General features: G+C 40.9%; 1 protein-coding gene across 4 annotated transcripts; it reads left to right on the top strand.

Moving 5' to 3' along the window:
* The first annotated feature begins 44656 nt into the window (after window positions 1-44656).
* On the top strand, window positions 44657-58538 carry TMEM183A (transmembrane protein 183A). 4 transcript variants are annotated; one of them, XM_065873457.1, is made up of 8 exons: window positions 44657-44879; window positions 45074-45163; window positions 45984-46151; window positions 50961-51120; window positions 51998-52178; window positions 54593-54673; window positions 56281-56436; window positions 57783-58538. In XM_065873457.1, exons 1-8 carry the CDS (start codon window positions 44771-44773, stop codon window positions 57966-57968), a joined length of 1131 nt encoding a protein of 376 aa, XP_065729529.1. In that variant the 5' UTR covers window positions 44657-44770; the 3' UTR covers window positions 57969-58538. The 4 variants fall into 4 exon arrangements, with proteins under 4 accessions (XP_065729529.1, XP_065729538.1, XP_065729556.1 ...); XM_065873466.1 differs by having other exon boundaries at window positions 44771-44879; window positions 50964-51120; window positions 57783-57968; XM_065873484.1 differs by lacking the exon at window positions 45074-45163 and having other exon boundaries at window positions 44771-44879; window positions 50964-51120; window positions 57783-57968.
* Window positions 58539-59513: the final 975 nt, after the last annotated feature.

The following is a 59513-nucleotide window of genomic DNA, read 5'->3' as shown; positions in this document are numbered from 1 at the left end:
GCCCACATCTGGATGCGAAGAATGGCAATGAATCTGAGACCCTGTATTAAAACCACTACATATGGGATATTTATAAGAGGATCTGTCTGCATACCATGTTTCTCCCATGTATGGTGGATATGAGGTATTGGGACATCTTACATCTCTGTAAGCCTGGGTCAGGCTTACAGAGTTGGAATCTGAACTTAATGACCTTGATTTCTGGAATAATTGGTAACTCTAATTATGATTTCCTTACACTCCTTACCCCAATAAATATACCACAAAAGATAGATTTCAAGTAAACAATTGCTTTATGGCAGATTTTTATTGTCTCCATTGACTGAATTATTCCATTTTGGTTGGAAAGCATTCGTTTTGTTTCTTTCCTAAAGAGATCTGCAACTATTCAGATGTGGCATTTCATTCTACTGAGAGGATGATGTAGGTTTTTATAAACGGAAAAAGCAAGGCAGGCTGAGTTCACTCAGATCATACTAATGCTTACAGGAATAACTGAAACTGGAACACAGGCTTCCAGGTTTTCCTGTCCTGTGCTCTTTCCGGTAGGTGCCATTGTCTGCTGGGTCTGGCAGTAATAATTTCTGACCTTTACCTCTCTCTACACTCTTGTGAAGTGGTTTTGGGCTTTGTTAGCTTTCTTATGAGTTTGTACTAAATTGTGTCCATAAAGTAGTCTGAATTTCTCAGGGAAGGATGATAGCTGTTACTGTGTTATTACTGCAAATGTTGTGTTGGTTACCTTTTTTTCTTTTCTTTTGTCCAGTTGTATCCTGAACTTAAAAGTTATATTATCCGAAATGAAAGATGTGCATCTGGTGGAAAACACTAATCTAAGGGATGAAAATTCCTGATGATTGCTTCAGTCAACCCTTAATACACACAGAGCTTCATTAGTAAATAGACAACTCTCAGACCATTCCCTTGGAAGAGGTCGCATAATCAGGAGAACAAATTAGAATAATTAGCTGGTACAGGAAAGCACAAAGAACTTTCTTCTGTTTTTGTGATGCATCCCGTAATAAGGGTTGAAAATGAGACTGGAGGTAAGAACGTGAAGCTCAGAAGAGCAAAGGAGAGAGGATATTGTTTCTTTGAAAATATTCTTTCAGTGTTGGCCCAGAAGAAATATGACGCTAAGGAAATTTGTTTTTTTAATGATGATTTTTGTGTTAAGGATGTGAGTGTGGAATTAGTAAGAATCAGGAAGCAAGTATCCTTTCCCACAAATGACTTGGGAGCAAATGAAACCATAAATACTCCCTGCTCTTGGAAACCCTTTTGGAGCAGTAATCAGAGAAGGGTAAAGGTAAAGCCTCAGGGCAGAGGTGTTCAGAGCAAAGGGATAGGAGGAGAACAAAAGGAGAGTGGATATGTTTAGAGCTGTCATTTTGAAATTTACCTGCTTCTGATTCAGTGCTGCTTTGCTGCTGTGTTGGTCCAGTGGAAATCCTCAAAGCAGGAGCAGCCCTATTTTAAAATAATAAGGTTAGAGCAAGTGACTTTAATCCAGGTCTCTTTAGCTCAAGAGCACAGAGGAGAGTGTGAGGAAAGAGTGAGGCCACAAGGAATTGTTCACTGGGTACCTTTTCCCCAAACCTCACTAACTGGGAGAAACTGACCGCTGGATTATGTGCCTTGAAGGAAAGCAGAAATGTTGAAAGCAGAGTGTGGAGCTTGTTTAGAAAGCAAGCTCTATCATTTGGTCACCTGCTGATGATAATAGCATTGGCTGAGACCTGACCATTTACAATGAAGGCACTTCTGTAGGTAATAATTTCCAGGAGGGCCCGAACTGAGTATGTCTGTTACAGCATTTAGCATAGTTTAGCGTCTGAGAGGCCGGTACATTATTGGCATATAGTAGACTTAAAAATGAATCTTTGTGGATTGTCTGAATGAGTGGATGGATGTGTGTGATTCACATCCTATTTGCGGGTCCTATGCCCTGCAATGGATTTTCAGTGTCAGGTTGTGAAAGTACTCATGACGGGGATTGGCATTGTTCCCTATCTAATGGATAAAATTACACATCAAAGGACTTTACATTGACATCCCAAAAGCCTCATAGGAATTACTTAACAAAAAAATAAAATTGGATTCTGTATAATTTCTAATTTGTAAGCTGGCCAGAACACTGGTATTTCAGCCAGTCCTCTGGTAGTTCCGATGACGTCCCCATGATCACCCAGGCATAATCAGAATGGCTTTAGGATTTGGGAGCCAAAATGTTCCTCAGTATTTGCTGCTTTGCTAGTCCATTTAAGAAAATGGACTATTGAAAAAATAGCTTCAGACACAATATGGCATTTTATGATTTAGCATGAAATCTGAGAAATATAGAGGTTATCTGAAGCCTGCAATGGTAACGTTCCCTCTGCTATTGAAGTTATTGTCTTTAAACAAAGATTCTACATCACTAATGCTATATATGTATATATATATATAAAATGATATTCAGGTTAATTTCCTATTCTCTCTAAGGAAGTAGTTGGTTGGTTGGTATGAGAGATGATGTGGCTTCCAAAGATGAAAAGTATTATTTTGTTGTAATTTCCAGCTACCTAAGGATGGGAGAGGCCCAGGACACTGCAGTCAGTATATTACGTGGAGCAGGTTATATTGTGGTTTATTTATGAACTTTTACATGTTTATTTTCTATGCAAGTTTGTATGCTCCATTTTGAGTTTTGGTAGATAAGCGGTAACTTTGGAATACTTGGAGATTTTATATATATATATATATATATATATATATATATATATATATATATATATATATATTTAACTTAGTAGTTAAAGCTGTGGAGAGTGTACTTGTCTACCTAGGTTCAAATTCTGGCTTTACCCTATGACTTCCCTGTGGCTTCCTCTGCTCACCTATTAAAAAGGAGGATAATAAGACTGCTGTGGTGCGTTATATACTAAGTGCTATTTAAACATTTGCTATAATGATTATGTATACTCGAAGGCAAGGAACTTGCCCCTTGATCGTCTCTGTATTCCTAGTGCTTAAGAATTCCTAGTGCTTTCCTAGTGCATTGTCTTACGATAGAGATAGCTCAGTATAGTTCTCCTCACTATAAAGTACTGTTACATTGAAAGTCTTTGCTTATGTACTAATAATCTATGACATATCTGCTGAGGACAAGGAAAGGAATAATTTTAAAACTGCAATGGATAACAAAAGATTGTATGATGTAATGCCTTTATTATGTAATTATAAAACTAACAAATGATCATGGTAGGAAATTTGAAAAACTCCTAGACGAAATAGAGATCAACAACATTTGGAGTAACTTTCAGAGTGTAGAGTTGTCCATGAATATTAGTGCTTTCACATTTTCCAGGACTTTAAGTAGACTCTGCTTCTTAAGAATCTATTCATGATATTTTACTTTAATGATGTTTTCATCATGGGGACACACACACACAGAAATCTGTTTAAAAAAAAAAAAAGAAAGGCATGTAAATCACTGATGTTTCAGATAGCCACATGAAATAAAGTGAGAAAGGTCAACAAGCTGAAAGAATGTGGAGTAGCATCTCCTTAATTGCTTACATAACTCTGATAATTACCTCTTTGTGGATAAAGTAATTAATGGGGAATCTAATTCAAGAAAAATGTATGAACTTCAAGCCTTCTCAAAGCCAAGTATTTCTTTCCACAAAAGGTTACTTTCCACGGCCATTCTTCCTTATTACCAGACAGGGAAAGAGTATTGTATGGCAAAGGATCTTCCCGAAGGAGGGTGCTTCCCACACTGATTGTCAAAAATGACTTCGGAATTACTGTTGCTGTATTACCAAAATCTTAAACTAGGATATTTTTGACAAATGCGGTCCTTAGTTAATTTTTAGAGCTACAAACTGTCAGATGGCTCTGAAATAACAATTGTCTGGCTATTCTTCAGGGTGATCACAATATGGTAATGACCTTGAGGTATCACTAAAAAGGAGGAAGGTGTGAGTCTTCCTTTGGTTCCAGAGTGAAATGCGAGTTGGAGTTGGAAAAGAGGCCCACAACCAAGTGATAGAGAAGGAAATGTGAGGTCATTAGTGAAAAACCAGGTTGAAGTTAAGGTGAAGAGGCATGAGGAAATGGTCAACTGTTACAGTATTTCAAAGATCATCAAGAAGCATATCCATGAATGTAGTTTGTATTGCAATCTGCTGCAAAAGAGACAAGTATCCTGGCCTGGCCTTCATGGAGATGATATTTTATTGATTCTGATAATAGATTATTGTTGAAAAGGGCCTCCTATAAATTACAACCATGCAAAGGCAGCAAGATAATTTTTTTTTCTTTATGTATGTGTTTCTCATTCCTACTCACTTCTCTCTTAGGGGAAGAGAAAATCACACACAAAAAAATGTCAAGTCTCAGCTATTCCTTTTCAAAATAATTTTTTCCCCAAATTCCAGTGGAGGCAGTAGGTTAACTGTTAAGATTTGTAAGGCTCAAAAAGCTAGATTTTTACAAAGTGTAGCCAAATTTTATTCCATAAATAATAGCTTTGGAAAGAATATGTGATGGCGCAAAGTTGGAAAAAGCTGGTTTTTCTTCCATAAATGACCTCACTGTGTTGGGAGAAGAGGCAGAGAAGAAATCAAAGTAATTAAACATGGGGTGAGTGTTCCTGATAGGGGACTCTGGTACTTTAAAATAGACTAGAAAATCCTAGGGATAATCTGAGGGTAGAACAGACCAATGCCTCATTTCCAATCTGGTACCCTGGAAGAAAACAGTGTATTTCCTTTGAGGTCTTGAGAAGTTTTTCTTCTGCTTTGTTTTGTTTTTGGTTCATTTTGTAATCAACCTTATTATGGTATAATTTACATACAATAAAATGCAGACATTTTTAGTCAATGGTTCAGTGACTTTTAATTAATGTATACATTTGTTTAACTACCACCCCCATAAAGATAGATAACAGTTCTAAAACCCTAGAAAGTTTCCTCCTAGGCTTTTGCAAAAGTATCCCCATCTCCCACCCCAAGGCAACCACAGATCTGTTTTTTATCTTTAGAGATGACTTTTGCCGAGTTTACAATTTCATGTAAGTTGAATAATACAGTAGGTGCCCTTTTGATCTGGCTTCACTTGCTCAGCATGTGGTTTTTGAGATTCATTCATTTTGGGATGTTTTAAACCAGCACTTTAGCTTGGGTGGCTGATGTTGTCTGAAGGCACCTATAGGTACATCTGAGTCTCTGGCATTGTCACTGTCTGTTCTTGGCTCAGTATTTTCAACTTTACTAAGAAGCACAAGGTTGAAGTAAGGAAGATCATTGTCAGTATAATGGAGGTGAAGTGGGTTCTGTTATATAATATTCTCAGCAAAAATTGACCTGCTTGGAATCATTGTGTTGATAATCGACAAGGATACTCTTCCTCCAAAAACCTTTATACTATAAAACTTCTAAAGGATGCTGTCCTAGGACTCTTTTAGTTTTCATTTTTTGGGAAACATTTCTGGAAAATTCAAATGCTCACAACCTGAAAGAAGCAATTATTCGCCTGAAGGCTAACTCTGCTTAAAGTTGAGTTGTCCGACCTTTACATGCTGATAGAACCCAAATAGCCTTGCAAAACAATGCTTTCTTATTGAATATAAGCACATAGATTGTTTAAGATGGACGTGTGTATGCAGTAAAGTGAAAAAACAAAGAATCTTTGAGTTTCCCTTGCTGGTTTTTTTTATTTTTTCATTTAAGTTTCTATAGCATATGCTAATAATTCAGGGAAACCTCAGGTTAGTTTTAGGTCCACTCTTTACATAAATGTTGAAGTATTCCATACCCACCTTTTTTCTACCTTCCTTCTTTTCTTCCATCTTTCCTTTCTAACTTCTTATAATCCATTATACTTAATCCTGCATTTGCTGAGGTGGCAATTAGTGTAGGAAAATACTGTGAAATTTTGCTGTTCAGAATGCATGTTGACCAAATTCTATATTGAGAAAAGGTCTGAATTTACCCAGAGTAACCCTTTCTCAGCGTCTTTGAATAAACGCCATAGAAACTGGGCTGTATATAGTATCCTGACAGGTATGTAGAATTCATAGCAATTGCACTCAAAGAGCTTACCTGGCATAGATGCCTCTGAATGCATTTAATGATTGCTTTATTGGCAGCAATGCCAACACACACAGTCTATTTTGTTTTATATCATTCTCATTACCTGCTGTTTACCACTGTACACATTGCTAATGGCGTGGTTTCTATGGCTTGTGAATTTCACGGCCAAATAATATGTAATTTATTGCACACTTCAGTGTAGAAGATGGAGACTCCATAACTTTTCGTGTGTTCTTTGCCCCTTTGGAATGTATTACACTGAGATCAGGCAAAGTCATAAATTTATTTCAAATGTGCATTATAGCTAAATATCAGTTAGGACTGATGGGCAAGATTTCTTCTAGCAACATAACAGTTTTTAAAGACTAAGCCATTGAACTTGGAGTTACTGAACATGGGACTCAGTTCACTGTGATCCTTCTTAGAAAAATAAAGGATAACTTGAATTGGATTTGTGTGGCTTATTCAGGTAGTAACTAATCAGCTACATCTTGGTGAACTTAATTTGTCACAGTCATTTGGTATTTTATTAACTCTCTTCCCCTTCTTCCCCTGACTCTCACAAGAATGGATCATGAGTATCTTAAAACATACTAAGTTGTCTTCCATCCCTGTTAATCTAACTACAAAAGCACACTTTCCTTATCCAATGTAACTTACTGTCTTGTAGAGTAGCTGTGGTTTTAATTCTCTACAAAATTAAAACCATCAAAGAGAAACAGTTTCAAGGAGCCACCACATTGTAGAGCTTTAGAAATAAGACTTTAGAATTAAGGGAAAATATATCATTTTATAGGTAAAGCACCTGAGGCCTAAAGTAGGCAGGTAACCATCGAGGTCAGGGAAAGGGGTTGAAGATCGGGTTTCAAGCTGAGAAAGAGTATACAGGGACTCAGTCTGAGCAGGTCAAAAACTGAAATGAGGCCACGAATGTTCTGGGAAGGCTGGCATCTGGCCTCAAGTGTGGGATTCAGACAGGGAGTGGGCCCGCGGGGAACTGCACTTCTGCAGTAGGCAGAGAAGTCCACCTCATCTCCGGAAAGTGCCACTGACATCAGGGAGTTGAGGGGAAAGAGCAATGAGTTCCAGTCCATCTGAGAAAGCAGGCCAGTCTGATTAACTCTGAATTTAGGCTTATTTCAGATACTTCTTGAGAAAGAACTTGGACAAGTTCTTTCTTGTGTGTGCTCTAAATCCAACAGTAGTTATTAGAGATATTGTTTTGCACTAGGTATTCCTCTCTTTTTTGTTCTTGGCCAACCAATTGAAAATTAGTTTTTATTTTCTGGTTGGTTTGCTAGATGTTTATGACTATAATAAAAGTCTTAAATTTTGTCTCATATCTTAAAACACAATCTGAATTAGCAATGGGTATTGTGCTATACATAGGGGCTGTGATATAAATATAGTTTCTAACTTCAAAAACATATAGCCTAGAAGGGAACACAGACACATATGCAGCAATTATGGCAACTGCATTTGTTTACTAAGTGAAATAGTACTGAGATGGATAAAGTGCTAGCAAGCCTTGAACAGCCAAATCAGCTTCAAAAACAGATGCGCAGTTCTTTAAAAAATCTTTTTAACATTTTTCCAGCTACATGTAGAATATAACTTAGCATAAAATTGGTATGGGTTTTATTTTAAGTAATTTAGCATTTTGACATCCTCATAATGAAATTAAATCCAGAAGGAGGTTTCTCTCCATGATCTCTTAAAATGGTCCTTGATCATCCACAATATTTCCCATCATCACAAAGGTGGTACCAAGGGCAGGGAACTCCAGCATTATTAAAGTTTCATAAAGCAAAGTCAATTTTAAGAATATAATGTCCCCAAACTGATAAAGGTCTTGACAGATAATTTCAAGGGAAGCATAAATTATCTTCTGTTTGTCAGAGGGCAAAAATATTTAGGTTGAGTTAATGAATGGTAGAGTTTTTGAGTGGAGAGTGTCCTTAAAATATTATGTAGATCTGTACTGTCAACAGATGCTAGCCACGTGGCATTATTTATATTTAAACAAATTTAAAAATAAGATTAAAAATTCAGTTCCTCAGTTGCATTTGCCAGATTTCAAAGATGTTTATTTGCTCCATGTAACTATTGAATACTGCTTTGCATAGTACAGCTATAGAATATTTTCATTATCACTAAAAATTCTATTGAGCAATACTAAAATTATACCCAGATATTCACAGAGAAGGCAACCAAGTCTCAAGGAAATAATATAACTTCCCCAAGGTCACACAGCTATGTGTTTAAAGAAAAACAAAATGACACAAAGGAAATAGTAACAGAGGCATTAAAGAAACCCAGTAAGTTTCTGGAGCAGTCAAAGTAGGGTTTAAAAGTGCATACTTAGCTTTTAGCAGGGTTGAAGCTCTTGATGGTTGGTAAGATCTACCTGCCTGAATTTGGACATTAGCATTTTATGCAATGAATTAAAAGCAAAAAATCATTTCAACGAATGGCTCCCAGCTCCATATTTTTAGCCACTGCTGTGCTTCCAGATTATGTTTATCACTTTCATATACAGGGCACCACTGTGAAATGTGATGGTTTATCTGACCCCAGAGAAATCAAGAAATCTTGTGGGGATTATGGCTATATTTGAAAAGGTTGATTTTTAAACGCATCATGCAGACTGACCCTGTTTTAAAAGGGATTCCTGCCATCAAATAATCAAAATATAAACTCTCTTCTCACCTTGCAAAAGTCAAAGATAGTCCCCGAATCTTTATTATTTCGTTGAAACCCAAATATTATTTTTCCATTCTCTAACTTGTTTTCCTCACAGTGTGATCAACTATTGCCAAGGAAGGAAAGGTTAGATTTATCAATCAAAGTTTGCTAAAGGCCCCCTAGGTAACTGAACCCTCAGAAGAAACAATCGTCATGTATTCTTTTTCTGTTGTTTCAGTATCTTCATAAAGAGTCATTTCAATATATTTGGTTCTGTAGCAGAGGTTCTGTGAAGTGCTTATCTTCCTCAGAGGTCCAGAAAGCCTGCGAGTCTGTGAGTAAAGATGGGTAAGGAGAGAGAGGGAAGGAGGCTAGACAGAGGCTCAGTGCTGAAATAAAGACAGTGTTCTAAAGCCTCCTGAGGGTGAGGCTGGGGTGCACAAACACCCAAGACTAATCTAGACAGAAACTGAATAATCAAGGGGACGACCAGTATGAAGTCATGTGGTCACCTCTCCCTCTAGAAATAAACATTGCCCTCAGGAAGTCTCCTCCCGCCCCAGAAGAGCATTAGGAAGGTCTGGAGAGGGGGATTATTGGCAGAAATGGAAAAAGCACGTTGAAGGGATTCGCCTGGAGCAGAGAGACCTAGAAACCCAAGCCACTAGATGGAAGGCAGACTTTTCATGGAAGTCTCCAAGCCCACGTCAAGTTCTGGGACCACCAAGTACAAGTCAAAGAGTGCTCATTTAACCCCTTTGGGCCCCCACGGGAGTGGAGGAAGACTGGACAGAGAGGGAGAAGGGGCCATTGAAGGTACAGTATTTACTATGGGATTTAACTCCTCAAAGGCCTCCCAGTAGCTTCAGATCTGCGCAAGAATCCTTCATGTCTTGCTGGTTTGCAGTGAGTGGCTCACAGCTTCAAGGCCTCCTCTGCCAGATGGAGAACTATTGCAAACATCCTGCCTCTATTTTGTACTGTAGCGATGCAGTCAGGAAACCTGACCCCATTTTCAGGTTCTAAAGAGAAATTCTAAGTACCTGAAAGACTGAGGCACATGGTGGCTTTTATTTAAGATGTGGAGATAGAGAGCACATACCTGGACTTGGGCCTGCAGCAGCACCAAATTGCACTAAGAGTTCCCTTTATTTTCTCTCGCATCTCTGTTCCTCCTTTTCTCTCTGCTGGATTAGCCACGGGGACTCCAAGTTCTTCATTGTGTGGTCCTGGTACCAAGATTCTCCTGGGAATTATAAAGCTATTCACCTTCTACATCGAGCACTTCTTATATTTTCCCCAGCAACGTAAGTCATCCTTAAGAGGGGTCAGGGTGCTAGCTCTTAAATATATTTTAGTCATCCCTTTGTACATTAAATGCTCTTTCTTGGAGACTGCTCCTGACAAGGTGTTCACCGTGCTGTCAGCTGGCCTCCTGAAGTTCTGTCCTGCCTTCCCCACCAGGTACAGTTCAGAAGCTGCCTACCTCAGGGTGATGGGTTATCTTCTAGTTGCTTTATTCCTTTCCCTTTTACATTTAGAGAATATAATTTGAATACATAAACTTCTCTGTGACCACAGCTTTATTTGCAGCCCACAGGTTTTGTTATGGCATATTTTCATTATCATTCAATTAATAAAATTCTAATCCCCATTGCGACTTTATCTTTGACCTACATAATGATCAGAAGTATGTTTTTAATATCCAACTCCTTGGTAAAATATTGGTTATATATTTTTTAATTTCTTGCTTATTCAGAGTCTTGTTTTATAACCAGAATATAGTCAAATTTATAAATGTGCCATGTGCACCTAAAAATTTCTGCATAATATATATATATTCCATCATTGTTGGTGCAGTGTTTTATGTAAATTTAGGCCAAAGTTTTTAATGATGGTATTCAGATCTTCTATAATCTGCTGATTTGTTGTTGTGATTCTATGTTACTGATCTAGGTAATTTAGATTTTTCTATTTCTAATTAGATTTTTGGAATTTCCCTTCATATATTACATTGAAGTTTAGATTTATAATGTATTCCTTGTAAAGTAACAGTGGGTTTTATTATCCTGCCTTATCGCCAGTGATACTTTTTGCTTTCAAATCTATGTTAACATTAAAAAATCTTCAATTTTACTTATTGTTATGACATAATTTTTGAATCCTTTCATTTTCAATCTGACTCTTATCTCTTGTAGGTGGCATAGAATTAGGTTTTTTGTTTGTTTCAATAATCCTTGTCCTTTAATTTGAATATTTACAGTTAATGTATTTTCTTATAGACCGTTTACTCCTTGTTTACTATTTGTCCCACCTTGTTATGTTCCTTTTGCTCTTCTTTCTTCCTGTGAGATTTCTTCAAATTCCATTTTCCCTTGTATTAGCTTGTTATTTTTACACAAGTAGCAGTTACACATGTACCATGACTTATTAGGTCTTTTACTGCTTCTCAAGCAATGCTGAGATCTTAAATTTCTTTTACTACCTTTTCCTCTTCCATTTGTTTTAATGCATTCTAATTTTTGATATATTTTATTATTACCCTTTTGTGTGTTGTTAGATTTTATTTAGGTTTATCCACTTATTTATCCTTTCTGTTATACATACTTCTTTATAAAGTCCATATTTTCATCTGTGATAATCTTCCTTCTGCCTGCGGGTCTCCCTTTATAATTTAATTCATTCAATTCTGATGAGAAAATATTTTCTAAATTTTGTTTGTCTGCAAATTTCCTTATTTCATCTTTCCTTCCAAACAACATTTTTTCTGCCTCTAGAATTCCCAATGGGCAGTTCTTTTCTTTAGCACTTAAAAATGTTATTCCATTATTTTCTAGTATCCAGTCAGTTCCGCTGAGAAGTAAGCTGTAATCTTAATCCTATTGTTCCTTTGAAAGTAATCTCTCTCTTTCTCTTCAGGCTGCTTTTATGATGTCATGTTTTTCTTTGCTATTCATGAATTGTACTGTGGTGATCTTAGGCGTGGTTTTCTTTGTATTTTCTTTGCATTTTTTTAGTGCTTATTGAATTTATGACTCCATATATTCTTTTTAGTTTTAGAGAACTCTCAGCTGTTAATATTTCTGAAATATTGTTTTCATCCCAATCTCTCTCTCCTTTTTTCTTTGGATTCCAGTTTACACATATGATAAAAATGTTTACTGTGGCCCATATGTATCAAATGCGCTTTTGTGTACTTTTTATTCTCTTCGTTTCCCATGCTTTAGTTTTAATATTGTTCCTACTCTATCTTCCAGTCCACTTACCTTTCTTTACCTGTGTCCAATCCACTACCGGGTTTTAAATTTCATATAATTTTTAATTCTACCAGTTCAACTTCAATCAGTTTATGGTTTCTAGTTGTCAAGTTAAATTCTCCACCTTGTCATCTATTTTCTTGAACTTGATAATATTTACCAAAATATGTATGAACTTTAATGTTTAGGTCATCTATGATTCTGTTTCTGTTTTGTCTTTTATTCTAATTCTCCTTTTCTTGGTAGTCTTGGTGGTTCTTCAGTGAATACCAGACTTGGGATATGACAAGTTGTAGGGAATCTGAATGACATTACAGTTGTCCTTTGGACAACCTGGGTTTGAACTGCACAGACCCACTTATACATGGATTGTTTTTCAATAAGTAATACAGTACTACATGATCTGTGGTTGGTTGAATCCTCAGATTCAGAACCACAGATAAGAAGGGCCGACCATAAAGTTCTATGTGGAGTTTTGACTGCACAGGGGGTCAGCGTCTCTAACCCCTACATTGTTCCAGGGTCAACTGTATTTTCTTGAGGAGAGAATTTCCTATTCTTAGGTAGGGAGCAGAGGGGAAGATCACCTTAGTCACTGGACCAACTTCATACTCATTTTCCTTCTTTATAAGGTTCAATGTAGATGTTGCATCAACCTTCCTAACACACAGACACACACACAAACACAGACACACACACACACACACACACACACACACACACACACACATATGTAGAGACTTCCAATGTCCTAATTCATATCATTAGTTTTCCATTGGGCCACAAATCTTTCATAGGTTCTGAACCCCAATTTTGTCTCTTCAGCATTATGAGCCAATTAAGTGTCTGCTTTGACTTCAGTTAGCTTTTGTTTGACTTCTTAGCATCTTGCCTTGTCTACCTATTATACATGGAAAATACTGCAAGGGAACACTGTTGCTGAATCCAGCTCCGTTCTCTGAATCTTTACTCTCTCTGTGATTTTGGTCCTTAAAATTCTAGCTGCCTTGTTATTTCTCAATTCCAACTCTGGTTTCCTTAGTCCTATGACATTGTCCTAAGATCTACTGACTTTTCTACCTCTTAGGAGCCGCATTTGGTTTCTCAGACTTTTGCTCTTCATCAGTAGTTTCTAAATGACTGGGCTAGAAACACATGTGCAGAATATTGTTCTCACTTCAGTGAGTTTCTTTCTCTATTTTACTTTTCTAGGTCATGGCTACCTCCGTAGCTTTCTAACGCTCACAGTCAAATGTTGCTTATGATTTATCTGGCCTTTCTAGTATGTTTTCCTAAGGTAAACTGATAGAGTTGGAAACAGAACTTTGTACTCACTATTTAAAATATTCTGTTTTGTCTTTCTATGAATTCTCTTTTTGTCCCATCTTCTGTCACTTCTTCCTACCCAAAATTCCCATTCTCACAGATAGATTATTTTAAGATTAAAAATTATTATTAAGCTAATATGTTAATTTTGAAAGGAATTAATTTTGCTTTGAACAAGAACACAGATTGGTGAATAGAATACGGAAGATTCCTTAAGACCTTTTTCATCTCTAAGAGTAGTATCCAACCATCGGTACCATCATAAGTTTGTCAACTATGGAAGAAAGCAGTCTTTATAAAATCAGCATTATTCAGTAATCTCAAAAACGTCTTCACTTTCCTGCTCATGCCACCAATTTCCAAATGTTCAGTAGGAGCAGAGAATCATGGGATGGGACATGGAGAAATGGCCTGTCGTAATAACTATAAATACTGGAAGAATGAAATTATAAATAAAGAGGGTTTTCTATGAATATATTTGAAGTGTTTGTTCCTAAAGAACTTCTAGAATAAGACTCAAAAGTTTAACATAGAAACACCTCTTGATAAGTATGAAACTCAGTAAAATTTATCTCATAATAGTTTTTTTCTTTTGTGTTATGTGATTGTCAGAGTCACACAAAACTATGTTTATCTGGACTTCACAGATCTTCTTATTTTTACTATGGGATCAGTGACCCTACATTTATGAAACGTGGCAAAATAGTTAGAATTGGAACATTTCCCCCACATCCAGGGCATACGACCTACATTTCTGTAGAAGGCAATATTATATTTCTGTCTAGTTCTGGGGTAAACATTTTCATACCTGCCAATCCAAGCTGACTAATGTATTGTTTTTACAGTGCATTAGTGGAAATTAAATGGTAAATTCAGTCAAACAGTCATTTCATACATCAAAAAGGAAAATCAGTCAGCACAACTGTCTGACTGAAATGAATGAAGAAAACAATTCAAGGTAAACAACTGTCCCAGTAGACTTGTATAAATACAGTAGTGCTGTCATGTGCAGAATTAATCTTTCCTCACCCTTAACGGCAGAACACTCTGCCAGCCAATTCAGTCACTCAAATGATACTGAATTATAATATTCCAGTTTTATTTGCTCTCAGTTACTGGTGACTGCCCTTCCTTCTCCTTCATCTGTCCATCAGTGGAGAATGTCAGAGCAGGAGAATAGTAATATTGGCGTATTGTAATGTACTGTCTTGAATTCTACAGCTTCAAAATTCTTAGGCTAACTCAATGATCTTAAAGAGCCTGGTGCAGAAAGGATATGTGAATTAAATCCCAGACCACTGGCTGACCCTTCCAGCACTAACATCCCTTATTCCTGGTTCTAATATATCACAGAATACTCAAGAGGAAGGTTTTGAGTGGTCAGCAGAAATATGGCTCCAAAGCAGGCACATGGAAAAGAAATGTTGTCATCTGTGATCCACTTTAAAGTTGACTTGTCTTTTACTCATAAACCAGATTCAGTGTGAATTCTGTTCTGCTAAATGTTAGAGAATCTGTTGGAGGAGTGTGGCGAATTCTTTTGAATTTTTTTACTCTCTAAATTTTTTTTTAACATCTTTATTGGAGTATAATTGCTTTACAATGGTGTGTTAGTTTCTGCTTTATAACAAAGTGAATCAGCTATACATATACATATATCCCCATATCTCCTCCCTCTTGTATCTCCCACCCACCCTCCCTACCCCACCCATCTAGGTGGTCACTAAGCACTGAGCTGATCTCCCTGTGCTATGTGGCTGCTTCCCACTAGTATCTATTTTACATTTGGTACTGTATATATGTCCAAGCCACTCTGTCACTTCATCCCAGCTTAACCTTCCACGTCCCCGTGTCCTCAAGTCCATTCTCTACGTCTTTGTCTTTATTCCTGTCCTGCCCCTAGGTTCTTCAGAACAATTTTTTTTTTTTTAGATTCCATATATCTGTGTTAGCATACGGTATTTGTTATTCTCTTTCTGACTTACTTCACTCTGTATGACAGTCTCTAGGTTCATCAACCTCACTGCAAATAACTCAATTTCTTTTTATGGCTGAGTAATATTCCATTGTATATATGTGCCACATCTTCTTTATCATTCATCTGTCGATGGACACTTAGGTTGCTTCCATGTCCTGGCGATTGTAAATACTGCTGCAATGAACATGGTGGTACATGTCTCTTTTCGAATTATGGTTTTTTTAGGGTATATGCCCAGCAGTGGGATTGCTGGCTTGTACGGTGGTTCTATTTTTAGTTTTTTAGGGAACCTCCATACTGTACTCCATAGTGGCTGTATCAATGTACATTCCCACCAACAGTGCAAGAGGGTTCCCTTTTCTCCACACCCTCTCCAGCATTTATTGTTTGTAGATTTTTAAATGATGGCCATTCTGACTGGTCACACAAAGAACTTTGGCATGGTGTTCATCATCTAGCTAATCCTAACATACAGACATTTATGAGAGTAAAGTCAGCTCTTTGCCAGAGTGGGTTGCTTATTTGGGCAACTGGGTTAAATCAAGAAGGGCAAATGTAGGCTGCCAGAGTAAATAAGGAGAGGAAAAACAAAAAGAACAAGACATATCATTCATCAGTGATTTCCCCCCCAATATTCTTAGCCTCCACCTATCTCCATCTTACTGGTAACACAGGAACTAGACTGAACAATCAGGTAAAAGGTCTCTACAGAAACTGAGGTAATATAGAAAATAAAATAATAAAACATAAAATTGTAAATTTTCCTCCTAGGGATAAATGAGATGATACTTCAATAATAACATAAGATCAGGTGAAGTCTAAAGAAATTTTAGAAAACCTGGATAAAGTAAGAAAACATCTGTTCGCAAGCATCTGAATGCTAGAGAGACACCAAGACGTGGGCCAAGTTCTGGAGAGAAGGGAAACACAGACGCAAGCTTGACATTTGGTGCAGCTTTTCTCCTTGGGGCATTTGCTGATTCAGATCTTACAGCCTAGGAGCTGAAAAGCCAAGGAGTTCAACCTCCTTGTGGCTTCTAAGCACAGACGCCAAAGGGCAACAGCTCAAGCTAAAGGCAACAACTAATGGAATGACAAGCTACACGTATCCTTAGTCTCACAGGCCTGCGGGAACCATTACATTTAAAGCCTAACAAATACAAGGGTAGTTGGGAATAGGGAGAATCCAAACGTTCACATGGTAATCCCAAAGGGCAACACCCATGGAGGAAGGACAAGACAGAAATAGAACACCCTTCACACAGAGTGAAAAACGGCTTTGAATGAGCTCAAACTGAGAATGGACTAAGGTTACCAGTCCCTATAGTAACTGTCTGCCATGGGCAAAAGGAAATCTTTTCAAGAGAACGATAACAACATCCAGAACGTGGAGGTATCTTTATAGTTTCCTAAAATAAGCCCAATTTTAATATAAAAAATAATTGGACATACCAGGAAAAAGACTAAATGATCAAAAGCTCAAAAAGAAAAAAGAAAAAAGAATATAAGTAGACACAGGAGGACAACAGTTAGTAGGCGTTGGTTAAAAAACAAAACAACTATGATTAAACAAAGAAAATAGACACATGGCAAATAAGCATATGGAAAGATGCTACACATTCCATGTCATCAGGGAATTTTAAATTAGAACAATAATGAGATACCACTACACACCTATTCAAATGGCTAAAATCCAAATACTGAAATACCAAAATTGTTGACGATGCAGAACAACTGGGATTCTCATTTGTTGCTAGGAGGATACTTGGCAGTTTCTTACAAAACTAAACATACTTTTACCATACAGTGATCTAGCAATCATGCTCTTTCGTATTTACCCATAGGAACTGAAAAGTTACGTCCTCATAAAAACCTGCACATGCACATACACCCTCACAAAAAGAGGAAAAGGGGAAAAAATCATAAATCTTGCTCTCGAAGCCCACCTCCTCAATTTGGGATGATTCGTTGTCTATTCGTGTATTCCACAGATACAGAGTACATCAAGTTGATCGTGGAGCTTTACTCCGCTGTTTCTGAGGCTGCTGGGAGAGATTTCCCTTTCTCTTCTTTGTTCTCACAGCTCACAGGAGCTCAGCTTTGAATTTGGCCCTGCCTCTGCGTGTAGGTCGCTGGAGGGCGTCTGTTTTTTGCTCAGACAGGACGGGGTTAAAGGAGCCGCTGATTCGGGGGCTCTGGCTCACTCAGGCCGGGGGAGAGGGAGGGGCGCGGAGTGCGGGGTGAGCCTGCGGCGGCAGAGGCCAACGTGACGTTGCACCAGCCTGAGGCCCGCCGTGCGTTCTCCCGGGGAAGTTGTCCCTGGATCCCGGGAACCTGGCAGTGGCGGGCTGCACAGGCTCCCCGGAAGAGCGGTGTGGATAGTGACCTGTGCACGCACACAGGCCCCTTGGTGGCGGCAGCAGCAGCCTTAGCGTCTCCCGCCCGTCTCTGGGGTCCGTGCTTTTAGCCACGGCTCGCGCCCGTCTCTGGGGTCCGCGTTTTTAGCCGCGGCTCGAGCCCGTCTCTGGAGTTCCTTTAAGCAGCGCTCTTAAACCCCTCTCCTCGCGCACCAGGAAACAAAGAGGGAAGAAAAAGTCTCTTTCCTCTTCGGCAGGTCCAGACTTTTCCCCGGACTCCCTCCCGGCTAGCCGTGGTGCACTAACGCCTTCAGGCTGTGTTCACGCAGCCAACCCCAGTCCTCTCCCTGCGCTCCGACCAAAGCCCGAGCCTCAGCTCGAAGGCCCGCCCGCCCCGGCGGGTGAGCAGACAAGCCTCTCGGGCTGGTGAGTGCCGGTCGGCACCGATCCTGTACGGGAATCTCTCCACTTTGCCCTCCGCACCCCTGTTGCTGTGCTCTCCTCCGCGGCTTCGAAGCTCCCCGCTCCGCCTCCCGCAGTCTCCGCCCGCGAAGGGGCTTCCTAGTGTGTGGAAACCTTTCCGTCTTCACAGCTCCCTCCTACTGGTGCAGGTCCCGTCCCTATTCTTTTGTCTGTTTTTTCTTTTTTTCTTTTGCCCTACCCAGGTACATGGGGAGTTTCTTGCCTTTTGGGAGGTCTGAGGTCTTCTGCCAGCATTCAGTAGGTGTTCTGTAGGAGTTGCTCCACGTGTAGATGTATTTCTGGTGTATCTGTGGGGAGGAAGGTGATCCCCACGTCTTACTCTTCCGCCATCTTCCCCCCATATATATCTGATTTCCAGCAGATCTTTACCCTGCCAGTTAGTAATTCAGGACTAATTAGGTGATTGCTTTTATTTATGGCAGCAGTTGGGGGGGGGATGAAATGGCTTTGCCCCTATTCTTGTTGGAAAAATAAATTACACCCACTGTCACTTGAGATCTTATTTTTGCCCCCAATCAAGCAAATTAGCGTGGTTCATTTTCCCAGCATTCACTCCTGAACAGACGGCAGTGCCCGGGAACGTGGCTTAGGGCTGTGTGGTCAGTGCAATTGTTTGGGGCTGTTTGTGCCCACAATGAGAGGAGACGCCTGTCTCCCAAAAGAAGAGTGGCCCTTGTCTTGCTTAGGCCAACGAGCTGCCCAGAGCGCTGCCCGCCTGGCTTCTGAGGAAGATGTACTCCGCCATCTAGTGGAGATGAGGGCTCACTGCACTGTGCTCGTTCGGCTTTTCCTTCTGGCGGGTAAGGACAAGCAATAATGTTTCTTGTAAGTTCCTAAAAATAGGGAGGTCTCATTATGTCACCAGGAGTGAAATGTTTGCCTCAATGTCTGTAATGAAAGTGCAACCCCATGCTTGCACAACGTCTGTCTTGTCAGTAGCCCTCTTTCATCCCGATGTTTAGGTCCAAGACAGGATCGTCATTGTCTGAGCAATGGGTAACTCTCCGAAGCTGGGTAGTTCTCCCCTGTCCCAAGTAGTGTGGGAGGAGACAGTCAGCACCTTCAGAGGCGCCTTCATCTCTGCAGCCTCGCCATCACTCCTCATCTCGCCCACAGCAAGCCCGATTCCAAAGTGCACAGGGTAGAGGCGTTTGAAAGTTGGCTTGTTCAACCAGGGGCATTGCCACTTCCCAGCGGGAGCCACAAACACACCCACATCCTAAGACTCTTTTCAGTCTTGGCGTTGAGGGGGTTCCCACTCTGTCTCCTGCCTACACACAAGTCAGTGTCTTTTTCCTTTCCGCTCATTCTACCTACATGAAGAGCACGTTGATCTCCCCAGTTTTAACACAGGAACCGTGATTTTCTTGGGTTTTGTGTACTGGGGAGGAGGGGGAGAGATTGGGAGAGAGAGCAAGTACATCCCAATATGGAAGGGCTTGGGGCCGTGGTTCTCAACCAGGGGCAATTTTGCACCCAGGAGACATTTGAAAGTGTCTTGGGACACTTTGGATGGTCACAGCTTACGCGAGGCTAAAAGTCCTTCCGTCACAGGACAGGCCCACAGCAAAGAAGCATCCAACCCCACCCAGCAGTCTTGCTGAGGCTGAGAAAGCCTGGTTTAGGCTCTCAGATACCGCCCTCCAGCAAGCCGGTGAGAGCACTGATTGTCCTCAAATGGCCCACACTGCAGAGGCTGTGGATAGATAATTCATCCTCTCCCAAGTCAGCACTGACCGCCGTTTTTCTTTTAGACTCTTCCATTTTAAACATAATTTAGCTGTCTCTTTTTGTTCCCTCTGCTCTGCTGGGAAGAGAAAGGATTGGAAAGGGGGAGGGGAAGGTGACAGAAAAGGAGGATTAGAGGCCTGACCTGTTTCTCCTGGAGAAGCTGGGCACATTTCTCTCTCACACGTGCTTTGTGACCCAGCAGGGTACAATTAAAAGCACAATAATTTGCTTGTTATTCAAGTCAGGCATTAGTCTGGGTAATGGCATGCTTGGTGTAGAGATGGATTTCCTTGTTTGGAGCTAAGCACAGGACTAGCTGAATTCTCCATGGAGAAATCTTGATTTGTTCAGGTCTTTCATGTTTTCTACAGAGAATGGATTATGTCTTCCTAAAGAGGGGCCTTGCTTAAAAAGCTACAAAGTATAAGAAAAGGATTTAGGGCAGAGGGGCCTGTGGTTACCTAGCTGAGGGGTACAAGGAATTTCAGAGCCAAGGATTATTTAAATCCATAAAGTTCAAAAAATAATTGGTTTAGGGACTTACCTGGTGGTGCAGTGGTTAAGAATCCACCTGCCAGTGCAGGGGACACGGGTTCAAGCCCTGGTCCGGGAAGATCCCACATGCCGCGGAGCAACTAAGCCCGTGTGCCACAACTGCTGAGCCTGTGCTCTAGAGCCCGTGAGCCACAACTACTGAGCCCGAGTGCCACAACTACTGAAGCCCACGCGCCTAAAGCCCGTGCTCTGCAACAAGAGAAGCCACCCAATGAGAAGCCCACAAACCGCGACGAAGAGTAGCCCCCGCTCACCGCAACTAGAGAAAGCCCGTGCGCAGCAACAAAGACCTAAGGGAGCCAAAAATAAAAATAAATAAAATTTTTAAAATTTATTAAAAAAAATTGGTTTAGCACTACTGCATTACTGCTGGCAAGTACGCTATAAAGACAATTAAGCATGAGCTAATATTCATTTTACTTTGGCTAATTACTGCATGGATCCAGGAGAGGGAGAGGAAAGAAAACATGCCGTCTCCCTAGCAATCAGGGAGGACGTTGGTTTTGGTTTCTTTGCCTTATAGGCACGCTTATTAGTTGGGGTGCCCAGAATCCAGCCATCACAAGGGCCTTATTAGTTAAAACACAGGAAAATTGTTCTCTCAAGGCAGAACAGTGAATGCTCTGCTGTCCCAGTGACCAAGCAGAAACCACTATTAGTTTTAACTCCATCGATTATTGTTAGCCAGAGAGGACATGACATACACAGTCCTGACTTCACCCATGTGCCTGCTGAGCCTGGGTCAGGGGCTCTCAACCCAGAGCAACTCTGCACCCCTTCCCCCAGCTCCCCACCCCCGGGACAATTGACAATTTCCGGAGGCATTTCTGCTGTCACACCTGGGGAAGGACTGCTGGCGTCCGCTGGGCGGAGGCCAGGGATACTGTAGGAGTATCCCACAATGCCCAGGACAGCCCAGAGCAAAGAATTATCGGACACAAAATGTCACCAGTGGCAAAAGTAAGAGGTCCTGGTGTAGACAGGCAATTTCCTCTCCTTGAGTAGGTGAAGGTCTTCAGAATCTCTGCTTCCTCAAATACATAATGGACAAGTCATCAGATGACCATATTTCATGCTAACTAACACGCTTTTCTTCCCCCTTTTCTACACTGGGTATTCATTCTCTCACTTCAGGAAATCGAGTGACGCTAAGAAAAACTTGCCCTGGAAGGATGGTCCGTGGGGGCGAACCGAGACCCAAGTCGGTGCCCGCCCTCTCCTTCCCTGATTCACACACACGCACCCAAGAGAGAAGACAGCGAGCTTCTCTGCAATCCCCTGGTTTGGAGTTTTCAGAAGTTTTATTCCCTTTTCTGAGATTACCCACTCCTCCCTGCATGAAGCATGGTCAGCGAAGTCATTTGTCCTGCAGCTTTACAGGAGTTAAGAGCCCGCAGCAGTGAGATATCCATTTCCTCCCTGGAGAATGAGGACTCCCCCTGAGGGAGGTTAATGCTCAGGACAGGAGCATCCGTGGAGCTGGTTACAGCCAAGGGGCTGTGACTCAGGACTGTCCCAGGCAGGCCATCAACTCTCTGGGAGAGCCTCAAGGATGCACTTAGCCTCAGTTTACAGGAGGTGAGGAGGGCAGAGTGCTGCAGACGGGGAGTGGGGCGGCCACACCCAGACTAAACCCTAGCCGGCACCCTGCAAGAGACAGAAAACCTCTCCCCTCAGGTCCCACCAGCCCTGCTCTCCCCTTCTGTGCACCCTCTCCAAATGCCTTTTTCTGCTTTGCCCCCTCCCATTCAATCTGTTCTAGGTACAGCGGTCACGGTGATCCTGGTAAGTCCCAAGTCACATCGTGTCACTCGGAGCTCAAAACCCTTCAGAGGCTCCCATCTGGATTCGAATAAAAGCAGTCTTCTTCCTCTCTCCCCTCCCCATCCCTATCTCTCTCTGTCTCTCTGTCTCTCTCTGTCTCTCTCTCTCTCTGTCTCTCTCTCTCTCTCTCACACACACACACACACACACACACACACACACACACACACCGTCCCTCCCCTTGCCTCAAGCCCTTCCAGACACACTGGCACGCTGTCCCTGGCTGTTCCTAGCAGCTCCCTCCCCATAGCCTCCTGCATTTACTATTCTCTCTGCCTAGAATGTTCTTTCTCTCCGTATCTACAGGGGCTGCTCCCTCGGGTCTGTCCACATGTCCCCTTCTAATTAGGGTAGCCCTCTTTCCCTTTGATGCTTTATTGTTCCCGTAACCTGCATCATCTGGTAACACGCTAAAAACTTCCATGCTTTTATCTGGGGGTCCTTCCCTACCCCACTTCTCACTCCCAGATTGCAAGGATCTTTGTATAATTTTTTCATAGCTGTCTATCTCGAGGACCAAGTACAGTGCCTGGCTCCAGCAAGCACTCAGATATTCATTGAAGAAATTAGGGAATGGGCCAGGCTACTTAGCTTCAGAAGCTCTTTCATGGAAGTTCCCATCCCCTCTGTAACAGTTCTCAGCTAGTTGACTGAAGACTAGCACCCTGACAATGAGGCAGCACTAAACTGTGAACGACAAAAATATTTACTGTGTCTCCGAGGGACACTTGTGTTTGGGTATTTTTTTAAAAAAATAATTTTTAAATTTATTTATTTATTTTTGGCTGCGTTGGGTCTTCGTTGCTGCGCGCGGGCTTTCTCTAGTTGCGGCGAGCGGGGGCTACTCCTCGTTGCGGTGCGCGGGCTTCTCACTGTGGTGGCTTCTCTTGTTGCGGAGCACGGGCTCTAGGTGCATGCACTTCAGTAGTTGTGGCACACGGGCTTCAGTAGCTGTGGCTCGCAGGCTCTAGAGCACAGGCTCAGTAGTTGTGGTGCACGGGCTTAGCTGCTCCGCGGCATGTGGGATCTTCCCGGACCAGGGCTCGAACCCGTGTCCCCTGCATTGGCAGGCGGATTCTTAACCACTGCGCCACCAGGGCAGTCCATGTTTGTTTTTTATTTGTAGTGAAATGCACATAAAATTGTATCATCGTATCACTTATGAGTGTAGAGTTTAGAAACGTTCAGGAGATTCACGTTGGGCGGCAGCCAATCTCCAGAACACTTTTCTTCTGGAAAAACTGGAACTCTCTGCCCTCCAGCAACCCCTACCCCCAGACCCTGGCGCCCACCATTCGACTTTCTGTCTGTACGAACTTGACCACTCTAGGTGCCTCATACAAGTGGAATCGACAGCATTTGTCTTTCTGTGACTGGTAGGTTAGCATCATGTCCTCAAGATTCATCCATGTTGTAGCCTGTGTCAGAACTTCCTCTTTAAGGCTGAATAATATTCTGTTGTGTAAACACCCCGTTTTGCTTATCTATTCATCTGTCAGTGGGCAGTTGGGTTGCTTCCACAGTTTAGTTATTGTGAACAATGCTGCTATGAACATAGGTATACAAAGTATCTTGGAAAACCTGCTTTCAGTTATGTTGGGTATATACCTAGAAGTGGAACTGGACCATATGGTAATCCTACTTTTAATTTTGAGGAACCACCATGATATTTTGCACAATGGCTGTACCATTTTACATTCTCACCAGTAGTGCACAGGGTTCCAATTTCCTACATCCTCATCAACCCTTGTTATTTTCTGTTTTCACAGTAGCCGCCCTAATGTGTGTAAGGTGGTATCTCACTGTAGTCTTGATTTGCATTTTCCTAATGATCAGTGATGCCGAGCATCTTTTGATGTGTTTATGGGCCATTTATGTATCTTCTTAGCAGAAGTGTCTAATCAAGTCCTTTGCCCATTTTTTAACCTGGTTGTTTGCTTTGTGGTTGAGTTTTAGGAGTTCTCTGTACACTATAGATATTAATCCCTTATCAGATATATGATTTCCAAACATCTCCTCTCATTCTGTGATTGCCCTTTTCCTCTGTTGATAGTGTCTTTATGCACAGATTTTCATGACGTCCAATTTCAAAAATTTTCATGAAGTCCAATTTCTCTATTTTCCTTTTGTTGCCTGTGCCTTCGGTGTCATATTCAAGAAATCATTGCCAAAATCTAATGCCATTAAACTTTGGGGCACTTGTGCTTTTTCAAAGGACCTTTTAATGACAAGTTCCCCAGTTTGGGGAGTTCAGAACCCTGAAACCTAACTATAAGTGTTCCCAATGCAGAAAATACATAAGAGCCAGAGTGCTTAATCAACATTTTTGTTGGCAAGCGAGGGTCCAAGGAGCCTGTGGAAGCACACCAGAAGTAACATGGAGGACTTTTAGGAATGCTCTCTGCCACCTTTGTTTCCTCCCTCTTTCTCCATATACCCCTCCCATTTTTCCTTCTTTCCTTCCTTTCAGATAACATGTCTGGGGCAGAATATGGTGAGGAAAATGCTTTTACCTCACTCCCCTATAACAACACTGACCGCCCCATGAGCCTTGGAGAAACAATTTGCCTAATTTGGAGAGAAAAACTCCATTCAAACCCTGCTGGGATTCAAGTTCAAATCTGTGTGACCACAAAACCCACGTTCATGGACCCACGTGCCTCTATTGCTTTTTTAAGCTATAGGAATGCTGGATGAGGAATGTTGTCTGTTATTAACTAGAAAAACATGATCCCCCTTTGAGCCTTCATGCCGTTACCTATAAGATGAAAATGGACAAGCACAGCACATTTCCAGTGTTACTTTTGAAAATTTCACTGCGATCTTACATGAAAATAACATGAAGACACAGAAGCAAACCTGCCTTATTCCCCCTTATGCCTTGACTTCTTGGCCTGCAGAGAGGTCTCCAAGACCCTCCTTGGAAGATCCAGGTTTCCACCCAGCACTGAGCTAGATGACCACGGGCTCTCATCCAGCCCAGTGAGTCTTTGCATGACTGTTTTGGGTTTCTTTTTCCTAGACTCCCATTTCTTAGAAGTTTAAGAGGAGAGCCAATCACAGACCTCCATTTCACCCGAGAGCTGGCATGCCATGAGGTCACCAATATTTGTTTTATGTACTGCTAAGAGATTAAGTGGCAGTATAATTTCAGAGAAAAGTTAGGTTCCCTGGAAATCAGGAACCCCAGCATCCTGCCCTTAAACACTCGAATGACCTTGAGCAATGAAAGGTCTCCAGACCTTCATTTGAGAAGACAAATTGGACAACATCACTGTTTCCTAAAGTGTGGTGTGGACACCGCTGTGGAAAGTAAGCAATAGGTAGAAAAATGTTAGGTGCTTTTATCTTATGTATATATCTATAAATACTTAAATAGCCTCTTAGCTCTACAGTATCTTAGCTATTATTGCTACAGCAAGGCTGAAGTCGGTGACACATACACAAGCAAGACCCAATGCTAGTACATGCGGTGAAGGTATCTCACCTTCAGGAATTGTCCTTTCCACCCAAACTGTCCAGAAAGATTGACACCGATGAAATGGATCGCTAGTGTGGATCCTCACATACCAAATTCCCATGAGCTTTGCTGAGAAGACCTCAGCAGTGCATCACTGCATCCCTTTGATGCAATGTGAAGAAGGTTTTAAAAAGTTATTAATGTGGTTAGTAACTGACTGCAGTTTGGGCAATCGCACGCTTGATTTCTTGGTTTCTTCCACGTCTAGCTGTCTTTGACGTGTGACGTGCTTAGAAGAAAGTCAGTGTGCTCTCTTCAGGTCAGTCTTAATCTATAACCTGTGTTATACATGTGCCTCATTAAGGACAAATTTCTAGTTCCAGATGGGGAATTTGGAGCAGGCTCTTTTTTCTCTAAATGAATGGGGCTCTACTCCAAGAACACAGACTTCACATATATGGGTATAAACACATACATGCACCAAAGTCAAGTCACTTTCTATCCCTCTATTCTCAGTTTAGGCCCTGAAGGTATTGTTTACAGCCCGACACTTGACCTGCAGGGAAGAATCTCATCCACCTGAGGTCTTAGGCACAGTGCCTCCAATCCCCTCCTCTCTTTCTGTTAAATTTCTGCAAAGGCAGGGAGTACCAGAGTGATGCAGAGGTTGGCTGGAAGGTTGAGAAGAGGCCCCAGAGATGTAAGGCTTAGGATGACCCTAAGAACAGATGGGGTTTGGGCAGTCGGCATGGAAGCTAGAGAAAATTCCAACTGGGCAAGGAAGGAGTGGGCACTATAAATGGGGGACAGGGAAAAGACTGGGACACAGGGTTTGGACTGGGAAGCAAAGAGGATGCTATAAGGCAGGTTCGAGGGGGTGGGTTAGAGAGAGCATGATGGCCCGCTAAATCTTTTAGGCTCCGCTCTGTGCCACTCACGTGCTACAAAAGGATTTATTTCAGTGTGAGGTAAGATGTAAGTGCTACTTTAAGAATTTAACAGAACCAAAATGACCTGGGGACCAGGATGCTAGTCTGCTGTTCTAGGTACTGTTCTCCTGGGGAAAAAAACCAACATAAAATGGTGCATTAGTCTGCTTGGGCTGCCATAGTAAAATACTAGAGACTGGAGGCTTAAACAACAGAAATTTACTTTCTCGCAGTTCTGGAATTCTGCAGTCTAAAATCAGGGTGCCAGCAGAGTTGCTTTCTTCTGAGGCCTCTCTTCCTGGCTTGCAGACAGCTGCCTTCTCACTGAGTCCTCACATAGTCTTACCTGTGTGTGTGCACGGACAGAGAGAGGCCGCTGATGTCTCTATCTTCTTATAAGGACACTAGTCCAATCTGATTAGGGCCTCACCATTATGACCTTATTTAACCTTAATTACCTCCTTAAAGACCCTATTTCCTAATACAGTCACATTAGAGGTGAGGGCTTTAACACAGGAATTGGCGGGGGCGGGGGGATACAGTTCAGTTCCCAATAAAAGGTGTGAACTTGGACCAAAGCACGTGATCACAATGGAAATGCAAGGACAGGACAAGAGGGACTTTGGAAGGATGAAGAGAAGATATTTGTGAAGGGTAGACAGGATTCAAAGACAGCACTAATGTTACCAACCCAAGCACACGGGGGCTGGAGACGCCTTCCGGAAGAGCCCCTCGCAGGGCTTTATATGCCATTACCCTCCTCCCCGTCACTCTCTCCTGCAGGGTGACTCATGCATTTTCCAATGTAAGAGCAGCCTGTCTTGTATCAAACGAGAATCGTTAGGACCAAGTATAAAGAGTTTTTAGGATGGTACAATAGACTATAACTAAGGAAAATGGGATGGTATTAAATGAAGGGGGTTTAGACCTCAGCAAAAAAAAAAAATAAAGACCATAATATTGAGCTCTGTTAGACAGGATAATATTCAGTTTACCAAAGGAAGAGCTGACACATTCATTCAGCGATCCAAAGCCAGTTTCAAAATTGCACTCAGGTGCGTTCGGCAAACCACTGTCAGAAGCTGTGAAGTCTCTTCCTTTTTTCATCTAACTCCCAAGGTACCTGAGATCCAATGTCACCGTCCAGACCATCGTAACGTCCCATCTGACTAGCAGTTGTGCTAGCCCTTAATCATTTCCATTAAATGTTTGTGCCATCAGAAACCTGAAGATCGTTCACAAGCTGGCTTTGATTGCATTCCCCAGAAGTAGACCCTAAGATGAGGGTTCGTGCACGTGTTCCCAGGGAGACTGGCAAGGGGAGGGGGGAGCAGAACAGAGACGAGATGAAGCCAGGCAAAGATATACACCCAGCAGGTCCTGCAGAGGGTAGTTTCACCACTCTGAAGTGCAAGTGGTGCCTCAGAGCTGAAGCCAAGGAGCTGGGCTTTCCTACCCCTTCATCTACCCATCACTGGCTAAGGGCTACACCAGAGTGATTTCCAGGCACCACAGTCAACCTTCAGGCACTTCCGTTTCTCCAGGTGTTCGGACAAACTCCAGTAGCCCAAGCGCAGTTTTCCCAAAAAGAGTCCCAGGTACCTACTGTGGCAGTGAAAGCACATCACAGCCAGTGGGAACATAAAAACTATAAAAAGGAATTCAAGGGAATCTGGCCAAACACACACCCCCTAATTGCACAATTCTACTAAAATATAGGCAAAGGAAAAAGTCATGGATGGGCACAAAGATTTAACTGGGTATGTTTGTTCCAGTGCTGTTTTAAACGGATGTGTCAACTAGGATGCTTTTGGTTTCAAGTAACAGGAACCTCAGCTCAAACTGGGCTCAGTAATACAGGGAGTCTGCCGGTTCACCCACTGAAAGGTTCAGTAGTAGTTGAGTTTCCACCGTGGTTCTACCTGGGCTTCTCTGCCAGTTCTCCCAGCTCTGCCTTCCTCCATGTGCAGACTTTGTTCTTAACTTGGCTTCCACGTGCCTTTTTTTTTTTTTTAAGGGCTGCAGCTGTTAGAGGAGAGGAATTTTTTTCCCCTTTTCCTAGCCACAGAACACATAGAACATAGTACTGAGCTTCATTCCAGCGGAATTAACTGCGGTTCCGTGCTTGCTCCCGAACCAGTCCCTGTGGCAAAAGGGCATGGGGCCACCTTGGGTTATTTTACACCAAGCAGGGCTGATTTGGGGCGGGGAGGGAGAAGGGAAATCCTACCCTGACCACGCAGCTGACAGGCAGCAGACAAGGGGAAGTTCTAAATAGCCACTAGAGCCAGGCAAACTGAAGATAACCTAAAATAACTGTAAACTGGACACTGGTTTTACCATTTATCTTCATTCGGTGGAATATCACACATCCATTTAAAACACGTAACAAAACAAAAAGATGTTGAAAATATACTTTATATAGAAAGAGTAGATTATAAAACTCTTGGAAAGACATACACCCATTCATTAACAGCCATTACTCTATGTGGTGGCATTCTGTTTGGTTTTAAGATTTTCATGTTGAAGTTTTACTTACCCATATTCATATTTTCCAAAATTTTATAATAAAATATTTTTCTTTGTAACAAGAAAAATATCCATTCCACTACTTTCATGCTTTTTAAGGGGCTGCATTTTTCTTATCTGCTTTTCCCATTAAACTTCCAAAGTAGTGTAGCATTTATTCTTTTTTTAATAAAAGAAATAGGTCCAACAAAATTACGTGACATGCCCAAGTTCTCACAGCAAGTTATTATAGGAGTTGATGTTAAAAATCAAGGAATCTCAGTTTCTATGGCAATTCTGTTCCAGTTCTCCATGTTCAGTGATTCCTTTTCCTGAGCTGATAAGGAATATTCACACTCTTGACACCTTTACTCCAAACAAAATCAGCGCTGACAAAGGGACTTCTCCACTCGGCACCAAAAAGGTTCAACATTTCAAAGAAATGCCAGTTCCTTTCTTGTCACCCCAAAAGCAGTCTAGTGGACCCAGCCCTGATGAACAGGATTATTAGTGACACACAGTGAATGAGATTCTCCAGCCAGCCCCCATTAGTGGCGCATGGCTAACTGCTGACTGCTGGGGCCAGTCCTGTTGGAATGGGAAACCTGACTCTACGTCCATGGCTTATTTTGTACTTTGTTAACTGTCAGTGCTGGTGTGACAGAGGATTGATCCAACCATCAGGGCACAGGGACTTCTCCCAGTTCACAGGCCCAAAGGTGCACTGGGCTGTCTTTCCAACCTCTCCATCAATAGCAGTGCCAAGCCCTCCCTTGGGAAAATAACGCCAAGGGAAAGATCAAAATACCAGATCCATGTCCTTAGTGAACGACACCACGTGGGATTTAGATAAATAATCGTCACACCCACACCCTCATTACCAGCACCAAATCTCTCAGAACCACTACAAATCATCTCATTTTACCCTTCATGTATTTTTTTTTTTTTTTTTTTGCGGTACGTGGGCCTCTCACTGTTGTGGCCTCTGCTGTTGCGGAGCACAGGCCCCGGACGCGCAGGGTCAGCGGCCATGGCTCACGGGCCCAGCCGCTCTGCGGCATGTGGGATCTTCCTAGACCGGGGCACGAACCCGCGTCCCCTGCATCGGCAGGTGGACTCTCAATCACTGCGCCACCAGGGAAGCCCCTTCATGTATTTTCTATGAAATATCAGCCTTATTCTAAATTTGGGCCATTATTTTAGACTACCCAGGCCACCCAGAACCCTCAATTCTGAGGACAAATGAAAAACATAAGGTCTCTTTAAGCCCTAATGTAAAACTTCAAACTTCTGTGGCTCCAACATCAGCCAACTTCCCGGAGGACATTTGCCTGGTATACGGCTGCACTGTGTACTGTGACATTTTCTTTATCTATAGCAACATCGAGTGCAGGGTTCATCCCCCTTCTGGGCACATGGGAAGATTACATCTTTGCTTCTTTTAACTTTGGGTCCCATGACTAGTTCTGGCCAATTGGTTCTAAGGGGCAGTGATATGTGTCATTTCTGGGCCAAAGCATTTGACAGACAGTGAGACCCTCCACTCGCCTCCACCTACATCATCGATCACAGAAGTATGTGTTGAGATGGAGGGGCCACGAGGTCGAAGCAGCCTTTACCATTGAGCCAACCCTTGGAAGAGTCTCCCAGACCCACAGCCAATATCAGGTGAATGAAAAATAAATGTGTGTGTTTTAGAGATACATAAATCCTGTGTTGATTGTTACAATAACACAACTAGACTACCTTGGCTAATACTCATGCTTACTATGGGGTCAGTCACAGTGCTGGGCACTTCACAAGCATTATCTCACTTACTCTTCAAAAGTAAGATTGATTCTATTAGGATTCCACTTCACTGATGGAGAAACAGAAAGGTTAAGTAACTTATCCAAGATCACACAGCAACAAAGTGATGCAACTGGATTAAACTCCTAAACGTACATTCATAACCACCACATTGCTAAAGAAGCCAAAGGTGAACTCATAATAATGAGCTGAGTCAGAAGAAGGAGAGAAGCAGGGAGCAAGAGAGCCTTAAGGGCTAGGATTGAGAAAAATTTGAGGATTAGGAGAAAAGTAGGCACCTTAGAGAAAGGCCTAAGGCATCAACTCCCAAAGTAACATTTGGCAATTTAACTACATCAGAATTATTACAGGTTAAAAACTACAAATATATAAATAAACTAACAGTTAACTGAATTACATTTGTGTAAATGGAACATGTCACAATCAAGATGAGTATAGAAAAGTTTCACCTATTTTTTTTTTTTTTTTTTTTTTCGGTACACGGGCCTCTCACTGTTGTGGCCTCTACCATTGTGGAGCACAGGCTCCAGGCGCGCAGGCTCAGCGACCATGGCTCAAGGGCCCAGCTGCTCCGCAGCATGTGGGAGCTTCCCAGACCAGGGCACAAACCCGTGTCCCCTGCATCGGCAGGCAGACTCTCAACCACTGTGCCACCAGGGAAGCCCAAGTTTCACCTATTTTAAATGCTGAAAACAATTGCCTGTTTTCCTATCAGGTGGAACACTGAGCCATTTTTCCTCACAAAATACTTTACTTCCAATGACTACTCAGATGCCAGTCTTCATATAAACCCAACAAAAATTTTAGGAGAATAAATTCTATTGACCATTCATTTGTTTAGAATATAACCAGACTTGGCATTCCATTGGACAGTAAATCAAAGAACCCAAAGCAATAACACTGAACCAGAGTCATTGTGGCGTGCCTTAGATGCAGACACATGTATTGCCACTTTTAAGAAAATTTTCAAGATGTGATTATAGACATCTCAAGATGTTAGAAAAAAATGTAAATTCAAAATTTCAAGCAATAAGCATGAAAGATTATTCTTCAGTAAATTAAAATTCAGTTTCTAGCAATGTTGGAAAACATCTACATATTTATGCATATAACATTTTATTATGCTTTAAGGAAAGCCAACTGGAAGAATCAATATAAATGTATCATGTCTTAATATTCCCAAAGTTTAACTCCACCTAAATACTGACAATGAAAATATCAATTTTAATTTAACCCGTAACTATAGATTTACTTTAGAATCTATGGAACTGTTTTAATTTCTTAACTTGTCTGAATCCACTTGCCCTCCACTCCTGCATTTAGTTCCTGTTTCATTTTCCATCCTTTTCTGCCCTGTAGTCTTCATGTTTTTTCAGTTAGACTCTGGACTAAATATCAGCAGAGGACAGAGTCACCCCCCGCACCTCAACTAGAAGAGAGGAGGTACCATTTACATTCTTTATTGAGATGTGCCTATAAACTCATAAAAAATATCCAAGGAATAAACAAAAACTGAAAGTAGGTTGTCACCCGATGAGACCTTCTCCTAAGATCGTGTCCACTGAGCACAAGGACTCTAAAATGATTCCAACCTTCACGTTTCACATATTGTTGCCTTTTTAAAGCAATTTAAAGCCCCCACCAAAAGATGTTTTAGAATGGGAGGAAATCCGGTTGGAGGGGATACAGGAAAGAACAACTAACTACCCATCTCCCCGCTGTCCCACCTCTCCCCCGCACACAATTGCCACTCCAGTTTGACTTCTCAGGGATTCCCAGCACAGCACGCCAGCACTTATTCTCACCCTTTGGTAAATGCCCTTCCCAGATTCTTTTTCCTACCAGAACCTGCATATCCATCCTTCAGAGCCCAGTTCAAGTGCCACTTCCACCATGAAGCCCCCATGAAAGTTCAACCCACTGCAATCTTTTCTAAATTTCTATTGTTCCAATCTTCTTTTATCACACACTCAGGATGGGGTTGTTTTGGTCAACGTTTCCATGTGATTAGTCTTCTTCCCCCACCCAGACAGTAGCCTTCACACATTTTTATTTTCCAGAGTATCTAGCATGACACTGATCATTAGCAGAGGCTGAGTTTCAATGTGTTGTTTAGATAACTAAACAACATTATTATGTATAATAATGAAATATTGAAAATGGGATGACAAAAAGTCAGACTTAAGGATTACAATCCAGTTTCCTCAATATAAGTAAACATCAGTCTTAATTGTGGCAAACTCAACCCAACGACCGAATTCATCATTTAAGAACCCATAAATAATTACTTTTTAAATATCCTTTGCTTCTAGGAGGGAACAAAAGGTTACAGCCTTGAGCTTTGACACTAACCCCACTAACACATTCTGTAGAACAATGTGACCTGAGAAAGGCAGCTCAAAAATCATGCCACGACTGAATTTCATTATGGTGAGACTAGATGGAAGGCAAGGGCTTCACAGTTGTAGTAATATTGATTTTTTGGAAAACTTGGTTTCAGTAGTACTAGCTTTTGTCCATTAAGCAGCAACCGCTGCTGAGCATGTCAGACAAAACTTCTGAGAACAAAACTTCCGCGCCCGCCGCCCCCGCTCCCCAGCAGGGCGCCCCCGCCCCCGCCCTGCTTGATTTTAAACCCGCAGCAGACGGAACTCGACTTAAAATAACTATTTTGACAGTTCTGATGTAAATATGTGAGCGATGCGTGGGGCTGTTTTTCCTTCACACTTCCCCTCACCTGTCGCTCCCTACGGCAGCCCCAACTCTGTTGAGGCGGAAATGATGGGTGAGCGCCGCCTGCAGGATGCTCCCCAAAACCTGGCCAGGGAAGTGACTGGTCCTAGACCACTCAGCCCTGGGGGGACGGGGAGAATCAGAAGTTAGAGGAACCCTTGCTGACTTTCACCACACCACACTACTGTGCTAGAGTCAGTACGATATGTGAGATACGCAAAATCTCCTGCCACTTTTAATGCTTTCAACTAACCCCTTCACTTAACTCATTGAACTCCTGCTTTGTGCCAGGCACTAAGTAAGCATTTTAGCACATGCTGTCTTATTTGATCCTCAAAAAACATGGGGTGAGCATTATTATCTGTATTTTACATATGGAAAACAGAGGTTTGGGGAGATTGAGTTCTCTAGGCTGCCATAGCTAGCGAAGAGAATTGAGATCAGAACCCATGTCCTGTGCTCTTCTCCACCATAGCCAGTTGAGAGGAAGGAAGGTGGAGGCAGAGATCCACCCATTCTATAAGGAGGGAAACCAGAGTTTAGACAGACGAAGTCACACGTCTTTCTGGCCACTAACAAGCATCTTAGCTGGGGCAGATCCAGGACAGAAACACAGCATCTTTAGGACAGCCAGCCCATGCCTCTCTCCCCAGTCTGGACCCAGGCAGTGTGCTGGGACATGATGGGACATCCTTTGGAAAGAGGGTAGGAGAAAAGGTACTTGGAGAAAGAAAAGAGGAGGAAGGGAAAAGGAGGGAGGAGGTCTAGCGAGTGAAGGAGCTTAAGTAGGCATAGACTGCATAGCCTGGCCAGTCAGAGCTGTGAAGTAGGGGAAGTTCATTGTCAGAGCTCCCAGCTACCCCTTTCTTTGCCCCCTTTTCCCCACCAGGTGCCCTCTCCCCCCACCAACCCATCTGCCCTGGGGCCAGATGCCCACTGATACTCCCATGCTTTTCTCCCATCCTAATGAAACCTGCTCCAGGAGGGAATCCAATGTACTCTTTTATGCTGTGGGGCAAATGCCTGATAACTGCCCAGTGTTCACCATCCTCCTGGATGACAAGCCCCAGGGAATCAAATCCTGAAGTAAAAGAAAGGAAGCACTACTGAAATGTCAGAGAGAAAAGGAATTTGGGAGCAATAGGGCCCACCTGTGACAGGAGAGGCTACGTATAGCACCTGTTTGCAAGGTGACTGCTGGCTTTGCATGTGCATACAGCTATGGGCAAATGTCGTAGAGGTTAGCAAAGTGGAGAGAGGGGTCCTGGGATCTGTGCTTTGAACATTCCTTCTGCTCCATCCTTCAAGTCTCAGCTCAAATTCCACCTCACTGTGAAACCTTCCCTGATCCCTCCCCACTCTCCAAACACTTTGCTTGTACTCTACATCTTGCATGTCACATCCTTCAAGCCTTTGCGTGTTGCTTTTTATTAAATCGTGAGTTCCTCAACGGGCAGGGCAATGTCTGATTTCTCTGTGTTTCTCCTACAGCTCTTCCCAGAGGGCTCTGCACAGTCAGGACTCAATATTGATGGGACGGATTGAATTGACAGGAGTGCACAGCACACATTTCCCCACACAAGGGATAAGGACTGGGATACTGACAGCAGAAGGGCCAGGGGCAGGCACCCCAGCTGACTCCTGGAGACTGAAAGGTGTGGGGCACTTATTTGTCCCAGACCATCAGCGACCACTATTGAGTGCTTATGTACTAGCACTGTGGTGGCTACTCCGGGAGAAGGGGCAGCCCCTCCCAGGAGCAGTCAATCCACCCTGTAAACTATGGGGCAGCATGTGACACTTCAGCCTCATCCTGCCCCAGCTACTCCATGCCTTACAGGATGCTGGATCTGGGGTTAAACCTGATGGCTCTAGCTCTCTGACCCCCTCAGAGCCTCCTGCTTCAGTGATAATTTGGATTTGCTGGCCCTCCAGTCAAAGTGGAGCTATGATATAATAATTCTTTTAAAAGATAGTTTTTAGGGGTAAGACAGGAATAAAGACACAGACCTACTGGAGAACGGACTTGAGGATATGGGGAGGGGGAAGGGTAAGCTGTGACAGAGCGAGAGAGAGGCATGGACATATATACACTACCAAACATAAGGTAGATAGCTAGTGGGAAGCAGCCGCATAGCAGAGGGAGATCAGCTTGGTGCTTTGTGACCGCCTGGAAGGGTGGGTTAGGGAGGTTGGGAGGGAGGGAGTTGCAAGAGGGAAGAGATATGGGAACATATGTATATGTATAACTGATTCACTTTGTTATAAGGCAGAAACTAACACACCATTGTAAAGCAATTATACTCCAATAAAGATGTTAAAAAAAAAAAGATGCTCAACGACGCTAATCATCAGGGAAATGATGCAAATCAAAACCACAATGAGATATCAACTCACACCTGTTAGAATGGCTATCACCAAAAAGAACACAAATAACACATGTTGGCAAGGATGTGGAGAAAAAGGAACCCTCGAACACTGGGTTCCACTGTTGGTGGGAATGTAAATTTGTGCAGCCACTGTGGAAAACAGTATGGCAGTTTCTCAAAAAACTAAAAATAGAACTGCCACATGATCCAGCAGTTCAACTCCTGGGTATATATCCAAGAAAAAAAAATGAAAACACTAATTCAAAAAGATATATGCATGCCAATGTTCATAGCAGCATCATTTGTGATAGCCAAAATATGGAAGCAACCTAAATGTCCATCAATAGATGAATGGATAAGAAGATGTGGTATGTGTGTATGTATACACACACACACACACACACACACACACAATGGAATATTACTCAGCCATAAAAAGAAATGAAATTTTGCCATTTGTAGCAACATGGATGGACTTAGAGGATATTATGCTAAGAGAAGTAAGTCAGACACAGAAAGACAAATACTGTATGATATCACTTATATGTAGAATCTAAAAAATACAACAAACTAATGAATATAAGGAAAAAGAAGCAGACTCACAGATATAGAGAATAAACTAGTGGTTACCAGTGGGGAGAGAGAAGGGGGAGGGACAATATAAGGGTAGAGGATTAAGAGGCACAAACTATTAGATGTAAAATAAATTACAAGGATATATTGTACAATGCAGGGAATATAGCCGATATTTTATAAGTATAAACGGAGTATAACCTTTAAAAATTATGAATCATGGGCTTCCTGGATGGCGCAGTGGTTGAGAATCTGCCTGCCAATGCAGGCGACACATGCCATGGAGCAACTAAGCCTGTGCGCCACAACTACTGAGCCTGCACTCTAGAGCCTACGCACCACAACTACTGAAGCCTGCATGCCTAGAGCGCGTGCTCTGCAACAAGAGAAGCAACCGCAATGAGAAGCCCGTGCACCACAGTGAAGAGTAGCCCCCGCTGGCTGCAACTACAGAAAGCCCCTACGCAGAAACGAAGACCCAACACAGCCAAAAATAAATAAATTTATTTTTTAAAAATTGTGAATCACTATATTGTACACCTGTAGACATATAATATTATACATCAACTATACTTTAATAAAAATATGTATATATGATCTGATTTAAAAAAAGAAGAGGGCTTTCCTGGTGGCGCAGTGGTTGAGAGTCCGCCTGCTGATGCAGGGGACGTGCGTTTGTGCCCTGGTCCGGGAGGATCCCACATGCCGCGGAGCGGCTGGGCCTGTGAGCCATGGCCGCTGAGCCTGCGCGTCCGGAGCCTGTGCTCCGCGATGGGAGAGGCTACGGCAGTGAGAGGCCCGCATACGGAAAAAAAAAAAAGAAGAAGAAGAAGAAGAAGAAGAAGAAGAAATGATAGGTATTGCAAATTAAATAAAAAGAAATAATTTTATTAAATAAAGAAATAAAAACGGCTCCTTGGACTTGAATCAAGATGGCAGATGCAGAACTCATCTGCACCTGTGAACACATCAACAATATATCTATATGTGGAACAACTCTCACTGAAAACTAACTGGAGACTAGCAGAAGGACTCCTGCACAACCAAGACTTTAAGAAAGATCACACAGAATTGGGTAGCAAGGGAAGAAAAGCAATCAGGTCAGGATCTGTGCCCCTGGGAGAGGACTCAGAGTAAAAGAGAGACTACACAGGTGGAGACCCTCCCTAAAGAGTGAGTGTTTTGAGCCACACACTGGGTGCCCCAACACTCAAATCCAACAAAAGGATGATGACTGGAGGACCTTGGCTGACTGGAGGACCCGTGAGACTAACAGGAGGACTGTGGGAAGCCTGGACTCTGCTGCAGAGAAGTGCATAAACACTTGCTTGCTTCCAAAGCAGGGCAGAGAGGGCAGACTGAAACTGCTTGAGTGACTGACTGGTGTCTTGTGACCACCCTGGTACCTGCCCCAGCCTGAGCTGATTGAACCCTCCCGCACCACTTACCTGGCGTTGCAGCTCCACACTGGAGCAAGGGCTGCCATGACTAAGGAAAAGGCTTGGCTGTGAGATGCCGAAGTAGTTCAAACCATAAGCAGCATCTGAGCAGGGAGGGGGCAGCCATTACAGATGATTGCAAAAGGCAGCCTATCAGAGGCAGTCTGAATTTCTGATAGCAGCCAGACAGCAACACACCATGCTTGACCCTCACCAGATACCCACGCCAACCCCTCATACTCCAGTACTGCTCTCCTCTGGGGTGAGGGTTCCAGTGCTGGGAGGGGGAAGAGCACGCACTTAAAGGGAACTGACTCAGCTTGGAACTGACCCTCAGGGATTCTGCTCCAGTAGCTTGGGACTTGACCCGACCCCCAGTAGGGCAGTGACAGCCACTAAGCAGAGAGGAAGTCCCGCCTCACACCCAACTCTGGCCCTAGCCCTTCTATTTTCAGCCCCCCTTCTTACTAAGGTGATAGCTGCCAGCACATCCTGAGGAAAGACAGGACTTGTGTTCATGTCAAATACAACTCTCCCACCAAAGCCACTGGACACACACAGACTATAGGGAAGCTCCTACATAAGGACACTCCTTCAAGACTGCTATAGGCAACTGTTTCACCTAATTTCATAGAGACAGAGGAATATAAGCAAAATGAGAAGACAGAGGAATTTGACTCATTTGAAGAGCCAGAGAAAAACCCTGAAAAAACAACCAATGGACAGAAATAACAAATTTACCAGATAAAGAATTCAAAGCATTAGTGATAAGAATGCTAATAGAATTGGGAAAAAGAATAGATGGACATAGTGAGAATTTTACTTAGGAACTATAAAATATAAAAAAAAGAACCAGTCAGAACAGATGAATACAATAACTGAAATGAAAACACATTAGAAGAAATGAACAGCAGTCTTGGTAATACAAAATAATGTGCAAGTGATCTAGAAGATAGAATAATGGAAATCACCCAATTAGAACAGCAAAAAGAAAAAACATTCTCCAGGATACAGCACATGCTAGGCCACAGAATAAGTCCCAACAAGTTTAAGAAGATAAAAATTATATCAAGTATTTTTTCCAACCACAGTGGTATGAAAATAGAAATCAATTACAGGAAGAAAAATGGGAAGAGAAGAAACATGTGGAGATTAAGCAACATGCTACTAAAAAACCAATGGGTCAATGAAGAAATCAAAAGGGAAATCAGAAAATACCTCAAGACAAATGAAAATGGAAACAACTTTCCAAAATCTATGGAATGCAGCAAAAGCAGTTTTAAGAGGGAAGTTTATAAAAATACGGGCCTATCACAAGAAATAAGAAAAATTTCAAATAAACAACCTCAACTTCCATATAAAGGAATTAGATAAAGAAAAACAAACAAAGCCCAAAGTCAGCAGGAGGGAGGTAACAATAAAGATCAGCAAGGAAATAAATAAAACATAGACTAAAAAACCCAGAAAATATCAAAGAAACCAAGAGCTGGATCATTGAAAAGGCAAACGAAATTAATAAACCTTAGCCAGGCTCACCAAGAAGAAAAGAGAGAGGACCTAAACACACAAGATGAGAAATAACAACCAATACCACACAGATACAAAACATCATGAGAATACTATGAACAGTTATATGCCAACAAATCGGACAATCTAGAAAAAATGGACAAATTTCTAGAAACATACAACCTTTCAAGACTGAATCAGGAAGAAATAGACAATCTGACAAGACTAATCACTAGGAGTAAAATTGAATCAGTAAAAACAAACAAACAAACAAAAACAAAACAACAAAAACTAGCAAACAAAAGTCCAGGATCCAACGGCTTTACAGATGAACTCTACCAAACATATAAAGAATAACTAATACCTATAATTTTTAGACTATTCCAAAAATGAAGAAGATAGAACACTTCCAAATTCATTCTATAAGGCCACCATTACCCTGATACCAAAACTAGATAAAGACACTACAAAATAAAAGAAAATTACAGGCCAATATCTCTGATGCAAAAAAATCTCTACAATTATCAGCAAATCAAACTCAATAATCTATAAAAAGTATCATGCACCAATGATCAAGTGGTATTTATTCCGGGGAACCAGGAATGATTCAATAATCGCAGGCTTCCCTGGTGGCGCAGTGGTTAAGAATCTGCCTGCTAATGGAGGGGACACGGGTTCGAGCCCTGGTCCAGGAAGATCCCACATGCCGCGGAGCAACTAAGCCCGTGTGCCACAACTACTGAGACTGTGCTCTAGAGCCTGAGAGGCACAACTACTGAGCCCACGTGCCACAACTACTGAAGCCCATGTGCCTAGAGCCTGTGTTCCACAACAAGAGAAGCCACCGCAGTGGCCCGTGCACTGCAATGAAGAGTAGCCCCCGCTCACTGCAACTAGAAAAAGCCCGCGCACAGAAACCAAGACCCAACACAGCCAAAATAAGTAAATAAAATAAATTTTAAAAACATAAAATGATTCAATAATCACAAATCAATGTGATTTACCATATTAACAAAATGAAGGATAAAATTCACATGATCATCTCAACAGATACAGAAAAAGCATTTGACAAAATTTAACATCCATTCATTGTAAAAACTCTCATCGAAGTTGGTATACAGGGAACATATCTCAACATAATAAAAGCTATTTATGACAAACCCACAGCTAACATCATACTCAATGGTGAAAAGCCAAAAGCTTTCCCTCTAAAATCAGGAATAGGAAAAGGATGCCCATTCCTGCCACTTCTATTTAACATAGTATTGGAAGTCCTAGCCATGGCAATCAGACAAGAAAAAGAAATAAAAGGCATCCAGATTGGAAAGGAATTCTTAAAACTGTCACTATCTGCAGATGAAATGATACCATATATAGAAAACCCTAAAGTCTCTACCAAAAACCCACTAGAACTAACAAACAAATTCAGTAAAGTTGCAGGATACAAGATTAATAGAAATCTGTTGCATTTCTGTATACTAATAATTTCTCAGAAAGAGGAATTAAGAAAATAATTCCATTTACAATCACATCAAAAAGAATAAATACCTTGGAATAAACTTAACCAAGGAATGAAATACCTATACTCTGAAAACTATAAATTATTGATGAAGGAATTTGAAAATTATAGAAAGAAATGGAAAGATATCCTGTGTTCTTGGATTGGAAGAAATAATGTTGTTAAAATGTCCATACAACCCAAAGCAATCTAGAGATTTAATGTGATCCCTATCAAAATACCCATGACATTTTTCACAGAACTAGAACAAATAATCCTAAAATTTATGTGGAACCACAAAAGATACCGAATTGCCAAAGCAATCTTGAAGAAAACAAGAACAAAGCTGGGGGTATCACACTCCCTGACTCAGTTCATACTACAAAGCTACAGTAATAAAAACAGCACAGTACTGGCACAAAAACAGACACATATATCAGTGGAATAGAAAAGAGATTCCAGAAATAAACCCACACACTTATGGTCAATCAATCTACAACAAAGGAGGCAGGAATATACAATGGAAAAAAGACAGTCTCCTCAGTAAATAGTGCTGAAGAAACTGGACAGCTACATGTAAAACAATGAGATTAGAACATTTCCTCACACCATACAAAAATAAACTCAAAATGGATTAAAGACCTAAATGTAAGACTAGAAACCATAAAACTCCTACAAGAGGACATAGGCAGAACACCCTTTGACATAAATTGTAGCAATATTTTTTGGATCTGTCTCCTAAGGCAAAAGAAATAAAAGCAAAATAAACAAATGGGACCTAATTAAACTTAAAAGCTTTTGCACACCATAGGAAATTGTTGACTAAACAAAAAGACAACCTACTGAATGGGAGAAAATATATGCAAATGATATGATTGATAAAAGATTAATATCCAAAAAATATAAACAGCTCATACAACTCAATATCAAAAAAGCAAAGAACCCAATGAAAAAATGAGCAGAAGACCGGAACAGACATTTTTCCAAAGAAGATATACAGATGGCCAACAGGCACATGAAAAAAATGCTCAACAGTGCTAATTATCAGAGAAATATAAATCAAAACCATGAGATATCACCTCACACCTGTCAAAATGGCTATCATCAAAAAGACCATAAATAACAAATGCTGGCAAGGATGTGGGGAAAAGGGAACGCTAGTACACTAGTGGTGGGATTTTAAATTGGTGCAGCCACTCTGGAAAACAGTAGGGAGGTTTCTCAGAAACCTAAAAATCAAACTACCATATAATCCAGCAATTCCACTGCTGGATATCTGAAGAAAACGAAAACACTAATTTGAAAAGATACATGCACGCTAATTATCACAGCAGCATTATTTACAATAGCCAAGATATGGAAGCTATCCAAATGTCCATCAAAAGATGTATGGATAAAGAAGATGTGTACACACACACACACACACACAATGGAATAGTGCTTGACCATAAAAAAAAAAAAGAAATTCTGCCATTTGCAGTAATGTGGATGGACCTAGAGATTATGCCTAGTGAAATAAGTCAGATGAAGACTAATACTGTATGCTATCACTTATATATGGAATCTAAAAAATAAAACGAATGTAATAACAAAACAGAAACAGGCTCACAGATACAGAGAACAAACTAGTGGCTACCAATGAGGAGAGGGAAGAAGGAGGGGCAAGATAGGGGTATGAGATTAAGAGACGCAAACTACTATGTATAAAATAAGCAAGCAACAAGGATATATTGTACCATACAGGGAAATATAGCCATTACTTTGTAAATGGAGTATAATATATAAAGATATTGAATTACTATGTTGTAAATCTGAAACTAATATAATATTGTAAGTCAACTATACTTCAATAAAAAGATAAATAAAACATTGACAAGAATAAACAATAAGTTTGTGTAAAAAAAATTTAAGGGACATAAAAGAGGATGTTATTAAATGGAGATGCATACCTAGTTCCTGAGCGGAAAGACTCAAGAGTATATAGATGTCAATTCATTCCCAAATCAAGTCTATAAGCTGAAGGAAATTTTTTTAAAGTTTTCAATAAAATTCTTTCTGGAACTTGAAAAAACATAACAGCTCTTTTAGTAACTTTTACAACTTGTCTCCCTAGAAAGAATGTGTATCTTTGAGTTTGGAGTTTAGCAGTGTCATTAATTAAAAATTGCTGCTTTTTAGTAAAAGGTGAAATAAAAGATTTACATGTGTTCGAATCCATTAATGTGGCCAAAGGACTTAAAGAGGAGCTTTGCTTTAGATCTTCATATTCTTGAAATTTGAAAGATAAACAGTTTTGGGGTTAGCACTTCTTTCATTCCAATGAATTAAAATAGTAATTATATGGTTGAAAATGAATGTTTCAGTTAAAACCTTTAAGTCTCCGATAGTGACGGCATAAAAATAGGGTTTATTTCTTTTGCACTTTGATTTCCTCCAGTCTCAATGTCTTGGTGTTTTCAACAGGGTATCACATTAGCAGAAATATACTTGCATGTGGGTGTTATGAACTTTTTATTAATGTTGTGAAGTGAGAAGGCTTGGTGCTTTACCAGCTGTGTTTTGTCTACAAACATCAATCATGGAAAAATTATTTGAAACAATTTTCTTTTAGTTCAGTCTATTAGACCCTTGTTCATGTTATAACTTTAGATAAATTTGAATAGTTCGCGACTATAATCAATTACTCAGTTTCAATTACAGTTCCTAATTGATTCAACCCTATTAGCACCATCTCTAGTGATAGTCTGTTACACGATGTTAGTAAAAGGCCAGTGGTTTGCGCCTAATGAATGTCTATGTATTAAGTAATTAAAAACAGAAGTCTGCTTCTAAATATGTTAGGGTGGCACTGTCTGGTGGGTCCAACAGTTTGGATTCCTGGTCCCTAAGTACCATGCTTCTCAAGCCAGGGATTAGCATCTTTTGGGAGCTGCAAAGAACTTAGAAGGACAAAGAACCTAACTTAGGACACACAATAACTTATTCGTACTGGTGATACTAGACCAGGATCCTGCTCCCTCACAGTTCTGTAACCTTCGCTCGGTTTTTTCTCTCAATACAAAGCAAAGACACCATTCTTTCCTCATTGATCCTTCTAGTATTAAGTTTGGAGTATGGTGGTAAATTAATAAACTTTTAAGAGCCCCTCCCCCAGCTTTGGGATTCAGAAATTTACAGCTTTTGTATAAGAAATTAGAGTTAAGACTCTTTTAGACCCATGTTGGACTATGTCTACGTGGCCTGAGAGATGGAGCACGAAGATGACAATAGATGTGCTTTTGGGATACTGAAGTGAACCTGGAGTGTGGACAGAGGCAGTAGCAGAAAAATCGGGGAGACCATAATGTAAACTCAGTTCTAATCAACGGGGTTGTGGGTTTCGGGTCTGAGACACCAAATCACCTTACAAGACGTATGATAAAAAAAACCCACACTGCCCAGAACCACCAGCTACCCTTAGGGAACCAGACGCAGGTTGACCCTTAGGCGCTGGATGATGACGTACTGCCTAGACCAGGTGGTGATTGGTTTCTGAAGAGGGGGGTTGGCCGCCAGTGCGACGCGGAGCCCTGTCCAAAGCCTCGCGAGAGCTGCGGTCCTGGAGCGGAATGGCTGCGGAGCCGGGCAGAGCTGGCCTTTGGCTCCTGCTTCCCGCTCTCTGGCCTGAAACATGGCCCGGGGTCCTGGCCCGCTAACCCGGCCTCGCCCCGACACAGTCGCCATGCCCAAGAGAGGAAAGCGACTCAAGTTCCGGGCCCAAGACGCCTGCTCTGGGCGAGGTGGGCGAGGGCGGGGGCGTTGAAAGGCTTGGGGCTGGAAGCAGGGAGGGGGCTGGACAGCACCGAGGCGAATGCTCGCCTGCCTGCGACGGGAGGGCGGCTGGACTGGGGACTTGGAGTGAGCAGGAAATCTTGGTGGGGAGGAAGCTGAGGAGAGAAGGCGTCCTCCTTTGAGGTTTGGTGCTGTGTTTCAGTGACTGTGGCGGATTATGCCAACTCGGATCCGGCCGTCGTGAGGTCTGGAAGGGTCAAGAAAGCCGTCGCCAATGCTGTTCAGCAGGAAGGTAGGCTTCCGACGAGTCTTTTCAGACTCAGTGAAGAGAGAACTAGGTGCTTTATTTTCCTGGGATTCTGCCTCAATGTTTTTCTTGCAATCCTTTAGGCGTCTTCCCGTAAACATGCTTGCTCTCCTCGATGGTTACTCATATATTCAAGGGGAGGGGAAGGATTAGTCAAGAGCAGTAGCAGTTTCCGTAGCAGAAATATTTTATTTCTGTCTTCCCATAAACAAACAAACAAACAAAAAACTTTGCGTACTCTTCTTTGGTTTCCACTGCTTTCTTCCTGGTTATTAATCTTATTCCTGTTGTTCACATATATTCTCCACTTAACTCTGCTGTTTGCTTCTTTGTGTAATAACCTTGAACTATTTATTCTTTTCCTTTTCTCATGCTTCTCTTACTTTCAAGCTTCTTACTCAGGGGTCCTTGAAGCTTGTGTTTTCATGATATGTACTGTCTCCAGCCCAGGAATAATGTTAAATTGGGTTTAATTCCTCTCAAACACTGCTCCTCAGAATTTATGCAAATGAAAATAGCATTCACCTTTTGCTTTTACCCTGAAGGGTTTATAGTGGAGAATAATTCACTCCCTTTTTCTTCAGGTCTGAAGCAGTTTCTGCAACTTTGGAGTCAGTTTGCTCTTTACTTTCCAATTTTTTGTGTTTAAAATGCTATATATATATATTTTTTAAGATTCTCAGCTTCCTTTAGCAGACTCACACAGCTTTTGCTTTTGTTTTCTTTTTTCTTTTCCGTATGGATGCTGATATCCTGCCTAAGCCATGGTACTCTGCCATCTCATTCTCTTCTTATTTTCTTCTAGTAAAATCTCTTTGTGGCTTGGAAGCCTCCCAGGTTCCTGCAGTAGAAGCTTTCTCTGGGGCTGGTGAGCCCTGTGACATCATTGACAGCAGTGATGAGATTGATGCCCAGGAGGAAAGCATCCATGAAAGAACTGCCTCCAGAAAAAAGAAAAGCAAGAGGCACAAAGGTACAGGGCTCACTCTCTTTTGGATTATTAGTCCTATCTGTGGTGATAACTTGAAGCTGTCACTTTCTCAGTAGCACAAGAGGTGATACCAGTGGAGAACCAGAGTTTGGATCTTTCTAGTGGGACAGGACTTCAATATACCAGGGCTTTCTACTTATATCTAAAGTTGAGAGGAAAGGCGATTGGTAACAGTAGTAGCCATTCATTGAGAACATATCATTATCAGGTAAAATCCATATAGCAACAGGAAAGCAAAAAGCCTTTGCATTTCTGAATGTGTAAGGAAGCAGAGTTGTGACAAAAATGTTCTCTCTCCCAAATATGTGGTTTGTATATAACCAATTTCATTTCAGCGAAAGTTAGATTATTATCGTGGACTTTTAAGTGCTCTGCAATTGTTAATGCCTGCTTTGTGTCTAGTAGGTACTGTAGGAAATAGAAAAATGTGTGATGTTTATGTATTAGTGGCAATAAAACTTACACAAATGAAACAAAGAAAGGTAAACTAATGGTATACAATGTGCCAATGCATCATTCACTGGTTTGCTCCAGACTTAAGGAATCAGACTCTTGGGGTAGAGCCCAGAATTCTTAAAGCTAAAGTGGTTCTGATGATCAGCTAGAGTTAGGAGGAAACTAATGTAATAAATGATATGTGTATTTTTGGTCTCAGATCTGTGAGAACTTTCACCTATACTTGAGAATCAGATGACAGACTTTTGCATATGTTAAAATATATTGAAATAATCAATAAATTAATGAACTGACTTTGCTTTGAAGTTATACCAATTATTGTCAGTGATACCGCTCTTTTCCGGAACCAAGAATGTTAATAGACATTCCTAACACTTCTTTGTTCCTTAATTTCTTGCTTTAAATCCCTACTTGTCATCACCATTGTATTAGATATTTCTCTTGATTTTCCTTTTTGGTTTTGAGCACATTCCACATAAGAGCTTACAGACTTTTAAAACATCTTTATTGAGATAAAATTCATCTCTTTAAAGTGTACAATGCAGTAGTTTTAGTATGTTCTCAGAGTTTTTTTTTTTAACATCTTTATTGGCGTATAATTGCTTTACAATGGTGTGTTAGTTTCTGCTTTATAACAAAGTGAATCAGTTATACATATACATATATTCCCATATCTCTTCCCTCTTGCGTCTCCCTCCCTCCCACCCTCCCTGTCTCACCCCTCTAGGTGGTCACAAAGCACCCGAGCTGATCTCCCTGTGCTATGCGGCTGCTTCCCACTAGCTGTCTGTTTTACGTTTGGTAGTGTATATATGTCCATGCCACTCTCTCACTTTGTCACAGCTTACCCTTCCCCCTCCCCACATCCTCAAGTCCATTCTCTAGTAGTTCTGTGTCTTTATTCCCGTCTTACCCCTAGGTTCTTCATGACATTTTTTTTTTCCTTAGATTCCATATATGTTAGCATACGGTATTTGTCTTTCTCTTTCTGACTTACTTCACTCTGTATGACAGACTCTAGGTCCATCCACCTTACTACAAATAACTCAATTTCATTTCTTTTTATGGCTGAGTAATATTCCATTGTATATATGTGCCACAACATCTTTATCCATTCATCCAATGATGGACACTTAGGTTGCTTCCATCTCCTGGCTATTGTAAATAGAGCTGCAATGAACATTTTGGTACATGACTTTTTGAATTATGGTTTTCTCAGGGTATATGCCCAGTAGTGGGATTGCTGGGTCATATGGTAGTTCTGTTTGTAGTTTTTTAAGGAATCTCCATACTGTTCTCCATAGTGGCTGTACCAATTCACATTCCCACCAGCAGTGCAAGAGAGTTGTGTAGCCATCAACATGATCTAAGTTTAGAACATTTCTATCAACTCAAATCTATTAGTATCATTCCTCATTCCCTCCCAACACTCTCTCCCACCCATCCCTTCCCCCAGGCAACCACCAATCTACTTCTGTCCTTACAGATTTGCCTATTCCGGGCATTTCAGATAAACAAAATCATATAATATGTGGTCTTTTGCGTCTGGCTTCTTTGACTTAACATAATGTTTTCAAGGTTCATCCATATTGTAGCATATATCAGTACTTTATTCCTTTTTATTGCTTTTTATTTGACTGTCATAAATGCTACTATGAAAACTCATGGATAAGTTTTTGTGTGAACATATATTTTTATTTTTGTCAGGTAGGAGTGAAATTGCTGGATCGCATGGTAACTATGTTTAACTTTTTGCGGAACTGCCAAGTTTTTTATGAAGTTTCCGTTTTATATTCCCACCAGCAATGAATGAGAGTTACAGTTTCTCCACATCCTCCTCAACACTTGTTATTGTCTAACTTTTTAAACTATAGGCATTCTAGTTGATGTGAAGTGGTATCTCATGGTTTTGATTTGCATGCTAATGGTGTTGAGCGTTTTTTATGTGCTTATTGGCCTTTTGTGTATCTTCTTTGGAGAAATGTCTATTCAAATTCTTCACTCATTTTTACATTAGGTTATCTTTTTATTACTGAGTTGTAAGAATTCTTATGTATTCAGGAGACCAGTCACTTATCAGATACATGATTTGTGGTTTACAAACTCTTAGCTATAATTCATCTTTTACTTCCTTGCTGCACTTTACCCCCATTAGGGTCCTTCATTCTCATCAAACTGGTCTTTTTTTTCCCCCTCTTTTAGCTTTTTAAAAATGAAACATATACAAAAGAAGAGAGAATAGTGTAATGAATCCAATGTGGCTATTACATAGCTTCAGTTATCAACTCATGGTCACTTTTGTTTCAGCCACTACCCCCTCACCCCCACCTCAACACACACACACACACACACATACACACACCCCATAACACACTTGATTATTTTGAAACAATTTCCAGATATTCCATTTTTATATCTGTAAATATTCTGGTAGTTATCACCAAAAGGTAAATGCTCTTAAAAAAATTATCACATCTAAAAAAGTTAGTAATTTCTTTTTTTTTAAAGCTATTTTATTATTATTTTTAAAATTTATTTATTTATTTTTGGCTGTGTTGGGCCTTCGTTGCTGCACGTGGGCTTTCTCTAGTTGCAGCAAGTGGGGGCTATACTTCATTGAGGTGCGCAGGCTTCTCACTGTGGTGGCTTCTCTTGTTGAGGAGCATGGGCTCTAGGCGCGCTGGCTTCAGTAGTTGTGGCACGCGGGTTCGGTAGCTGTGGCTTGTAGGCTCTAGAGCACAGGCTCAGTAGTTGTGGCACACGTGCTTAGTTGCTCTGCGGCATGTGGGATCTTCCCGGACCAGGGCTCAAACCTGTGTGGCCTGTATTGGCAGGTGGATTCTTAACCACTGTGCCACCAAGGAAGCCCAACAGTAATTTCTTAATACCATCAAAATCTTGTTAGACTTGTCTCTTTATTGCCCTCACATGTGTTTTGTTTTTTTAAATATCCAGGCTTCATGTTAGCTGTTTATTTCACTTGGAATACTTTTCCCCTTAACCTATGAATATCAAATTTTTTGTCCTTCATAACTTATCTCCATGAAGCTTTCCTTTGCTGATTCCATTTCCTATGTTTTGAAATTTCTTAATAATTGTGTGTAAAACATTGGCAATTTTTATAATTACTGAGTTTTGTCCCTAAGAACAGAAAATTTTTAATAGTACTCTGCTTTGTGAAAGTCCTCATGGGTCTCAGTGGAGGAAATTCTGATAGTTGTTTGCCTTCTCTTTTAGAGAGAGATTTAATGTGGGAGAAGGGGGCCCCAAATGTGGTAGGCTGAGCCTTAAATGGTTACTGGAGATTTCAAGAAGCATAAGAACCAAAAAAGACGATGTTGTTTTAGAAGCATTGGTCTCTGTTACGAAGAACCTAATGCAAGAACCTGATTGAGTCATAGAGCTGCAGGAAGCAGCTAGAAAAGTAGAGGCAGCTTCAGGGAGGTAGTTGTAGGGGCTTTCTGCTCAGGAAACAGAAAGAAAAAAGCTGTGTTTTGGATAGCTATATAACTAAGTCTCAATTAAAGATTATGGTTAGCCCCGATTCTGGTATCTCTGTGGAGTGTGAATTTTTATTTGAACCTGACATGTATAGTGGACCTCAGGGTCAAGAGAATTAATCCTAATGAGGTCTGAAGGAGGAAGAGGTGGGGATACATCATCACAGGGTATCCTTGAATACTGGATGCTTGTGGCCAGAATTGTAGATCAAGCTGACAATGAAACAAGAAGAAACCAGAAGACACATATCTAAGGCAATTACTGAGTAATGAAAGTACACTGTAACTTACTTGGTTTTTTTAATTTAGTTTGTACTTTGAGGTTTCCTCATACCATTTTAAAATCAGTTTTATTTTTTAAATGACTGAATTGAAGAAAATGTTTGGTGGACGGGAACTGCAAGGGAAATCAAGGGCAGAATTTATAGTGAAAAGCTGGACTTGGGAGAAAACTGGGTTCTGTTTACCTTGAATACGTGCAACGTTCTGTTTTCTTACAGTAAAATGGACACAATAATATTTTCCTTATTTCCACTGAAAAATTATTATAGTTGAATGATATAATGTATGCAAAGGTACTTTGAAAACTTCAAAATAGTATGTAAATAGTGGTTAAATAAAGGCCTTAAGAACAAGACCTATTCACTTGGGCAACAGGAAACAAAAGTTTTCAGCAGCTAGAATAAGCAGGAAATGATGAGTTTGAGAGGCTTCCTTGGACCTATTTAAACCATTTTCTTAACTGTGCAAGCCCTGGGAGAATTGAAATGATTGGGGATCTTTATATGTGCATATAATAGAAGGTCAAAAGTTATAGTTCTTTTTTCTGTTTCAGAAGATCTGGATGGGGCTGGAGGAGAAGAGTATCCCATGGATATTTGGCTCTTACTGGCCTCCTATATCCGTCCTGAGGACATTGTGAATTTTTCCCTGATTTGTAAGAATGCCTGGACTGTCACTTGCACTGCTGCCTTTTGGACCAGGTTGTACCGAAGGTGCGACCACAGGGAGCTCACTGTTATCTGTGTAGCTTATTTCTTGTTGTTTTTGATTTGGAGCTACTCTCTGGATGGTGACCTCTTCTCACTTTCTCTACTGCATGCCTGGGCATGAACCTAGCTTTGAATTCCTTGAGCTCCTCTTTAATTTAAAATTGATATTATTAATTCATCTGGTAATTGTCTTCCCTATGGTTACCAACTTTTCTTCAGCGGTTTATCTTAGCTAGAATTTTCAGAAGTTATAGATGCCCATCTGTTTATCTTTGCAACTGGATTTGTTGTTTCTTAGATTTGCTAGTCATCTTGAAGTATCATATAGTCTTTGTAGTTATGCTGCTCTGTGTATAGTAGTGGTGAAGAGGGAGTGAATGATGTGATTAGTAAGAGGGCTGACTTTTGATGCAGGGTTAGAAGTGTAGTGAAGATTATAAATCGTCAGTAAGAATGTGGTGGAAGGGGATGGTGAGGTATCAGGGAGTAGAGAACTTTCTGAGACATGTGACAGGAGAACTTGGTGGATCTTCCCCAGTGCAGGTTCTTTTTGAGCAGCTGAAGAATATTGTACTGGTATAAAGTCAGAGACTTGCCCCCTTTTTAAAGTGAAATAGTGAGGATTTAAAATTTTTAAATGAATAGAGGAGTACAGGATTACAAGGTATATTGGGTTTTGCATAGAAGAGACGCAAAAGTAGCTAAGAAGTGAAGGAGATAGTGATTTGTGTGTGTGTATGTGAGAGCACTAGGGACAAACTAACTACTGGCCAGTGGAATAGTATAGTAAAATTTGTACTGAGCCTAGGAGTCCTAGGAGACTGGCCTAGAGCAGAAGAGAGAGGTCACTTATTGGTAGGAGTAATGTGTCATGTTTTAGGCACTACACGCTGGATGCCTCTCTGCCTTTGCGCCTGCGACCAGAGTCAATGGAGAAGCTGCGCTGTCTCCGGGCATGTGTGATCCGATCTCTGTACCATATGTATGAGCCATTTGCTGCTCGAATCTCCAAGAATCCAGCCATTCCAGAAAGCACTCCTAGCACATTAAAGAATTCCAAAGTAAGTGACAATTAGTGTTGGGGTTTAACAAATGGACTCTTGTATAATGGGCCTGTTATCATGGCTTGTTTCCAGCTTCCTTGATGGGGTGGTCTAGGGCCATAGGTACCAGGCTGCTAAGGGACTAATGTAAACTTTCAGAGCTCATGGGTATCTCTTCTCCCAAGACATTCCTGCTGTGCTGTGTTGGCTCATGTTATCTTTACCTTAAAGCTTTCTTGTGCTTTTAGCATATTCCTTATTCTCTTTATTTTAATTTATCTTCATGCCCCTTATACATTGGGCCACTTTAGATGGTTTAGATGGTTTGATGGTTTGGGCTAGGAAGAACACAACTCAAATGGTAGATGTAAACTATAATTCTTAAAAGGTGCTTTAAATCATGATACAAAGATATAAAACAACTTACTAATTTTCTTTTTCTAATGTGACCTTGACATCTGGATTTCCACTTTCTTGTTAACCTTAAAAGATTCTGGTGTGGACTTCTTCAGCATTTGCAAAGTGCCCACTATTGCCAGGCTCAGGGGTGGGTTGTTTCAGAGACTATAAGGTACTTCCACTCATAGACTTTAGCCCTCTAAAATTCTTACTGTGTTCTAGGCCTTTCCTTATATCTTGGAATTTCCCCAGTAGTTTATATTTGTACATTGTATTCAAGGTTCTAGCATTCTTCTGATTTGTAAGTAGGTCTATAAGCCTTTGGTCCATTCTCTCCTTTTTTTTTGCCATAATGAAATATCTAGTGAACACATCTTTGCCAAGCTAGACTAGTATAGCATATATGATTGTTTAGGCAAGTTGATGTCTCGGCCTTTTTCTCATTCAACTAATACTATTGTCTAAATTTTGTATCTTTTGCGTTTGTTAATAACTTTTATTACTCTGTTCCTACCCAAAGTCTGGTGTTCTGTGGCACTTCCTGTTCTCTTCTGTTTTGTTTTTATGCTTTGGATGTTACATAATGATTCTTTTCCCCTAGTTCAGCTCTAGTGTGGTAACATTCTACCTGATACATATTGATTAAAAGGGAACTGTTGATTCGAGATCATCATGGTTCCCCCCAGGGTTGCAAACTGAGGTGGTCAGGGCCATTGGCTGAGCCAATTTAATGTCACACTAGCTGATGGATTTAGGGCAGGATTAGAATGCTGGGTGAGTAGAATTTCATTCCTTCTCCTTGTAATATGAGTGGACAGTGTATCATTTCACATTTATAGTTTTTCTCCCCCAAAAAACATTTGATCTTGTCAGGTGAGGTGGGGATCATCCCAAAGCTAACCATGCTAGGGGTGAATCAATTGTTGGGAGCAGAGCAGCGTTAGGCAAACTCCTCATGCTTGACACATCCTCGCGGCTCCAGTGCACAATGCAAGTGCTACTGCCTAAATCTAAAATACCCATGTCTTCATATTCTTATAATTGTATATTAAGTTTTTTAAGTGGACTAAAAAAGTGACTTTTAAGTGGCTAAAATCAAGGTGGTGATAACTAAGGTCTTAATCCAGACAGGAAGGCTAGGCCACCTGTCTGCTGCTTTTGTACCTGTTGTTAGAGATCTTCTGAAGAGGATGTGGGACCTGCAGTGGCAGGTGTCCCATGCATGGCCTTGCTAGTATAACCACATCGCATGGCATTCAGGAAGTTGCCAGCATGCCTAAGGGAAGTTGTCCCATGTTCCTGGACTCCACCTTTTCGTATTTGATTCTCCCTCTCTCTCTTTTCAGTAGCATAGCTTGTGTGGGACACTGGAGCCGTTGTGTTGGCAGCAGAAGTGTTTGCCCCTTAAAGCCAAGCCCATTATTTTTGATGGAACAGCAGGACCTACAGGGCATGTCTGAAGGGCAGGACAGCTGGCACGGCGGACGACCCACCCCTTATCCCCTGGGAGGTACTTAACTTCTTGTGTTAACCCTAGCTGTAGCCTGACTTTCCTTGAGGGGCTTACTCTAGACTGAATTCAGCTCACCTCTGTAGTTTCCATACCGGCTGTCTGCTCCCAGAAGGTCCTGAGTGGTTTGCTCCTATTACGTACAGGGCTGGCTGTCTCTGCCTGCCTTATGGCTTTGTTATCATCTTGTCTGGTGGCTACTGGCTGCCCTTATATTTTAATATAGAGGAGTGGCCTGCTGAATCAGATAATGCCCCAGTCTCTAGAGACCATGTTTCTGTCTTTAAAGATGAGAACAATAGGGGTTGACCTCAATAGCATCTGAGGTTGACTTATATTGGTACCTCTTCTCTTTACTGAATAGCCTTGGGATTGTCTCTTTTCATGTTGCACCAGTGTCAAATTGTAGTGGTGGTGCGGGGGAGGTGGGGGTTTCTATCCGTGCCAAAGTGAAATCTCAGCATTGGGACCGTGGCTGGCTTTAGTGCTAGCAAACAGAAAGGTTATTTTTATTTCCTTACAGTGCTTACTTTTCTGGTGCAGAAAGATTGTTGGGAACAGACAGGAGCCAATGTGGGAATTCAACTTCAAGTTCAAAAAGCAGGTGTGTGCTTTTATCATCTCTTTGCTTTTCAGGTAATAGCTTACTCTAATTTTACTAGACATAAAATTGCCTCATTAAAATCAGATAATACACATTAAAACATATAATGTCATAAAAATGAAAGAAAGAACTGTTTTGTGTGAAAGAGGCACAAAGATTTAATAGCTTAATGCAAAGAGTAAATAAACCTTGAGTGGATCGTGGATTAATGAACAAAGAGCAATAAAAGACATTTTTGGTACAATTAAAGAAATTTGAGGATGCCCTGGATATTAGATTACATGAAATTATTGTTAATTTTCTTAGGTGTGATCATGTTACTAAGTTATATATGTATCTTTATTCATGTTGAATAAGGGTGGAATGCCAGTGTTACTTTCAAATGGCTTTGCCTCCCCTACCCCAAGAGTTCATGTGGTTTTTTTTTCTTAATATGTGAATATATATAAAATGAGAGGTGAGGGAGAGAGAAAACAAACGTGGCAAAATATCCAGTGGTAAAGGGTATACAGGAGTTTATTGCATGGTTTTGTTAACTTTTCTATATATTTGAAGACTTTAAAAGTGGGGAAAAGGGAAAAACTTGTTATAACAATGTACTGAGGTTATTTGACTAAGAATTTTTTTGTTTTTCAAAGCAAATGTATTTGTAAACAACAATACTTCATATGGTTTTATATCTGAGGCAGTTTGGGCAAGCCATGGGGAGAGGGACTGCCAAGAGTCTGTAAGAAGAGTAGATACTATTGCACCTTTATCTCTGCCTTTTTCTTGGACTGTACCTGAGATCTTGGCTACAGTGAGGATCTCTTCTGCATGTCTTTACTTCTTGTCCTCAGCAGCCTCATTTCCTCCACCTGTCTCCCATACTTAGTATCTCACTGAGGTGACACATTACAAATAGAATTAGTTATCCCTCACTTGATGACAAGTGTGTTCCAGATAAGTTTGTATTTAAAGTAAATCATATTTTTACATTGATTTTTCAAAAACACGGTTCTAGGGATGAATTTTGGCTCTGATCATTTGCTTTTAATAAGATGTCCACAATCTATGATATCCATTAGATGTTGGTAGAGAGTCCACCATAGCAGCTTTTTGGGAGGGAACTGAGGGGCAATCTTCACAGTGTATACAAGCCAAGACCAGAGCTGCTGCAGGAAAGTGAATGCTAAGATTTCCTCTAGCTCTGAGAGTTGTGACTCTTGTTTTATGATGCCTGGAATTAGATGGGCACTTCTGCTTCCATCCCTTTTTGTGCAGCAGATGTTCTTTGGAGTCTGACAAGTCACAAGGAATTTGTGATCTCTCAAACATTGGAGGGCCTCTGATAGAGCTATAAGTTTCCATGTCTTGCCAGATGGTAGGAAACACCATCTAAATGAAGCACCCACTGTCACATTTCTCATCCAAATGTGTTTCCATGTCTTTCAAAGGTCAGATTTTCCTTGATCTGTATAGAAACTGATATGTATATTAAAGAGAGAAGAGATAACAGAAAAATGGATCTCAGCAGCTTTAGTTAAGCCATACCATTTTCATTGGTGGAGTCTTAGAGCCATAAACATTTTCTCTAACCCATTAGAGTAATTCTTAATTCTCTTCAGTCCCCTAGATTAAAGAGCAAGTGTATGGGAGGATTGCAGCCTCCCATTCAGTATGAAGATGTTCATACCAACCCAGACCAGGACTGCTGCCTACTGCAGGTCACCACCCTCAATTTCATCTTTATTCCAATTGTCATGGGAATGATATTTACCCTGGTAAGTGGAGACAGGATGTCATCCTCAGCTCTTTCATAGACTCACTATACTTAGGGTTTGAAAGAAATTTGTAAATTTAACCATTGAGGAAGAAATCTTTGAAGAATAATTTTAAACAAAATCTGAAAGCAGACTTGTATACTAGGAACAGACATATTTGTGAAGTTAATTATGTCTGAGAATATTTTACTTCTGTTTCCTTCTCTATAGTGAACAGAATGTTTTTGCATCTCCTGTGTAGTGCTCATTAATGTTTGAGAAACATTATCCCATTAAGGTTAATGAAGAAGCTTATACATGAACACATTATGTCAGGACCTAAGGCATGCGTGTGGTATCATAAATGGAATATTAAAATGTAGCGTTACCAGCTCTGTCTTTTGTGTGATGCTCTGACTATTCAAGGTTTAGCTAAGAATTAGATTTTAGCTAAGAATTAGATTAGTAAACAACAAATATGCTTCTGGTGTATTTTCCGTGTTTTTAACATTTTTAACTGGATTGGCAACTGGTGAGTTCATGTAATTTATCTTCTCTGTATTTTAAGCTTATGTTCAGAGATATGTTTCCCCCTCCACATTGAAAATAGCATTATTCTTTTTTAATGGTAAAATAAATAATTCATACTTCATGTGAAGAATTTAAATAATACATAAACACATTGAGAACAGTGAAGGTGACTTAGACTTCCGCTATCCTATAACTGCAGTTAACTTTTGGGGAACTGTTCTTTAATGTATCTGTTAATATATATTCAATACATGTATATACCCACTCTCTTAAATAATTTTGTATAATTGAGATTATGTCATATATCTGTTTTTATTGTAGGCATCTCTCATTAAGCCACATTAATGACTTATTTATATACTTATACTCCATATACTTCCTACTCTTAGAATTCTATACAGATTTACGTATACATAAACATTTAGAGATTTTGTGGTTTGTTTTCCAAAACAATGTGATCAGATCAGTTTCATGCATCTTGCTTAACTTGCTCAATAATATCTCATCAGAATCCCTTCAAGTCATCTCTTATAGCTCTAATCCAGTTTTTTAAAATTGTCATTAAGGTAGTCTATGTGCATGTGTCCTAATTTGTTCAGCCATTTGAGAGGCTTTCTTTAGCACCGTTTAAATATATGAAGCTAAGAAAAACTTATAAAAATCACCCTTAATTTTTAATATCTTTGCATAAAAAGATAGTATAGTGCTGTTGGTATAACTTAGAGATTATTTTGTGGCCTAGTTCATGTCAGTTTTCTAGATTGTCTCATTTTAGAGTGAGTCATAGGAAAACAAGGTTGTTTAATTTGAGTACTGAATTTATTTTTCCCTCCCAGTTTACTATCAATGTGAGCACGGACATGCGGCATCATCGAGTGAGACTGGTGTTCCAAGATTCTCCTGTCCATGGAGGTCGGAAACTGCGCAGTGAACAGGGTGTGCAAGTCATCCTGGACCCAGTGCACAGCATTCGACTTTTTGACTGGTGGCATCCTCAGTATCCATTCTCCCTGAGGGCATAGATACTGCTTCCCGTCACTGAGGGCAGCCCTGAGCTAGGCCAGTCCATTTGTAATCAGATTCTAGTTTGGAAGGGGCAGCTGATTGTATATCTGGTCAGTAATGCACATGCTCTTCAGGTTTCTGGGGCTCCTTCTAGGGGAAGGAGAAGGATTGAATCAGGAGTAAAAACATTATGATTTATAAACATATTTTAATGTAAAATTTTGCATTTGAAAGGTGAAACCTGGCCCTATTTTCTGTGTTAAACCCCATTTGGTGCTACTGAGTTTGTTCTTTATTCTTTTATCCCAGCCAGAGTGGATGATCTCGCTTTAGGGGAAAATTAAACTCTTAAATCTCCAAACAAGGAAATTTCAGCATTCCCTTATGGATCAGAGTAACCTTAGAGGCTTAAAATTGTTGCTACTGTTGCTTCCAATTTAGCTGCCCCTCAAATTCAAGTGAATATTTCCTCTTCTCCCTTTACCCCTCTCTAGAAATAAAGCAGGTGACAGGGTTTTCATAAACTTATGAGATTGACTTGTGTATCTTTCTTTAAAAATATTTGTCACATAAATATTTTTCTGCCAGTTTTGGATTTTAGGTATTTTTTTTTTTTGCATGAAGCTGATAGTAATGATAATGATTTTGTGCTACACTAGGAACTTTTCATAATATCTCTAGTTCTCACAATCCTGCAAGGTAGGTGATACTATTCCCATTCTCTGGCTGAAAAAGCTGAATCAGTGACTTACCCAAGGCCATACTATCCAATAAGTGGCAGAGCCAGAATTCTGACCCAGGTCCTTTTGCTGTGCCACAATTTAAAAGGTCAGTCTCATTATTCTTGTGGTAGATGGTGGCACAGGGGAGCAGGCAGAGTGTACATAGATAGAAAGAGTAAAAGGGTGAGTAAAAAGTTGATTGTGGTATACCTTATCCCTGATCAGCCTAAAAGTTACATAAGATTGATGAAAGAATCTTTTAAATATGTGTTTCCAAGTAAGATGTAAAACAAATCAAGACAGTTATTGCAGGAAGGATAGTGATATTTTCATTGAATTGTTAGAAGGGCATTTATTATGAAGGTCATTAAAAAATTGCATTCTCATATTGAAACCAGACTCCTGCACTATAAGAATTCAGTGACTCCTTTGCTCTGCTCTGCCCTGTGCTGCCTATGAGAGCTTGGCCTTTTATCCCTGCAGAAATGCTCATGTCCTCTTGGTGAGAGGACTTGGTATAGCTTGTGTACTCTGAGAAGAGGATCATGTTTTTGTTTTGTTTCTGCTAACAAGATAAGTTTGCTGCTTGTCTCCTCCCACCTGCCCCCCACCCAAATTAGCTAGGGAGCTGGATGTTAGCTAGAGGTGGCATCACGACCATATTCTTTAAACATGAAAACCTCATGGGGGTAGTTATTATCATGAGCTTGACTGCTAAATTAGTGTGTTGTTTTTTTCCTTACCATTCCCTACCCCCTGCTATTTAAAGAATATTCTTAGGAAGCACCTGCTTAATACAGCTGCTAACAGCTAACCTTACCCTGCACTGAGGGTGGTACT

Source organism: Phocoena phocoena, chromosome 1 (assembly GCF_963924675.1).
Source record: "Phocoena phocoena chromosome 1, mPhoPho1.1, whole genome shotgun sequence".
NCBI lineage: Eukaryota > Metazoa > Chordata > Mammalia > Artiodactyla > Phocoenidae > Phocoena > Phocoena phocoena.
This window is presented reverse-complemented; position numbering and strand designations above follow the sequence as displayed.

Coding starts and splice junctions, on each gene's coding strand:
- TMEM183A (XM_065873457.1), top strand. CDS start 44,771: ATGGCCCGGGGTCCTGGCCCGCTAACCCGGCCTCGCCCCGACACAGTC. Junction 54,674..56,280: donor ACTTCAAGTTCAAAAAGCAG/GTGTGTGCTTTT, acceptor AATTCTCTTCAG/TCCCCTAGATTAAAGAGCAA. Junction 56,437..57,782: donor TGGGAATGATATTTACCCTG/GTAAGTGGAGAC, acceptor TTTCCCTCCCAG/TTTACTATCAATGTGAGCAC.